We start from the raw sequence: 70,658 nt of genomic DNA on the forward strand, positions 1-70,658 counted from the left end.
GACAAATCGAGGAATTTTGAGATGACATTTTGTAGGATTGGGTTTCTAAATTTCTTGGACGAATTGACAAGATTTGATCGGTTCAAATGTGTTCGAATCGAGGGAATTTGAGATACAGGTGGTTTGACCAATGGAAAGGCTCAAAATTAAATATTTATATGATAGAGAGGTAAAACAGATATTTTGAGGGCTAAAATTTGATGGACGGTTAACGAGAGTTTTACGAAGGCATTGGTAAGGTTTCGGGGTCTTGGGAGATTTATTTTAATACAGATCTATGACTTCGAGAAGAACGGGTCTTGGGAGTCTTAGAATTTTCAAATGATCCACATTCAAAGTCTTGATTTTCAACTTTCTCTTACCAAAGGCCTTTTCGAAAATGGTTTTCAAAACCGGATGATCATACCGGAAAAACCGGGAATCAGTCAAGTGACTAGTTTCGTTTTTCTTCAAAATTGGATATTTACAAAAAAATAAAATATTGATTTGGTCAACAAACTAATGACTCGAATGATTGAACCATTCAAACCATTCAACAGTTTTGACCAAATTTTATTTTTTTTAATTTTTTTATCAGAACAGGCCAACCATTCAGTTTGAACAGTCGGATCGTTCAACCTAAGAACCGGACACTCACCGGTTCTGTCTATGAATCGATTTTAAAAACCTTGATGAAATATTCTGAATCCGTCAAGTATGAGATTGACCGATTGAGCTGTGCGATTTTAGATCATGTTGGAATTATTTTTATTGGTGGAAGATCCCAATTTAGCCTATAACCCTTGCATTAATATGGATTTTCCCATCAACCATCAAATATTACTATATACACCTTTCTGAATTCATTAAGTGTGTTCTCATCAGATAACCTTTGGTCATTTTAATATAACTGTCAAAACATCTATAAACGTCAGGATGGCCGAGTGGTCTAAGGCGACAGACTCAAGTTCTGTTCTTCGAAAGAAGGCGTGGGTTCAAATCCCACTTCTGACAATGGGTTCAAATTATAAAATAAATCCACTGGAAAATAAAAATAAAAAAATCCAAGGAAAAGCATATAGGAAGTTCACAACTAGGAGCATGTCAATTGGATTGGATTTGATCTAATCCGATATACTCCAATGTGAATTCATTATAAATGGATCAGCTCCAATTTAATCCAATAAATATTTTGGACCAATTTAAATTAGTCCAATTCAATATCTAGACTGTCTAATCTGTTTAATTTCATTTTGATTTACTGATTTTAACACAAACCTGGTTCATTGATACATATATTTTTATCTTATATTAATGGACCAGATATTGACTTATTCTAATCCAATCCAGTATAAATTTATTACCAACAGACCAAGTCTTATCCAATCTAATAAATATACTATACCGGATTAGTACAATCCAATATATCTTATTGGTCCATCCAACTTGTTGGACTGAAGAGAGTCCGATCCAAAACCAATCTATTGACACGGACACAACCACAGAATCGATCCACCATCAAACCATAGCCATCATCGCCGATGGGTCGAGCTTCCTTGCAAATCCTTCAGTTTGTCTTTGTTTTCTGTTTTTTTTTTTTTTTGTTAATTTGAAATGACAAAGCATGAAAAATTGAGCTACGAAGCTCAAATTTGTAACCCTATTAACATCCACAGAATAGATTACCGAATCACAATCAATTGAGCTACGAAGCTCGAATCCCCAACTTGGGGGATGCATGTCGAACAGATTCAACTGAACTAGTAATACGATATATAGATTAAAGGGGCACAAATTAGATACGCCGACCCAAAGATCTTAGCTGGTTGTCACCTAAAACAAATCCGCCTTCTGTTAGGTAAAGCCCGTTCCAACTGCCTTTACAGTCTTACGTTGTAAATATCTTCATATTTATATGATTTATTTTATAGAAGATATTCCTAATAAAATTGCAAAGGGCTGTTCAAACGGTATCAACTTGCCTCGACAGAAGTCAAATTTACTTAAAATCAGCAGCTAGGTAAGTATTTCGAAAATCCCGACTAAGGGTTTGTTAATTTGTGGAGTCAAACAACTGTCCACGGATCTTAGTTGCTGCCAATGTCTCTATTTATATTGTATTTATTTGTATTTGTACTCCTTCCAAACTGAGCCATAACGACTAATAAAAGTGAAATTTCAAATAATTAGATAAAAACATATTTTTGAAACTAAAAATTTAAAATTGTATTTTTTTTGTTGTATTTTTGTTTTGAAAAATAATTTTATTTTTAAATTAGATGGTTTTGATTTATTTTTAAAATCATTCAAATTGTAAAATGCCCCATAAACCAGTACTTTAATCAATCGTGTTCAAAAAGCTCTAATCGTTTATTTATTTTTCATTGATTTATGTTTTACAAGGTATTTTCTTAGTAGAAGTTCTACAAGGTGTTATTACCATCAAGACTTCAACGATTTTTTTCTTTTTTTTTTGTCATAAAAAATTTAATAACATTAAAATGTCAGTTGTGATATCATTTTATCACTAGTTCATGATTTTTAATTCACAGTGCAGTACATAAATTATAGAAGAAGTGTTAAAACACTGGTTTGCCCTAATATTGCTGCCACTAGGGGTGGCAAATTTTCACGCAACCCGCTGAACCCACCCAGTATCTAACCCGCCCAATCCGCCCATTTGTTTAGTGGGTTGAAAATGAGTTGATCACCCAATGGGTTGGGTTGGGTTGGGTTGGGTTGTGGTCTTGTGGATAACCATTGGGTTAGCCACTACAAATACAAGTATTAATTTTCTATTAATTATTGATTAAATTTAACTTTGTCTCAAATCAACACACTTCACCCAATTCGACATAAATCCAAATCAACTTGACTCGAGTTCGGACGAGCTCAACTTGGTCTAAATATGAATAGACTCGACCACCTTGGTCCGGTTTGTTTGGGTCGACCAGCCTAGTCTGACCTGAACCAATTTAGGGCATGCTGATTCGGGTATACCCAAATCCAAAATGGGTCCGGTGTGATGGATCAATAAATGCTTGCTTTGCATGGTTTTTTTCATCTTAACCGACCAGTATTTGCACATCTTGACGCGAATTCGGACTGGTCCGATTCACTTCTATTGACCCATTTTTTGTCATTTGATTCGGGTCCAAACCCGTGCACAAACCTTATATGGGCCGGTCTAAGTCAATCCACCATTAAATGAACCAGTCCAGTCCGATCGAATTGATCAAGATCTAAACGGTTCAACCACCCTTGATGTGATTAGCTCGAAGACCATCCATAGTTCAATTTGATTTGACCGGTTTGAACCTAAGTGGTTCGATCATAGTCAAATGGCTTCACCACTTGTGTAAAAATAACATGCATGTAATGTGATTTGAACCTTCACCATTTGTATAAATAGCAGCTACTATTATCACCAAGCTATGACCAACTTATTTGTCAAGAAAAAATTAGTTTATTTTTTAAGTACATAAATATATTAATGGGTTTGGGTTGGTTGGATTAGGTTAAAGCAGGTTTGGGTTGAACTCAACCCATTTAATTTTATATAAATGATTCATTAATGGGTTGGCGGGTTAGATGGATTGGATAGAAGCTTAACCCAAATCAACCCGCCCAATTACCACCACTAGCCGCCACTGATTTTTGATAAATAAAAAAAAAAAAGAAACAGTAAAGGAATGCTTTCACCAATTCCAAATGCCGCCACTCATTTAATTTTATATTAACTGTTTTTTTTTTGTTCAGCATGCATTCAAAACATTTCCCATAATACATGATTGGGATGTGCTGTGGGGCTGGCTGCGTGGAATGCCAATGTGAATTTGATATTAACTGTTATTTTCATGATATTGGACACTCACGGAGTCTGCAATCCCGTGAAAGCAATCCATTACTTCATCCAATTCAAGGTGGGGCCATAGCAATCCATAAAAGGCTTTGATTTGATTGTTTTAGACAGGGTAATCATTTTTCATCATTTTTCAGCTAAGAGTATTATAAAAAAATGCATATTTATTTAAAAAATATTTAGGCACATGCTTAGTCTTATATATTCATCATATATTAAATAAAAATAAATATGATAAACAAGAATTATTTATATGCATATAAAAATATATAAAAAAATATAAACAAATTTTAACACATATTATTACCATCACCATCTAAAATTTTTACACCCAAAAGCTGGTCTGTGTCCAGTCTTGTCTGGTGTAGAGCTGGACCCAAGATTATATATATCTCAGTCCTGGAGTTTGGCTAGGTCAGGCCCAAACCTGGGCTAGAATTTATCATAGGTACTAAGCCCAGTCAATGATTATCTCTACTTTCAGTACTAATGTGTAAATAAATAAAAGAATTCTATATTTTAAATTTTGTTTTACCACACTTCTTCAAATGTCTGCACTCAAATCTTAAATTTAGGCCATTTTAGAGTTCAGTCTCCTTCAGAATTAATAATAGATTTTTATAGTTAAAATGACCATTGTTTTATTTACATAAAAAATAAAAATATATATATGAATAAATACAATTGCTCGAATAAATATTTCTTACAAAAAAATTATTTAAATAATTACATTTACCAAAAATCGAACGAGACCTTTAAATTATGAGACCGGAAAGACTTCTCCATAAATTTTGCTTAAAACCCTTAAAGCCGATTTAATTGATTATCACTTTTGGTTAATTAGTTAGAACTTTTTCAGTATCATTGTCTCTTCGGCATCATAGTCAAACCATAAGGTTGTTTTTGGTTCCTTCAAACCGAGTACTTAAGTTTAAAGATTAAAACATTTGGACAACCTTTTTTTGCGAAGCACAGGCGAATCAGTAAAGAAAAAGTCCATAATTTGTAGCAATTATTTAGTTAATTAAAACGCTTCCCTTTCTAACCCTTGAGAATGAAGTTCGGGTGCCGATCAAACATGGAAGTCAAAGTCATAAACATCATTTTCACATTTTTAGATCTAATTTCAAACAAATAGATTAATTAAATCCTCTTACATCTAATCACGCATTCTAATTATGTCACAGTTTACGCGCCTAGTTGTTTAAAGCTTAATTAAGTTTGTGCCACTTGTTATAACATTTCTTTTATTCTCAAAGAATGTTTGCGGTTGACCCCAAACCCAGGACAAAACTGTTGAATTAGTAAACAATTCGTTGACTCAGACAATTAAAATTTATTTAACGGTTTTGACTAATTACTATTATTTTTTATTTTTTAATTTTTTATTCAAAGCTATCCATTCAAACTAAACCATCCAACAACTAACCCAAAAAACAAGGCCAAAAGACTTCCAATCCGAGATCGTTTTCAAAAACATTGATATCAAATTTTGTTTTAGGTGGAGGGGCAGCTACCTTAAAACTTTTATTAATCAACCATCATCAAACATCCAAAAGGAAAGTGAACCTTGCCCCACAACTCAGCCCTGCCCAAAATACTTGAATAAAATGTTATGTACTGATGGGGGTCGAACCGGCCTCTCGGAAATCGGACACATGGCACGATTAGGAGGAACGGCGATCTTACCCTTAGCTCGGACCTCAGCCTCCCATACGACACCTGACACCTGAGACACTAGGGGTCATCTTGGGAGTCTCGGTCTCACCGCATCTGACTGCAGCAGCTTTGACCCTCTCAATAGCCTATTCCTACCGAGACGAGCTAGTTTAACAAGCAAACTCCAACCTTCGCCATATGGCCGCCAGACGACCATCTAACAGGACATGCAAAATGATCATTGACACGCAAGGCAATCTCATCAAAGGTGGGCTCGGCCCCACTCCATGCAGTTGCAACGTGGCAGCCTATAAGCATGCTACAACCGACTACCAGGTGACCTGAACATGCAACAGGTGGCCCTGACTGAGCTTCAAGTGCCTTGAATTGGATTCATTGTTGAAAATGGGGTCACTGTAATTTTGGAGGAGAAGTTCAGAGGCACGTCTGAAGATACTGTTTTTAAAACATTATTTGCCCCCACTCAGTTTCATCGAGTTTGCTGTTAAATTATAGGCAAATCTGTTCTCAGGATACAACAAAGCCTTGGGCAAGAATCTGCAACCAACAAAGTTAAAGAATCTCTAAAAAAACCTTTTGTGAGATTGTAGCAAACTGGACTAAGAGAGAGAAAAAAAAAGTGGATTTCGAAATTGTGCGCTTTTGAAGTCTGATTCATGCTCCTTAAACAATTTATGAAAAGGTATGAAGAAAAGGTAGGTGCTAGTTTAGAGAATGCATCTTGAACAGCTAATGACTGTTAACTTTGAATTGTGTCTCTTGATCACACCCGATCGAATCGTGATCGTTGATCTCATCAACGGTCAACATCACACCCAAAGCCGCACACACACGCCTCTAAAGCAAACAAAGTGCGCCTCTAAAACGGTGATCAAGTGCAAGCAAAACGTGCCTCTAAAGCACCTCATTGCACCACACGCACGTTGTTTGGTATCAAACCCCCACACTCTCCTCTACTATTTTTAAGAAGTATAAATCAACTCTTATTAAAATCCTAAAAACAAAGCTTATAATTTTTCAATATGGGACAAGTTCAAAATTGGGTTTTATAAGAGAGAAACTAATTTTTCAATCAAGTGTATAGATGCAATTTCTCATATAATTAACCAATCAAACCTATTTGATTTAATCTCTTATAAAATTAAAATCCAACAGGCTCCGGGTGCTCTAACTAGCTACTAAGTGGCCTAAACCAGGTTCTAGGTGTCCTATGGTTTGGGTTGGCTTACATGAGATACCAAATGGCTTGGGTCAGTCTACAGGTGTCTTGACCAAGCCCCACGTGTTTAGCCCGAACTCCACGTAGTCAAGCCATGCCCTAGGTGTCCTGCCCCTACCCAATCCTATATAAGGGCTATTAGGTGACTTGACTCAATACCAGATGGCTTGGGCCAGTCTACAGGTGTCTTGACCAAGCTCCAAGTAGTGATGCTAGGCCCAGGTGTCATGCCCCTGCCCAACACGTGCGTAATCCAACACACATCCGAATTCTATATAAGGGCCAGGTTATCAATGAATTCACACTTATTACTCTCTAAATTCTCGCCTACCCCCTTTGGATATCCTTGGAGAACTGATTTGACCGTCAGACTGGCCGGACCGAAATAAAACCCCGGGCCCTCTGACCTTGTCTCTCTATCTACACGTGACCTCGGAGCTACCCGAAGGACTCCGGCAACTTTTGACGGCATCAGGTGGATTATTGACTAATGCAAGACCCTATCTTCCCTCCCATGAACTTTTCTTTTGAAAGGTGGTAATCCATGATAAATACATGCATGTTCTAGGGGCCTGAATTAATTTTTGTCAACTATTTCTCCAACCCAGACCACCTGTTCAACAAGCAACTCTACCGGCATGTCACAGACGTCTAGACACATTCATCGAACGCATCACTCACCTAGTGAGACTTTCCAGGGAACCCTCGGCGCTCACCATCCCTAGAAGGGCTCTTGGGCGCATCACTCAATAACCTACTATAGATCGTTAGAGACTTGAACCTCATGGTTCACGCCAGAGATGAATTGGTGTAGATCGTTAGATAAGCGACTAGGGACATGGTAATGGAAGCGGCTGCACTCCAACAGAACCAGCAGCTGCCACCACCTCCCGTGGACATCCCAACACAGCAGGTCCACCAAGTAGTACAGCTCCACCACTGCTCCACTGGTCGACGCCCCAACTTGACGTGAACGAAGGGACAGGTCGCCATTTCGTCATGATCACCACCGTGGATAGTAGGCAGGGAGAAGAGAAGGAGATGAACGGACCAGCATGACAGGCAACATCGGCCCAACGTTTTCGAACCGTCTTTGACTCGACAGTCGACCATTCGGACCAAAAACCTTCTTCCAGTGCATAAACAATCACTCAAACGGTTCTAGGTTTACTCCGAACCGTCTTTTAGTGCAAAACTGTTGAAAAAGTCAAAAAATAGTGACTCCGACGATTGAACCGTTTGATCTGGCAATGGTTAGTGGTTCGGCTTTTTTTATTTTATTTTATATTAAAAATAAAACAAAAAAATGACAAGCATATCCTCACTACGTTTGATGACTCCCTCTATGGTTTTGTTTTGCTAAACCCAAAGCCCAAAACTCTTTAGTCCTTGACAAAGCTTTAGGCCATTCACCAAAGAAGACGGCGACGACACACTGACACCTTCCTTTCCGAAATCTGAACAAGCACCCACCGACAACCAAAGTTGTAGCGGCAGCCAATGACCAAAGTCCCGACATCTCTAAAGTCTGAACCGAATTCTGATCTCTTGAAAGAAACAGCTCAACAGCATCTCTTGAAGGGGATGGCAGCGACCATTGTGGACACTCAACCTCCGGCGACCAACAGCGATGACTATTCAGGTAAATAAGTGTGTTTTTTTTTTTTTTTCGTTTTTCTCTGATTTCTCACTTGAATGATTTGATCTACACATTAAGCCATTAACTCATTTATTTATTTTGCAATACTATAATTTCTTATTTTCTTGTGAATGAACTAAGCCACCATTTGCACCGGTGACCACTCCAGAGCCATTGTAGAATCTAAGAATCACATCCCATGTTTTTCAATTTTGAAGCCTTTTCCACTAATGACAACTCAAGAGACAGATTTTGAGCTATAACTAGCATAAGGATATGAAGTTTTCCTCATACAAATTGGAGAAAAATATCTGTATTTTTTTGTATTTTTTGTATTTTTTTCTGTATTTTTTGTTTTTTATATGTTGTTCTTTTTCTTGTATTTTTTCGTATATTTTCTATACTTTATTTAATTCTTATGATATTTTTTATTATATATAAACATTTTTTTGGTTTTTAATTTATTTATGATGTCATAAGTTGAATCATTCAATTTGGACGGTTGAACCACCGAATTGGAAATTGGTGCCCTGACGGTTCCGTTTTTTAAACCTTGACACCAGCGGCCAGATCCAACTGTTTAGAGCTCATACGTCTCAGGGGAGACGAGTAGATCTAACTCCTCCCTGAGAATGGATTACTCCCAAGCTAATGAGTAGCACAGGAGGCACTGGTACTAAGTCCCTAGAGACAAGGCAAGGTGAGCAAAGGGACCATTGTGACAGATTGTGACAGACATGATTCTACCACTAAGAAGTAATAAGTAGATTGTCTCGACCCATACCAAACCTTGCCAAAACATCCCCCTCGTTCCCGAAATTCTAATGGATCCGATACCACCGGGGTTTAAGACCCCAACCTTTAAAATATATGATGGAACCACTGACCCATTGCGGCTTACCAACAACAAGTTATTTGGTAATCCACAATAAAAGTTTTTGAATTAGAGACCTTGTCGTCAGAAAGGTGATCGTACCTCAAGCACGAGCAGGAAAAGGCGAGCTATGCCCCATACATGGCATGTTGTAAACTTGAAGATGTACAATATATGAGACTACTTGGAAAAGCAATAAAAATTCTAAGATTCTCTACCTCATATTTATTGTAAACTCAGGTTAGACCTAACCGAGCCGTAGACTTTATCATATAACTCGCTATGTCAAAAGGGATTCATAAAACATAAGATAGTCGAAGCGTGAACTCGATCCATATGCCGATGACTCAAGTTGGTTATAAAATTAGTGTTAAACATTTTTGTATGCCTTTAGCTTCAATTAAAATGATGTATTTTATGAGTTTATTGTAAATAAATAAAAGTGTATATTTGATTCATGTTAGTTTAGAATGTTCACAGCCAGTGGGTCGGTTTGGGGAGACCTATCCTGATAAGGTTGATACTGTAGTGCCACCAAGTCGGTTGGGGTGGTTTGTCTCAGCTATTGGGGTGAGATTCTAGGCACATACAGTGTGGGATTAATTGAATCATTGAACTTGATCAGATTTACAGTATTGCTTTGGACCTTGTAGATTGATGGGCAAAACTGAAAAGTTACACCCGACCCCTAGACTCGATTATGATACTGCACTAGGTGTCGGATTGAGCTGTCTTTGATGTATCAATAAGTGAGATCCTTAGCGGGGGTCAAAACCTGGGTATGTTGGGACAGTCTGAGAATTCATCTGAGTGGATGATCATAGTGACAGGATCAGCCCCTTTGTCGGAAAAAGGTAATGATCGGGGATGCACTATCACTGATGGAAACCAAGACTACCGGCAATCGATTTCAATCGTTGAGATTTGTTTTGCAAAATATATTTTATATGAGATATAAAAGTATATATATTATGGTTTCGAAATGTTTGCAAATAGGTTTTAATTCCCGGGATCCATATTAGAAAGAGTGCAACATTGTTCCTTGCAGCCGAGGGAGAGGTCATCTCTTGTCGGGCAGTGTATGATCATTATGGGCTGAGAGGTTAAGTGTAAGGCCATTGAGGATAATACCTGATGGGTTAATCTTGCATCTGCCCATAGTCCCTGGGTGTTACAAGGTGGCTTGGCCCAGGGACCACTTAGGGTAAGTGTTGGGCCCATAGAGCCCATCTGATGGGTTTCAGGGGGTGCACTGTTCATAACAGTGTATTCGGCCAGGCCTTGTAACAAAGACTGGGCTGAACCCATGTGGCTGATGTGTAGATCAATGTTTGGATTCCACGCCATACAAGGAAGCCCAACTGGACAACAGTTTGGAAGGATTAATGAATACATAACCCTAAATGGGCCTTAAGCCCATTTCGAACTGGGCTAATTTGATTAGTCTTTAAAGGGGCGAATTCTGAGATAAAAACAACTGATATGATTGGGCCTATACCCTATCCACTCAGAGAGTCCAAGATCTAAATGAGATTTAGATTTGGAAACTTCCTAATTAGATTAGGAGTTGGCTGATCTAATCTACAGATAAGATAAGGTTTATCCCTTATCTTAAAGGGACTTCTAATCCAAATATGATTTGGGTTAGCAACTCCTAATGGGATTAGGAGCTGATCCCTTTAAGTCTATAAAAGGAAGAGGGGGTGGCAGCCTTTAGACACAACATCCAATACAACATCCAACAGACTCAAGTCTTGTCTTCAGAGCTGAGATCACAGAGGAGAGAATTCTGCACCTTGCAAATTCTCTCTAGCCGCCTCCTTCCTGCAGTCGCCGCCTATAGCTGTTCGATCTCCATTTTTTGGGAGAAATCAAGATTGGATCTTGATTCTAATCTTTTGCAGAAAAGATTGGTAGGAGTTGTATTCACTAGTCATCCAGGTGATTCTTGGGAAGAATCAAGTTCTTAGGAAGGGCACTGCTGATTTTGCTCCACCTTGCACTGTGCCATCTTCAGTGGGAGCAGATTTTGGTTTCTACCTTGGGCGTGAACACCTCCATTGAGAGATATTGTTTCTCTGTATCAGGTATTATCTCTCTCCCCTCCTTTTGGTTCAGATCTAGTTCAGTTTATGGTTCAAGAATGATCATTGAAAATATGATTTTCTAAATAGGAAATTCGATTTGCAGTTGAAGGAAAAGAAAAATTTTTGAAATTCGCCCCCTTTATTCCACAATCTTGGGCATCCATGTGATGGATTTCCTATCCCTTCAATTAACTCGAGAAACAAGGAATAACGATAAGGCGCCTATAACCCAACAGAAGTGGAGAAAATGTGGGCTAGTGACTTGAGTAAAAAAACTTAGTTGAGAACCACATAGCTAGAAGTAAACGTTTCTATTAAATGGGAAGAGATGTTTATAAATGAGTTAAAAAAAAATAAAAACAGAGAGAGAACAACACCACAACTGCTTATTATAAAACCGAGCTTCCCTGCTCAGAGAATGCATTAGAGAAGATAGAAGGCCGATGGATTTACTGAGGGGCCTGGTAGCTGGGGAATTGGTTGGAGAGGATGCCAGTTCGGGATCGACCTCAATATCACCAGCCTCTCCCTCATCATTAGTTTTCACCTTGGCCACCGCGTAGATCTCGTTAGAAGCGTCTGTGACCTTCAGCTCATAGACGGGATGCTCCGAGATGCAGGCCAAAACGAGTTTGCACAGTTTGAAGCCCTTCTCCACGTAGGGAACCACATAGTTGAGCTTCTCAGCCTTGAACTCGGGGGAGCACTTAAAAAGGCCTCTATCACACATAAAGAGAAGACAGTTGACAAGATGTATGTGCACCTTCAACAAGTCAAGAATGGTAGTTTGGGTGGAGATCCACCAACAACTGACATTTCATGGCAATGTCAAGTGCCACTTGACAAACGAATTTTACTCCCTGTATAAGATTATGTCACCCGACGTTAGTAAAATATTAAATAATTGAAATAAACTTTGAAATATTCCTCGTCTTCAACCCACACTATTAAACTCTCTTCTGAGATTTTGTACTTGGATCCTTCACCGGTTTCCTCAGTTATCTCCAGCTTTATGCCCGTCCATTCCTTTTGATCTCTCAGTTGATTATCGTCCTGTCTCAGTAATTAAACTGAGATCTTGAGTCAGAAAATTATTTGAAACAAAATAATTAGGTGTGGCTCCAAATGTTTATCTCTATGGAAGGATTATCCACCGGTGTGGAACTTTCTTGACACTACATTTCTCTTGGGTGTGTCAAATGGGTTGGATGGTGGGACAGGAGATGATACGATCCTTATGGTTCCCATCTTGATCATTTTGCTTCTTGGCTCAGGACGAGAAAAAGGTTCTTGGGGTAGAGCCAAAAACGATCTTTTCTTGGAAGAGGGATTACAGAGTTTATGGTTGCCAGAATCAGAACTCCCAAGATCGAGCCTAGCCATAAGTTGTGTAATCAATGTGATTAGAGTCACGACATTATTGTTCTCCATGATACATTCACCTTCACCTTCATTCATCAAGAATCACCTCTATGTATACAACGTTGGGTGAACCTAACGAGCCACTACGACCCAACTCTATTATTTAATAGAGCTGAATCCCCCATTATTATTTAATACCATACTAGGCTAAGTCTTTGGTGTATGTTCGTGTGTGCTATGTTGGGGCTGAATCTATCTATAACGGCCTAGACCCGACCCATTGACAGAGCAACATTTTGTTTTTCACTGTGCTACAACCTACCCTATCAAATACCATGTATAGGCAACAAATTTGGAAGTTAAAGGAAGGCAACTGCATATTTGTGGCCAGGATGTCTAGAATGGTAGTTTGGGTGGAAATCCATAGACAGAGTTTACTCCCATTATAAGATTGTCGCCCAACCTTAGTAAAGTAGTTTCCCTTGCATAAATAATTGAAATAAACTTTGAAACACTCCTTGTCCTCAACCGGATTGATAACTCTCTTCTTCGATCTCCGAGGTCTTGTTCTTGGATCCTTCATCAATTTCCTCAGTTCTCTCCAACTTTGAGCCCGTCCATTCCTTCAGATCTCTTAGTTGACTATCATCCTGTCTCAGTAATTAAATAGAGATCTTGAGTTAGAAAAACATTTGAAACAAAATAATTAGGCGTGGCTCCAAATGTTTTCCTCTAGTGGAAAGATTCTCCACCGATGTGGAAGTTTATGGACATTTATCATTCCTCTTGGGTGTGTCAAGTCGGAAGGTAGGACAAGAGATGAGACAATCTTTTGTGGTTCCCATCTTGAACTTTTTGTTTCTTGGCTCAAGACGTGAAGAAGGTTCTTGGGGTAGAGCCAAAATTGATCTTTTCTTGGAAGGGGGATTACACAGTTTACAGTCATCGAAATCAGAACTCCCAAGATCAATCAAGGCCATTAGCCGAGTAATCAATGTGATTAGACGCATGACATTGTTGTTCGCCTTCACCTTCATTCATCAAGAATATAGGTGTCTCTGTATTTTTCTTTACTCTCCTTTCATCAGTTTGTACAAGCGACGAATGTGATTTTTATAAAGACAAAGGATGTGAGTATCAAAACTGGCCCAGACCCGACCCATTGACATAGCAACATTTTGTTTTTGATTATGGTAAAACCTAGCTAACCTATCAAATACCTTGTATAGGTAGGAAAAATGGAAGCTAGAGAAAGGCAACTGCATAGCTGTGGCCAAGATATCTAGATCTGGGTGTTATACCGGTTTAGCAACATAAAGGGAAAACAGTTGAGAAGATGTATGCGCACTTTCAACAAGTCGAGAATGGCAGTTTGGGTGGAGACCCAATATCCTACATATCATAGCAATGCCAAGTGTGGTAGATCATCCCATATTATGGGATTTTATTAATGGATGAATGTGCCATTTCAGGTACCAAGTACATAATATGGGACGATTTACCACACTTGACACAGACAAATTTTACTTCCTTTGTAAGATTATGGCGTCCAACCTCAGGTAGGTATTTCCCCTACATAAACAATTGAAATAAACTTTGAAACATTCATCATTCTCAACCCGAATTGTTAAACTCTCTTCTTTGATTTCTGAGATCTTATTCTTGGATCAGTCTCCAGTTTCCTCAATTCTCTCCAACTTTGTGCCCGTCCATTCCTTCAAATATCCTAGTTGACAATCGTCCTATCTCAGTAATTAAACAAAGATCTTTTAGTTAAAAAATTATTTGAAATAAAATAACTAGGCATGACTCCAAATGTGTACCTCTTGTTGGGTGTGGGTCCAGCCCATATGGAGGGGCCCACCCCACTTTTATTTGCTCCCAAAAAGGAGCCACATAGTGGAAGAAAGGCTTCCTCCACCTTTCAGTTTTGAATTTGGCATCAAATTCGTAACCACCGAACAGAGAAGAACCAAAAAGGTTTTTTCTGGTTCTTTGAGTTTTGTGAAGAAGAGGAAAAAGCTGTCTCTTGTTTCATTCAAGGTCAAGTTTGGAGGTGCCTTTTAAGCCCATTCTTGATGATATTAAGTGCTGGAGTTAAGAATCTCATTCAATTCAGATTTGGTGATTCTTCTTCTCACAGTTCAGATTTACAACAGCTTTGTGGGATCTAAACTTATGTTTGTATTGTATTCATCTTGCATTTGGTGATGTTAATGTTGTTCTTATGAGCCAAGGATTATTTTCTTGATGCTTATAAACCTTTAATTGCAACTAGAGAAGAGTATTGTACCCATTAATTTCTGAATTAGTGGAAGACTTTTACGGACCATAGGTCCCGTGGTTTTTTCCCGATTTTGGGGTTTTTCACGTAAAAAATCTGATGTGTTATTGTGTGGTGATTGTTATCTATTTTTTTGTTACTTGGCTGAATTGTTTACTTATTATTATTATTGTTGGCAAACCCATTTTGACACAAAAATTTAGGGGAAAGGTTCCTGCTGTCCTGAAATTGGTTTTACATTCATTTCTACTACTATAATGTAACTTGCTCAATACCTCTTGGGTGTGCCAAATGGCATAGGAGACGAGACGACCATTACGGTTTCCATCCTGATCTTTTTGTTTCTTGGCTCAAGACAAGAACAAGGTTGTTGGGGCAGAGCCGAAACCAATGTTTTCTTGAAAGAGGGATTACACACTTTAGGGTCGTCGAAATCAGAACGCCCAAGATTGAGCATGCCGAAATAAGAACTCCCAAGATCGTGCTTAGCCATAAGTCGTGTAATCAATGTGATTAGACCCATGACATTGTCGTTCTTCATGATACGTTCGCCTTCACCTTCATTCATCATGAAGATAGGTGTCTCTATATTTTTCTCTGCTCTCCTTTCGTTAGTTTGTGGAAGAGAGGAGTGTGGCTTTTATAGATCCAAGGCGCACGAGTATTAGAAACACATCTACGTATACAAGGTTGGGATAACCTAATGATCCACAAGCAACTCAGCTCTATCACACAAGACCTGGGTCATATCTGAATTTTGAATCCCCCGTTATTATTTCATACCATATGAGGCTAAAGTCACTGGTGTGTGTGTGTGTTACGTTCGAGCCTATATGCATCTGAATCGGTCCATATCTGACCCATTGACAGAGCAACATTTTGTTTTTCACTACGGTACTGCCTAATCTATCAAATACCTTGTATAAGTAGGAAATATCGTAGTTAGAGGAGGCAAATGCATAGTTGTGGCCAAGATATCTAGAATAGCGTGTCATACGAGTTTAGAAAAAATGAAGAGAAGAAAGTTGAAAAGATGCATGTGCACGAATGGCAGTTTGGGTGGAGAGCCAACATCCTGCATATCAAGGCAATGTCTAGTGTGGTACATCGTCCCATTTTGTGGGATATTATTAATTGAGAATGTGCCATGTCAGTATCAAGTATGTAATGTGGGACGATCTGCCACACATGACACAGACGAATTTTACTCCCTTTGTAAGATTATGTTGACCGACCACAATAAAGTATTTCCCCAGCATAAACGATTGAAATAAACTTAAAAACTTTCCTCATCCTCCACCCGAACTATTAAACTCTCTTCTTTGATATTCGAGATCTTGTTCTTGTATCCTTCATCGATTTCCTCAGTTCTCCCTAGCTTTGTGCCAGTCCATTCCTTCAGATCTCCAATTTGACTATTGTCATGTCTCAATAATCAAATAGAGAGATTGAGTCAGAAAAATATTTGAAACAAAATAACTAGGCGTGGCTCCAAATGTTTACCTCTGTGGAAGGATTCTTTACCAGTGTGGATTTTTTGACACTTGTTATTCCTCTTGGGTGTGTCAAATGGTTTGGAATGTGGGATCCGAGATGAGACGATCTTTGCACTTCCCATCCTGATCTTTTTGTTTCTTGGCTTGGGGCAGGAAGAATTTTCTTGGGGTAGAGGCAAAAACTATCTTTTCTTGGAAGAGGGATTACACATTTTACGGTTGTCGGAATCAAAACTCCCAAGATTGAGTGTGCCAAAATAAGAACTTCCAAGATCGAGCTTGGCCATAAGCCGCATAATCATTGTGATTAGACCCACGATATTGTCGTTCTCCATGATATGTTCGCCTTCACCTTCATTCATCATGAAGATAGGCATGTCTCTATATTCTGCAATGCTCTCCTTTCATCAGTTCATGCAAACCAGGACTGTGGTTTTTATAGAGACAAGGCACACATGTATCAGAAACACATCTATGTGTACAAGGTTGGGTTAACCTAACGAACCACGACCAACCCAACTCTATCACACAGGACCTGGGCCATGTTTAAATTTTGAATCCCCTGTTATTATTTAATACCATACCAGGCTAAGGTTTTTGGTGTGTGCCAAGTTTGGGGTTAGATCTATCGGAGCCGGCCTAGACTCGATTCATTGAAAGAGCAACATTTTGTTTTTGACTGCGATATTGACTGACCTATCAAATACCTTGTATAGGTAGGAAATATGGTAACTAGAGGAAGGCACCTAAATCGTTGTGGCCAAGATATCTAGAATTGGGTGTCATACCAGTTTAGCAACAACATAAAGAGAAGACAGTTGAGAAGATGTATGTGCACCTTCAACAAGTCGAGAATGGCAGTTTGGGTAAAGAGCCAACATCCTACATACCTGGAAATGGCAAAAGAAGTTGTGTCCTGAGCTACAAACACCAACAAAACCACATTATCCACCACTTCTTTTCACTCATCTCTCCTTTCATCAACCCCAGCATTTTTTTTTTTTTTTGTTTAAATCAACTCCAGCTCCAGATCGGACAACAACCGCCCTTCCTCCTGTCCTCTCACCTTCTGTTCCATCTCTTCCCTCTTCCTCCTAACTGCAAACTTTAAAACTCATTCAATTGATGAAAAAAGAAACAAACATAAGAAATCAGATCTAAATGTGCATATATACTTATTTGGGTTCTACTCTATTCCAGCCATTGTTGTTGAATGCTTCCTTCGCACTTCTATCTTTGTCAACTTCTTGAGTTCACTGGTCTTTCTGAATCTTGAGGCCAACTATGATGGGTCCAGAAGCACTAATTGGTTTTTATTACCCTCATCCAAAGGTGACTAAGACTCTAATAATTCTTATCACTGATTGTGATTAGTTACCGATGAAACTAAACTCAATCTAGTCCTATCACACTGAGAATCCCACTCTAAATTAGAGTCTTCTCCAACTTACAAAACACTCTCATAGACCCGTATATGTCATGACTAGGGGTGCCAATGGACCAGTTTTGGGTTGGACAACGTCCAGATCGGAAGTGATATGGACGGATTAGACGGTCCTAAAAATGATATGGATGCAGACCGGTCCGAACATGAATAGTCCATTCATAGAATGGACCGAAAGTGGACAAAGCCACTAGTTCGAATGGTCCATTCAATGTTCATTTTCGTTTGAACTTTGAAGCATCAAGTGTGGAAGCTTTCGAAGGCTAGGGTTCAGCGCCTCTGCGCCTCCATCTTTCCATCCTCAGTCTCACCGGCGGACGACAGCATATTTTTTTTATCACCTGATTATGTTATTTCATCATGCCTGATGCCATGTACTCTCTCTCTCTCTCTCCCCCCTACATTTGAGCCATTGTCACTTGCAGGAAGTATACTTTGTTCCTGTGGAGGAGAAGCCCCATCCTTGCCAAGAAAGGATTATCCGAAGCCATTAATCTTCCATGATGGACGGGCGGTGGCAAGGCTTACACCATTAAACATGTTGGCAATGCTATTGTGGGTACCTATGGGAGTCATTCTAGCCAAATGCATGATTCAGTTAAAAGAGTGATAGATTTATTCAGATTTTTTCTTTTATTTTCTTTTTCTGTTTTAGAAAGCCAAATGCATGATTCATTGTATAGACACTCATGATATGAAAAATGGGAGTTTCCAAAGGGAAATGTTATTTATTTATTTTTTCTTTCTATTTGTTCAGTTCAATATGTACTGACAGTTACGTTGAGAGGGGTTCACTGATACATTGTGATATTTTGAACATTTGCCCAACTGTATAACTATCTATTTCTTTTAGGACAATAAATTAGGTCGGATATGTAATTGAAAAACCCACTTCACTGATTGGACCATGAACAATAAATTTGTTTTTTAACATACCTAACAAAAAAATATCATCACTGATTAGATTTTAAGTTTTTTTTGCCTAAAATAATTGATTTTCGTGTTTATATTCTGGCCTTTGATGCCTATACTTTCAGATGTTAAATTTGTTTTTTCAATTTGGTCTTTTTACTCTTTCCTTTTAAGTGAAGTCTATGCATATGATGTCTTATACTTGATCTCTAAGGTAAGTTCATGTGTTGACAAGTACATAGAATAGAAAAAAGCTCTGAAGGATTGCTCTCATTAGAGAGCTTGTAGAAGTAGATATCGGCCATGTGATGGTATATGAGGGATTGGCTATAGTGGGCTACTGCTCTGTGTCAAATTCTACAAGCCAGAGTTATAAAAGATATGAAGAGATATTAATGGGAGTTTGGAGACCATACAAACGCAGGTAAAAATCACTAAAGCACCCTGCACAAATATTCCTGCATGATCCAAATATGCTCCTTAACATGGAGGAACATTTTACTTGCTTTTTCTGTTTTTCCCTTTGACCGATTGCAGAGCACATTTTTGTTTTTGTTGTATCTTAAGACCTGTTATTTGGGGTGTTTAAATAAAAGTTAACCCCACCTTACTTTGATATTTCAGATAGAATTGACTGAATCTTCATCACCTGCTTCACTGTCACTACTTCTACTCCCACTCCCATTCCCATTCTCACTGTTGTTCTCACTGCTCCCACTTGAACTTGAAGTCTGCTCATCTCTTTCTTCAGCATTCACCTGAGCCCTCAAGGCCTCTGCGGCATTAGGGCCCTTTTCTGCCTCATCACTAACATTGAGGGTTGGAATCTCCTAAAGGTAATTCCTCTGACAAATTGTTCTGGTAGACATAGAGATATCTGAGGGTTAGGATCTTCCAAATGCTTATTGGAATCTCTCCAGTCAATCTGTTTGTAAACAACGCAAGTTCCTCTAATTTACTCAAAGATCCCAACTCAATTGGAATTTTGCCTTCGAGTTGGTTTTTCTGCAAGAGGAATTCCATCAAGGAACTACAGGTCCCAATCTCTGGTGGAATTACCCCTGACAAAGAGTTCTCATTGAGGTAAAGTAGCTCCAAATTAGTTAGTAATCCAAAGGAAGTGGGGATCTAACCTATTAATTTATTACCCGCAGCTGCCAAGAATCTTAAGCCACTGCAATTGCCCAAGCCTGATGGTATTTCTCCATCAAATTGATTGTAAGTCAAGACCAACTCCTGCAAATTCTTGCAACTACCTGAACCCCTTAACTTTATCTTGCCCTCAAGTCTGTTGGAACTGACATCCAAGTAAGCAAGGAACTGAATATTGTTTAGGCTCTTAGGCAAAACTCCAACTAACTGGTTCTTAGTAAGATAGAGTTCTTCCAATTTAGTACAATTCCCAATAGATTCTGGTATCATCCTTGAAAGTTCATTACTATAGAGCCACAGAGATGAGAAGGTTTACTGAGCCGTTAATGGTAGTGACCCACAACTGAACCGGCTGATGATGCAGTAAACTGCTTGTGTGAAATGATATCATATCCTTTTATGTTGACTCTTAATGGCTTTCAGATGACGTTAATGGCTTTCAAATCAGATCAGATGACGCAGTAAACTGCTTGTGTGAAATGAAATCATATCTTTTTATGTTGATTTTTAAGTATGGAAAACAATTTTTGAGGAAAACATTTAATTTGGATTGGGTTGGGTCCAATCCGGTCTTTTGCATTTCAATTGGACTGGACTGGATCCGGTTTGTATGGGGTTTGGACCGGATTTGATCCAGTCCATTTGTAAATGGACCAATGTTGGACTGGACCGGATTGGACCAAATCCAGTCCAATTGACAGCCCTAGTCATGACTCATGTGTCAACCCAATAAATAATAATTTTTATTTGTTTTGAAATTGACAAATACTAACACTATCAACACCCACCAGCTTCTTCTCTATCTCCAAAGTCCAACCTCGCCTTCTTTGCTCGCCAAAACCGGCAGCCTGGTGAGTTAACGGGCGTAACTGCAAAGGCTCCTTCCACAACTCCCTCAAACATCTCTCCAGCATGCCCGGCCCCACATCAATCCCCAGCAAGCACTCGAGCACGATGGAGAACGATAGCTTCTTCACAGATGGGTAGAGGCTTACTGTGTCTCGCCCATGCCAATCCTAGCTCAGGTGTTTCTCGATGGAGATGCGTATCTTGGGCACTAGAGCCTCGAGCCCGGCGCAATCGAGGCTGCTAGCTATCGCGCCACGGATGCATCTGTGCCGCTCCCCTTGCTTCTGCATTATGCAGTTTGTTCCCATGAGCTGCACCGGGAAGACGGCCACGAGTTCACCACCAGCTTGAATTCGTTTGAGAGGAAGAACTTATTAGCCTCGGCTTGAATATGTTTCCATGCTTTGTCATCCGGGGTTGAATAATCGGTTGCTACGCTGTGCTTTGTGGAACTCCAGCGTCTCACCAATCCAGGGGAGACCCATCATTCCTCGGGTAGTTTCTTGTTGCTGCTTCTGTTAATACTGTTCGATCTTCTTGTTGGAGGTAGGCATGAGAAAGATGAGCCAGTCAGTGTTAGCTAGGAAGGAGCCAGTCTGTGTTAGCTAGGAATGCTCGGATCGCGCTACATCATTTGGCGCCGTCTGTGGGAAACGCTTCAAAAGGCCTTTCTCTCTAAGCTTTTTCGGTCCTTTCTTCTTCCTTGAAACAATCCAACGCTCATGGCCTCCTCTAGCAATGTAGGACGAAGCATGGAGATGGATAACTCCAGGGAACACTCCTAGCTTCCTACTATCTGTATCGGACAGTTCACCGTCCCCCTCTCAGCGGACGGAATCCCCAGCTTAAGCGTGCCTCTCACAATGGCACCTGTCATCGCCCCGACAGTCGAAGCTTGGAACCCCGATCCTAGAGAACCGGTTCGAAATCCTAGCAGCAGACTCCAGGCAGGCTCCTTCTGTCCACAGCCATCACCAGCGAACCGAGCTACCCCCGACGCAAACAGTCTTGGACAACACAGAAGTGAGCAGTACAAATGCCGAGCCCGTAAGGAAGCAGAAGCGCCGACGCCGAGCTCGCCGGTCTGTCACCCGCGATTTGCCCAAGCTCATGGGCAAAGAAGAGGTATGCTCAGTCGAAGCCAATGCTCCCCTTCTTTCAGTTCTGTCCCCCCTGTCTCACAAACTTTTGGCAGTCCCGATGCCCAAGGATTTCAAACTCCCTCCTCTTGATAAGTACAACGGGTCGTTCAACCCAAATGATCACGTAGATGCCTTTCAGTCACAGATGCACCTAGCGCGAGCCAGTGAGTCGTGCATGTGTGTGGCCTTCTCCACTACTTTTAGGGGAGCAGCCCGCACGTGGTACCGGAATTTGGTGCTCGGGTTAATCAGAAGTTGGGCGCAGTTCGCACAAGCCTTCACGTCGCACTTCATCACCAACAAGTGGTGCCCGCGAACTGAAGAAAGCATCTTCAACATAGCACAAAGGGAGGGAGAGTCCATAAGGAGTTATATCAAGCGGTTCAACGACGCTTGTATGCAGATACCACGCCTGGATCTCGCTGTACGCCTAGCAGCGGCCAAGAAGGGCGTGAAGCATAAGGAGTTCAAGTGGTACATGGTCGTCAACCAACCCGCGACCATAACCGAGTTTCTAAAACTTGCGGATAAATTCATAGCCATTGAAGAAGAGATCAACTAGAAGGGGGAGGGCGCACCAGAAAAAAGAAAAAGATAAGAGCCATCCAGTCAAACAGACACCCGAAGAAAGGAAACAATTCAGAGTGCGAAGCCGGGTCAATTGTTCCGAGCTCCTGCACCGGAACGAGCTGATTACACCCCACTGAACGCCAAGCGGGCCGAAATCCTGATGGCAATCAAGGACGCCCCGTACGTGAAGTGGCCACCCCGTCTGAAGGGGAACCCCAATGAAAGAAATAAGAGTTTGTATTACAGTTTTCACAAAGACCATGGTCACTACACCGAAAGTTGTAAAAACCTCCGCGACAAGATAGAGGAGCTCATCCGTCGCGGATATTTGAGAAACTTTGTACAAAATAATAATAATAACAATAGTAATATTAATAGTAGAGCAGGTCGGCAAGGGGAGCACGACAGATACGCTCTGGAATCCAGTAGCAAGTCGGCCGAACAACTGTAGAGGCAGCCTCCGGAGGAGAGGCCAGTTCGAGGAACCATCCATATGATAGTGGGAGGTTCGATCGTTGCGGGTTGCACCTCAGCAGCAGCTCGGACGTCAGTTCGTGAGGCCGCCCGGGAAGAGCAGAACCCCCCAAAGCGGCTGAAGATGGGAGACCCCATTTTCTTCATGAAAGACGATGCGCGAGGGGTCCACTACCCCCATGATGACGCACTCGTGATAAAGCTAAGGATCAACGACTTCGAGGTCGGCGTGTACTCGTGGACTCAGGTAGCTTGGCCGACATCCTCTTTAAAGCTGCGTTCGACCAGCTCCAGTTGCAAAGAAGTGATTTGAGGCCTACGGACACCCCTTTAGTGGGCTTCAGTGGAGAGGAAGTCTGCCCCCTTGGGAAGATAATAGTACCTGTAGAGATCGGCACGTGGCCTTGTGTGGTTAGATTTCAACACAACTTCCTGGTGGTAGCGACCCCCTCTCCCTACAATTCCATAATAGGTCGACCGATCACCCATGTCCTACGGGCGATGGTCTCCACTTACCACTTGGCTATGAAATTCCCAACAAATTTCAGTGTGGGAGTAGCACGGGGCGACCAACTCGAGTCCCGCAAGTGCTACGTTGCCACCCTAAAGGGAAAAACAAGGTGGCCGATGACCTCGAACTGGAATGACCCACGGAGCAAGGCAAAGAGCGAGTTGCGCCCATGGAAGAAACAGTCGCGGTCCCGACCTCAACAATAGACCCAGCTCGAACGCTCTAGATCGATGCTTCCGTCCAGGAGCCCCTACGATCCGAACTAGTAAGTTTTTTACTTCAAAATTTAGATATTTTTGCATGGTCCGCGGCATAAATGCCCGGTATAGACCCCAGACTCATAATTCACAAGCTGAACACTAATCCTGTAGTTAGGCCCGTTAGACAAAAGAAACGCAACCTAGCCCTGTAACAATGGAAAGCAGTTGACGAGGCAGTCAAGAAGCTCCTCGCGGCAGACTTCATAAGGGAAGTCCAATACCCGAATTGGGTAGCCAACCTCGTCCTGGTAAAGAAGGCCAACAGCAAGTGGCGCATGTGCATCGACTACACCGACCTGAACTGGGCTTGCCCGAAAGACTGCTTCCCGCTCCCCCGAATTGACTGTCTAGTGGACGCGACCTCAGGGCATGAGTTGCTCAGTTTTTTGGATGCCTATTCGGGCTATAACCAGATCAAGATGGACCCGGTAGACAAAGAAAAAACTGCCTTCATCACAGAATTCGGCCTCTACTATTACAAGGTTATGCCCTTCGGGTTGAAAAATGTAGGGGCAACCTTTCAGAGGCTTGTAAATAAATTGTTTGCGCCGTTAATCGACAAAAAAGTAGAATGCTATGTAGACGACATGGTCGTCAAAACCCAATTCTCATATGAATTAATACAAGACTTGCATTCTCTTTTTGAAATTTTGTGTAAGTTTAACATGAGATTAAATCCGAACAAGTGTGTGTTCGGTGTGACCTCAAGTAAATTCCTGGGATACATCGTTAACCGGCGTGGCATTGAAGCCAACCCGGATAAGGTTAAGGCCATCTTAGACATGAAACCACCCTATAAGTTGAAGGAGGTTCAGAGGCTGAATGGCCGCATAACCGCCCTAAGCCGCTTCTTGTCCAAATCGGCAGACCGTTGTCTGCCGTTCTTTAAGGCAATCAAGGGCAAAGGGTTCGAGTAGACCCAAGACTGTCAGCTCACGTTTGACAAGCTCAAGAATTACCTCTCTAGTGTGCTGACCTTAACCCGGCCCAAGGTGGGCGACATTTTAGAACTGTACCTCTCGACGAGCGACAAAGTGGTCAGTTCGGTACTAATAAAGGAAGTAGATCGGGTCCAACGACCCATCTATTATGTTAGTAAGGTATTGCAGGGAGCAGAAGCAAGATACCCAGAGATGGAGAAGCTAGCATACGCATTGATAATTGCAACTCGGAAGCTCCGCCCATATTTCCAAGCTCATACTGTTATCGTCCTTACCGACAAACCTCTGAGACAGGTCTTTATTAAGCCCGAGGTCTCTGGCCGATTCACGAAGTGGGCCATTGAGCTCAGCGAGTACGACCTCCAGTACAAGCTGCGAGCTGCCATTAAGGCCCAAGCCTTGGCAGATTTCATAGCCGAATGCACATTCAGCTCCGAAGTTCCCAGTACGGTCGAGCGTGAGGCTCCCCCCTCGGGTGAGCCCGGAGCTCCTGGATCGGTCGAGTATGAACCCCGTGTAGTAGTAGCGAGTGTGGCACCTCTCCTAGCCTGGCCAACCGCAAGCTGGGTTGAGGAGCCCTGGATCCTTCACATAGATGGCTCCTCAAACCAACAGGGCAGTGGTGCCAGAATAGTGTTGCACGACCCAAGCGGCATAAAACTGGAGTACGTGCTATGCTTTGAGTTCGAGGCATCCAACAATGAAGCAGAATACGAAGCGTTGATAGTTGGACTAACCCTAGCCAGAGAAGTAAAAGCCAAGCACATCATTATCTGCAGCGACTCCCAACTTGTGGTCAACCAAGTCACCGGCGAGTACGAAGCTCGCGAGCCAACCATGACCGCCTACTTAGCCAAAGTCAGAGAGGTCCTGCTCAACTTCCAGTCACACTTCATCAGACAAATCCTAGGTCGGAGAACGGTGAGGCCGATGCCTTGTCCAAGTTAGCCAGCACTAGCGACATCACCATGAGGACTGTGTACATAGAGGACCTATATCGGCCTAGCATTCTCAGGGGAGCAGAGGAGGTTGCTCCCGTCGTTCAAGTAGAGCTGCGCTGGGTCGACTCGCTCGCAAGCTTCTTGCTGCACGGGAACCTCCCTGCAGATCACAATGTAGTCAGAAGGGTGCAGCACCAGGCAGCCAAATACGTCGTGATAGACAAACGACTGTACAGAAGATCTTACACGCTCCCTTATCTGTGTTGCTTGCGACCTACCGAAGCCGAGCTCGTACTCCACGACATCCATGAGGGTCTGTGCGGTGGACACATGGGGGACAGGGCCCTTGCCTAGAGAGCGCTTCGACAAGGGTATTATTGGCCAACAATGAAGGCAGACGCCATTGAACTCGTTAGAAAATGCAACAAATGTCAGAGACATGCCAATATTCACCACCAACCCGCTACCGACCTCAAGTATCTCACTAGCCTGTGGCCCTTCACGCAGTGGGGCATTGATCTACTCGGGCCATTCCCGCCAGCAACGGGAGGAAGAAAGTTCTTAGTAGTGGCGGTGGACTATTTTACCAAGTGGGTAGAAGCCGAGCCCCTCGTGGCGATCACAGCCCGAAATGTCCAAAACTTCTTTTGGAAGAGCATCGTATGCCATTTCAGACTACCTCGGGTATTGATTTCTAACAATGGCAAACAGTTCAAAGACATCGAATTTCAAGATTGGTGCAGAGACATGGGGATCCAACAGATTTCACTTCAGTCGCGCACCCTCAAGCAAACGGTCAGGCAGAAATCACAAACAAAGCCATCCTCCGCGGGCTAAAAGCACGGCTGGACCAAGCTAAAGGATTGTGGGCAGATGAACTACCTAGTATCTTATGGGCCTACCGAACCACGGAGAAGACCGCCATGGGAGAAACACCCTTCAATCTCACCTACGGTACTGAAGCAGTGATTCCCGTAGAGATCAAAGTACCCACGTTGTGCCTGGAAGCATATAGTGATCAAACAAACGAAGATGAGCTACGCACCAACCTCGACCTACTCGATGAAGTGAGGGACCTTGCGTACATTAGGACCACAGCCTACCAGCAGAGAGTAGCTTGGTACTATAATGCTAGGGTCAAGAGGCAAAACCTCCGTGTTGGCGACTTGGCCCTTCGAAAAGTTATGGTGCCTGAGCCTGGTGCTGGCAAGCTCGGGTCCAATTGGGAAGGTCCTTATCGAGTGAAACGAGTGCTCAGGGAAGGAACATATGAACTCGAGACCCTCGAAGGGAAACAAGTACCTCGGGCATGGAATATTGTCAACCTAAGGCAATATTACCTGTAAAAATCCAAGAGCGGATTACGGTCCCTCCTAAAGCCTAAGGGCCAGAATACCGAGCTAACATGACCTCGGTACAAGAAGACCCCAGTTGCCACTTCGGCTTGGGAGAAATCCAAGAGCAGACTATGGTCCCTCCCAAAGCCTAAGGGCCAGAACACCGAGCTGACAAAGACCTTGGCGTGAAACGACAATGGCAAAGGCATGAAAACATTAAAAGCGTAAGTAGTTCGGGTATAAACCCCGCAAAACATAGTTCGTCCTGATATGTTGGTCGAACTGAGAAAAAGCCAACCGATGCTTAGTTCGGGCATACGTTGCAATCACTCCGTGATATAGCACGCGGGCCTTAAACGTGACAAATTGGGATAACGCCTACCAAAGAGCCCTACTTCAGGTATGTAACTTCAACAGTTCAAGTGATGAGATTGCTTTAGTAAAAGTAAAGTCCATCATACTCAGAAGGAAGAAACTTTCATTCATTCATTCAAAAGAAAATGATGAAAAATGAATGACAAATGCAATAACCGAGCTAAACAAGCTCGGGCAAGGTTCCATCACCATAGGGCACAACCGCCCAACTAAAAAACTTGTGAAAGACCGGGTTTATGGCACCTAGAAGCCATAGAAGCCCAGAGAAACACCACCTCAAGAATCTGCCTCCTCTTCCTCCGGAGAATCGGGCTCCTCTTCATCTGCCTGGTCTGCTGTCTCAGGAGACAGACCCTTCATAGTAATGCCGTCAAGGTTGAGCCCGGAAAACTTCTTCCAAACTAGCCACCGGCAGAGCTTAAACCCCGAGCGGTATGAACCCGAACCATACTCCGCCTGGAGGTAATGAAATTCCTGGGAGTCTTTAAAATCCCAGATCGCTTTCTCTCGCTCAGCCTCCACCATCTGATTGAATTTTCGGGTCCGGTTCAGAAGAGTGGACTCCAAGTCCCGCATTTGCTGCCTGAGAAGCTCCCTCTCCCCCGTCATCCTCGACGACTCCTCCCTGTAGCTTGCGCTCTCTTCAGTAAGCAGAGCGATTTGAGCTTCCTGATCATGGACAAGCAGCTCCTGAGACTCGCTCCCCTTGCGGGTGTGATGGAGCTCGCCCCGGACTAGGTCGAGCTCACCCTGGAGCCTCTGGTTGGTGGCACGTTGGTTGAGAGTGTCGATGCGATGGATGTGCGTCTGGAGAGCCATGGCATGAATGGCAGAATTCACCTGTCGGCAAGAAAGAAAGATCAGAAGACAACGGGAAAGGGTAAAACAAGAGAAGAGGAAAGGTCACTTACCACCATACAGTGAGCAGAGGCGAACGCGGATAAATCACCAGGCTCCATGTTCCCCCACTGAGCGATTTTCTCATTGGTAACCGCTTTCCGGCTCCTCCGACGGGCCACTAGATAGTCATTTACCCCTTCCCAGTTCCCCACTGGAAATAGGGGGTAAGGACGGGGCTGAAGGGGGTTGCAGGATGCCTCCCCCGACTGAGGGAGTTTGCTCCCCTCAGGGTTAGCCCCACTAGTCCCCTCAGGGGGGGCATCGGAACCTCGGGCGAAGGAGAGGGAAGGACCAATTCGGCAGACCTGAACTTAGTGCTCTCTGAAGGCGGGGTTCGGTCAGGACGCGTCCTCTTCGCTTGGCGCCTCTGGCTGCTCGAGAGAAGGTGGCACGAATCAGCACTAGACATGATGGCTACCACAAAACCACAAGGTATTAGTCCTATAATAGACAATGCATGTGTACACAAGCCGCAAGGCACTACGCGACCTGAAAGACCGACCTACCCGGGCTCAAGCCTGCCTGCACAAGCTTCTCCTCGGCTAAGTAGTCTGAGCAATGGGAGCCTACCGATGCCCAGGACAGCATCGTTTTTCGAGTCTCAGGGTCCAGCTCGGCCCCGGGGTCCTAGACAACGCCCCTCCAAGCAGTATGAAAGGGCCACCCCTCGGGGTTATGAACCACAAAATAGTCCCGCTTCCAGGCGGGAATCTTAATCGGCAGCTCGTATAAGAGCTTGTAGCTGCGACGGGGGGAGAGGTAATAAAAACGCATCTCCGGAGGAACCCTAGGAGCAGCATTCTTTATACAGAGGATAGATGCAAAAATATCAAGATCTAAAGGGAGACAGTACTCGCAACACAAAGATATAGTCCCAACCATGTTTCGAATAGCGTTGGGATGAAGTTGGTCAATAGTGACGTTAAAGTGATTTAGCACCTCCACTATCAAGGGGTGCAAGGGGAGACGCAAACCGGCCTTGAGCTGTTCCTGAAAAATTACTATGTCATTGGGACCATGCTCCCAAGGGAAGTTGCCAGTAGGGAGGCTATAAACCAGGTCCCCAGGGAGACGAAAATAACGGATCAGAGACCTGAGTCTCTCCACTGTCATTAAGGAAGGGCCAAAGGTGTCTGGCTCCCTTCCCCTAGAAGTAGATGCAGTATCGCCAAAGGCTTCCCGAGCCTCCGGAATACGCTCCCAGGCTCCCCCCGAGCTTGAGGGAGTGTCGTCATCCTGGCTATCGCCCCTGCGATAAGCATGATGTGGGTACCCAGACATGGCTGACGGCGATTGGGACTCACCAGAGTAAGATGGAAAGGAACTAACTGAAGAATTCGAGAAAGCTAGGCGAAGTATGCGACCTCAGAATCCAAAGGACGACGTGGAAGAAGGTAGGGCCTGAGGGGGGGCCCTATTTATAGCCCCCGCCCTTTCAAACTAACGGCTCGGGTCAAAGCAGATCCAACGGTCTGCAGATTTCCTGACCGCCCGCCTCCTGAAAACTGAAGGCGATTGGCAGTACGTCTTCCACGATCGAGGTAGTCGCAGCCACATGACGTTCGGAATTAAAGGCCACCTCAGCATGTTTTCAAAATCCGAAAAGTCAGGGAAGACAGAAGATCTCTTGATTCTCGCAAATGCATTTAATGGGGATTGTCAATCAAGTCTGAATTTTGGCCAAATCAGCCCATCACGCTTCATCAACTCCCCACGCTAAGGCAATACTCTTAGCCCGAGGAGTGGGGGGCAATTGATGAAGGGTGATTTGACCCGATCTATGAAACAACGACACGTGGACACTGACCCGATGTAAGCGACAACTCAGCATCGTGGTCCGGTATAGCTAAGTAATAGGCCCCTAAAGCAGCTCGCCACAACACGAGCTCTCGGTTCCCCGAGCTACCCCCAAAGGAATATTTCGAGGCAGCTTCAGCTTGCAAACTAAGAAAACCAACTCGCCTGAACTCCCAAGCGGACAAGAAGTCCCGAAGAATAGTTTACTAATGGCACTCCTGAAACATTCCTAACTCGCTACAAAGTAACTCGCGAAGGGATCGCACGAGCATTCCGCAATGAGCTTCTATCTGACAGGCCGTACCAGTCAGATTGCGCCATATCACCCACTGACGGCATAGTCCCTGTCCTTTCGGCAGTCTGCACCCACGTCTCTCAGTAGGTGGAGGCGTGCCTGTCACCTTGGAGACGTGTCACTCGCCCAGGTAAGGAGTACGCCCCAACGGCCACCTGCGCAGCCCTGGCAGATAACGGCTGTGGCAGGAGATTCGGTGGTGGTTACACCCAATCCCCCAAGGAGCGCCCCTATAAAAGTCCTCAGAACAGAGGAGAAATTTCTTCCGAAAGAATAGACTAAAAAAATCTCTTGAGTACAGGAACATTGCGCGACCTACACTCTTAGCCCTCGTTTTTCCTTTCATTTCCCCTACACAGTACTAACTTAAGCATCGGAGTATTTCCACCGGAAAAACCCCTGGGAATCCTACATTTCCTCTTCTCAAGTCTCGCCCGTTGCCAGCAAGAAGCCAGTCAACGTCAGCTAGGAGTGCCTGAAACACGCTACATCAGAAAGCACCAAGGAACAGAACCCATCTCCAAAGCCATGAAGGAAGGAGATACTGGAGACATACACAAATTTTGAGGTTTAATACTCTATATAGCTATCTTTAGTTCTTTACCATTGAAAATTGGTTCAGAGATGAATGGGGTTATAATAATCGGGTCGGATCGGTCGGGTCAGAGTAGGGCGAGGGAGGTTTAAACTTGGGCTTCAATATGGCGTTACGTTGGAGATGGAAAGGATCCGACGGGAGATGGGAAAACCTGGGTGAGGCGGGTCGGGTCGGGTCAAGAGTTGCCAAGCAATGGCACATGTATACAACATTTGAGGAAACATGCATGGTTTCACTTGGAGGAGGCTGTTCGCCTGTTCCCCCTTTGGCTTTGAAGGATTTAAAAGTCAACCACATTGGATTTGCGCAAGCATTAGAACCATTTATTAAATGGGCAAATTAGACAAAGTCGACAGATTGGATGGTTGGGATCCTCTCATAAGCTGGATTTATCCCTAGGTGGGACCCATGAACATGTGTGTGAATTGTGATCTCTCCCAGCTCGTATCATTCTCAATGAACAGTCACTCCTATAACTAAACTTATTTGAATAATTCTGCTTTTCACCACGCTTTCCCTCATTCAATGAAATTTATTTGTAATTACAAAAGAGAGAAAAAGAGAGAAAAAAAAAATACATATCCCGGACTCCATGCATGTTATTTGATAACTTAGCTTTTCACTTTGGTTGCAAGTCAAGTGAAGAAAGTGGAACCATCTCTCTAGTATATATTTGGCTTGGATGCGGCTGATGTGTGAGTTGGAAACACTGTTTTTTTAGAAAATTGTATATTTTCTTTTTTGGAAACGTTGTTGTCAAGTATGATGTTTTCTGGAGCAACAGTAATAATTTATGTTTGGTACCGAAGCTCTAGGAAACGTTTTCAGCACTGGTACCTAGTATTCAATGCCATATCACTGCCACTTCATGTCGTTGTTGGCAACAGCGAGTTGCAGCTCTAGGAAACGCTAAATTTGGCATTCCTTCAAGTCACGTCTTTTCAATTTCTAAGGCGTGGCTTGAAACACCACTTTTTATGGAAAAAAAACTGTTCCAAACAAACAAATGTTTCATGGAGCACCGTTTTTTCCGATATGGCACTGATGTGTCGCTGTTTTCTGGAGCAACGGCATCGATGACAAATATACACCTAGATAACCCATTAGTTAGGTTACATACTAAGATCAGAAATGTTATCTTACCTGTCAATGGATTCGATATATCTGTCACCTGAGAGAACCAAACAGAATCGACCCAATTATTCTTGGATTTGTTATGGTTTTCATATCATATCATGCCTGGGTTGGGATCGGTTTTTCTTATATGTAAATGTCTGAATGTATATATTAGTATACTACATTGATAATCCTAATTTAGTATCTTTCTTTTATGGCAAAATTTATGGTGCATTCCTAGCAAGTTAGTTAAAGTGATAATAATCATATCTTTAATTTAATGTGTAGTCGATATTAGTAAAGTGGTACAAAACCACTTCAGCGTTAAGAGATCAGAGGCATCGAACATGGCCGAGATCAGAGGCACCGAACAGGGCCTAAGTGTTGATGGTTCTGATTGTATGTGCACCGGTGTTCATGGGTTTGAATTCATTAATTCATGTATGTTGTTCTTTCATCAGGTTAATCTATGGCTCAGTGTTATTATGGTTAAATCTTAAGGTAGAAAACAATGAACAATGTTTTGTTTTCAAAGGTAGTTTTGACATTTTGAAAATTTAAAGTTGCACAAATCATCACATGAAAAGATAATTGATGGGCTGTTAACGATAGGGACTAAATTGCCACTTTTTGAAAGTTTGGGCATTGCAATGACACATTTGAAAGTTCAATTACTAACTTGACACTAAGCCCAAAGTTCAGGGTACTAAAATGGAATTTTCCCCAAAAAAAATCCAATTTACAATCAAAATAACAACAAAGAGAAATGCCAATAAAAAACCAACTTTTTGCAACTAAAATGGAAAATAAAACAAGTTGCAAAAAATCTTTGCTTAGACTTAGTTATGAAAGAGTAAAAATGCAAATATATATAATACAAATACATACTAAATACAAGGTTTTGCATTCTACATATTTGTATTTGTATTCCTCCCAAGCTGAGCCTTAGGCTGCGTTTGGTTGCAATGCAAATGCAAATATGTACACTACATATTTACCCATTATTCAGTTCATGAATGCAAATACGATTCACATTTTTAATTGTTTTTGCATTCACCTTGTTTGTTTGAAATCAATACAAAAGTGTGGGTCCATCATTAAATGCTCCAACTATCTTATGCTCTAATGCATTAACTTTTGTAAAAAAGTTAATTATCAAAATACAAAAGATAGGTACAGTAATACTCTCTTCTCAGAGTACAAAATTGTCAGAAAATACATTTTTATTCTAATAATCATTACCATTTTACGTTTCAAACAAACGTGAACCAAAATACATAAATACCCCAATAAGGCATTTATACCGCAAACAAACGGAACCTTACTAGTATTTCAACAACAATATTGCATTCATTTGTTTTTTCACAAAAGTCTAACACAGTTGAAACTACATTACACTCTAGGTTTAAGTGTATTGACCGTGTAAAGTCTTCTTTTTCCTACTATGGTTTTCTATAAGTCTTCTCAAATTAGTCTAAATGAGGAGACCTTTTGCCCAAAATATCATTAACAAAGTTTTATTGCCCAAGTCAATTAGTCTTGCATCTTGACTTCTCATCATGGGTAAGTTTTTCCATCTAGCATATAATCACCAATTCTCCTAAAATTTTTTTTTCCCTTTTAAGCTCTATTTGTTTGCAATACTATTTCATTTGCACTATAATAACTCAGTTTGGAAAGAATATAAATACATACAAAATAATACAAAATATAAGATTTTGCACACCTATTTGTATTTGTACTCCTTCCAAACTGAGCCATTATGAATGCATGAGAATGCAAATGAGAAGAATGCAAATTTTGGTTCATTTAGTTTGTCTATAGTTTTGTTAATGATACCTACTCAAAAAAAAAAAAAAAAACTCTTTTATAAATATATGAAAATGGATTAAAATTCTGTACCAATATTTTGAAAACTGGATTGAGCAATGAATTAGGGTGTTTGACAACATGGTTGATTTTGTTTTTAAAAACAAAACAACTGCCACATCAGCAAAATCAAACACCCTATCCAGCTTTGATTTTGGTTTTTGAAGTCTAATTGCGCGGTTCAATCTCAAAACGAGTAATTGGTTAGCTTTCAACTGGATTCGGGTCTGGTTTCCAAAAAAACGTGTCCAACACTTAAAAAAGAAAATGAAAGAAATGTTGAACCATTCCCAAAAGACTTTCTACGTATTCATAATCATCCTTCTTCACACACTTAATATTTGTTGAATAATAACTTCTCGAGAATATTCAATATGTATAATTTTATTTCCCTACGTATTCATAATCATCCATTTCATTTATTGAACAAAAAATTAAAAAAAAAAATAGTATAGTTTTTTTATTGTCTGAATTTCCAAGTCAATGGGTGTGCATGACTTGGTCAATGAGAGATCACTTTCTTTTTCTTATTTTTTGGAACACGGCTTTGACCCAATAAAGGTGGGGCACTATATGCTAGACCCAATTAGTGGGGTTAGTGGGTTAATGGTGAGAATAATGTAAATACCAACCCACCAGGATTCTCTTACACGGAGAGCCTTTTCTTATTCAAATTTGAACTTTTGAACTTATAACCCACGCCTAGGAGTGTCAATTGGATTGGATTTGGTCTAATCCTATCCAGTCCAATGTGAGGAATGGACTAGGTCTAATCCAATTCAATGAATATTTTGGATTATTTTGGACTGGATCAATTTAATGTTTGGACCATCTAATTTGTTCAAATTTGTGTTTAATTATTGAGATTGGTTTTAACCCAAATCCAGTTCATTGACACCTATATTCTTATATCAATGAACTAGATATTGGCTTAATCCAACCCAATTCAATATAAATTTAATTCAAATCTAATCCAATCTAATAAATATTTTGGACCAGATAAATCCATCCAAAACCGGTCCGTCGACACCCTTACCCACGCCTTCTCAAATGGAGGGATGCCGAGTGACCGACTGAACTAATGAGGAAGAAAGTATCCATTGAACCATCGATTGTTTGGAAAAATGTTAAATGAAAACCCTCTCTCATAGTATAAAGTAAGAAATTGAAGAAACTTAACATGGGCATAAATCTAGAATCTAGTGACATCATTTTGATGGTGTGAAGTGAAGTGATGATGGCATGGTATATGATTTCTTTCCACTCCAATGTGAAATTGTGAAAATATATGGCAAATGATGCTTTCTAGAACCCCATTCATATATATCCCTTGTTGAGCAAGGCTATGTAAGGATTGGGAGTGAAGTTGCGAATCCGCAATTTGGTGGGTAATGGAATGATTAGAAATACAAAAGTGGATGCTTTTTTACATTCCATGTAGTCTGGTTTTCCCACCTTGAATGGCACAACACGGAAAATAGTAGATTCTAGAATTCTTTTTTCTCTTGCTTTTCCCATTTTGCCCTAACCTGGTTAATAATCTAAACAAAACTCAGGAGAGCATATTTTCCCGTAACACTGAGTGGAATTACAATTACGGAGAATGAGAGCTTTAAATAACGTTCTTAAAACTGGATCAGATAGGGAACCATTATGGAGGTTGAATAGTCCAATTGTCTTGTTCGAACCGATAATCTATTTTGATTTAAAAAATAAAAATAATAAAAATGGCCAAAAACCGCTGTTTGGATCGATAGTTGGATGGTTTAACTGCCCAGGTCAGCGAATCATTAGCCAAGTAAACAGTTTTTGGACAAAAAAAAAAACGGTTTTAGGGTGAAAAGAAACTTAATCCAACCATCCAGTACGATCCGGTTTTGAAAACCATGTATTAAATACACTTAAATACACTCAATACTACATAAACATTGCATATTGTACAATTCAAAGGGGCATAAATATATTCGTGTATTAAAAATATTTCTATATTTATATGTTTTTATTCATTGAGAGATATTCTCAATGCACAATTACAAGTAGCTATGAGAACGGTATAAGCATAGTCTTATAAGGACGGAATCCGAGTTTGATCAGTATTCATGAACTGAAATTATTTCAGCTTTCAAAAATAAAAAATCCTTGTATTTAAGGTATTAGACACCCTAAAAAGCTATATGCTTCAATTCATATGGTTCATGCAATTTGCATCGATATTTTAATATTGGCTATAAATGATATCTGAATATTCAATTCCAATTTAATTGTATAAGGTTAATATGCATTTATTAGCAAAGTTTATTTGAATTTGTATGTTTATAAAATCAACCCTCAAATCCGTTATTCAAATAAATAAATAAATAATCAATTCAAATCCAAATATTAACACTGAATTTGGATTTAACCGTGTCCGGTTGGCAGCTCTAAAGCAAGACAAGGCAAAGAAAAAGAAACAAAAATGGGTTTTTGGATTTTAAGAAAAAACGAGGTAGTGTGAATCAAATATGACAAGAAAAATATCATTAGATTTCAATGCTATATTTGCCACGTGGAGGGTTTAACTAGTATTTCTATTTGTAAATAAAATGAGAAAAAAGGCAAAAAGAATTAATTAACTATAAAGATTTCGAAAACAGGATCACCGGTCACATTTTATGAAGGTGGTGTTTGGTACTATTGCCAGAGTGTTGAATTGTCGTTTTTCTATGAAAACGACCATGAATATTGTTTGAGGTGTTGCTGCCAATTAAGGAGATGCAATAATATTATAAACAAATTTTTGATTGACAAACAATTTTAAATACACTTTTCTGAAAAAAACAAAACGGCATAGTATTCGAGTAACATAGCAATAAATATTTATAGTACATTTCATTTGCATTTTTAACACTATTTTTCGATAAAACGGCTTATCTAGCAGCCATTTACCCAAAAACGTTGAATTCACTTTGGCTTATTGGGATTGGTTGAACGCTTTTAGGCCCTCTTCGTTTTTGGTAAGTTATTCATCCGATTAAATACAGTTTTCAGGGTAAGTTTTTTTTTTTTTTTTCTGGGAAATACTTACCTAGCTAAACGTATTCATCCATGTTTTTTAATTTCTCATATAAATAAAGTAATGACCATTTTAGCCATAAAAATCAATTATTAAAAGGGACATTTTTGTCTCATTCAAGTGTTGGCAACTTCCCCCTAGGTGGGAAAGTTATTTACCCATGTATGAGATGGGTATCACTTACCTGACCCTCACATAAATCTGAGAAATGAACATGGGACCTGGTCAATGGGAACCAAAATCCCATTGACCAACTTTCCACCCTCTCAAAATCCAAAAAAAGAACACACCCTTAGCTGTATAACAAGTTGTTGGACCAATAATAAATTCCAAACCAATGACAAATTACATGGCGCCCAACCTACATTTGCTCTCGCCCTGCGTTGAAAGTCAAAACAATTAAATAAAAGTCTTTGATTTGTTGCCATGGCCCTACCTTCAATTAGATGAAATGACTATTTGGCAAGGCCATTCGAGTACATCTAAGACCATGATTTTCTGTTTTAGCCCTGCTTAAATGGTATCATAGCAAAGAGTCCAGATCACCTACCAACAAAACACGTTTCAACCCTCTACTAATGTCATCTTATACAGCACATTCTCATGGTGAGATGTGCAGCGTTAGATCAAGTTGGTAGAGAGTTGGAACATGTTTTATTGGTAGAAAATCTCAATGCTATAGCAAAAGTGAACTCCATGGCCTGCATAAAAGTAGGGTTGCAAGTCAAGCTGTGTTAGGTCAGGTTGAGACCAACCCTATCCCAACCCTAAGTTCTAAATCCCAACCCTAACCCAACCCAACCTACCTAATCCTAACTAAATTCCTTTAACCCTAACCCAACTTGAAGCCAACTTCGGGTTGGGCCCAATCCAACATTCTTCCCATTCCTTAAAATCTCATAGAACTTCTTAATCTTAGTTCTTAATGCAACTTTCACTACATATATTAATCATATGCTTTATTAATAATTGTTTATTGATGTTTTTACCGGTTCCTTAAGTACAAAATTCAAAAAAAAAAAAAAGTGTTTGAAATGACTATAGTTTATTATTGACTTATAATAGATCTTTTATGGGCAACAAGCTATGGGTGGCAAACAACAAAGAGGAGGTAAAGAATAAAATATTCAAAAAAACATAAAATATGTTATTAAGGTTTTGGTATTTCCAATTAGGATTAAGTGAAGTGATTATCTTAAAAAAATAAATGATAGTATGTAATGGAGGCTATACAACTATCATGCATTGTATTATATATCATATATATAATATACATTTATATATGATATGTACTATAAAATCAGGTTTGGGTTGTCCGAAGAGGGGTCAACCCTAACCTAACCCGAAGTAAAATCGGGTTCATAAATTTCAACCCTAACCATAACTTGAGCATCAACTCAACCCTTGAGTTCGGTTAGGGTTGGGTTCGGGCCAACCTGAACCAAGTTGCAACCTTATGTAAAGGTTGAATGGGAAGTGCTAACAAAACACGTTCCAATTAAGGGTGTCAATGATATTTGAAAATTCGATTTCGAATTCGAGATTCGACATAATCAAATTGAATTTGGATAATTCGAATATTTAACCGGTCATATTCGGATATCCTTTTCATGCCGAATAGCTAATCGGATTCGAATTCGGATATGACATTATTCAATTCGATAAATATCCGAATTCGACCAATTATTTAATTCTTATATATAATATATACAATTTTAAATGTTTTATATAATTTATATATATAATAATTAAATTATCTAAAATAATTAATTAATTAAATTCGAATTGAATTAAATATTCAAATATTTAATCAAATTAAAATTTAAATATTAATTTTCAATATCAATTTTTTTAATCGAATTCGAATTCGGATATTGCCTGATCCGATTCGAATTCGATCACCTCACATCTCGCAGTAGGGCCCATCCGTTGAAGGATAGTGAGCCGATGTATTTTATGAATTATGACTGATGCGGATCAGCAATTGCGTTCAGCTAATGTATCATTTATCGTCTTTGGTAGCAGGGATAAATTTGACAAAAAAAGTTATGATTAAAGTACTGTAGTTTTCTGACTTCTGTTTGTCAAATTGTCTCAGAGAGAGAGAGAGAAAGACTGCCTCTCTGGTGGGAAAGATAAGAAAATCAGGTGCGTCAGTAAAGCAAACGCAATGGCGAGTGGAGAATGAGCTTCAATTGACGAAGACAAGAGTCTTACAAAACAAGAATAAAGAAAAACTGAAAAAGTTTGAGGAAGTTTCTAAGCTAATCATAGCTACAGGAGATTCGTCACCCACCATTTAAGCCAAATGATTCGCTTCCATCTCCTCCGCAGTTCGATCCCTCCGTCTAATCTTTTCAATCCTCTTTCGGCCAAAACCCTAGCATTCTCGCTTCCTTCGATCTCGGGAACATCAGCTACGAACCTGAGATCGCAAATGGGGTGTTGCACTTCGTCTTCTCAATCGTCTAGGCTTCTGTTTCGTCAACTCTTCGAGAAGGAGTCTTCCACTTACACCTACTTGCTTGCCGATGTCGCTCACCCTGACAAGCCGGCTCTGGTGAGGGCTTCTTGTCTTGAAATATAGGGTTCTTCTTTCAGTGAGTTCGTTCGTGAATGATGTTTTTCTGTTTAATTGGTTATGCTTGTTTTGTTTTGAAGTGTTTATTGTCGCAATCTGTTATTACTACTTATGAAGCATATGGCTTTCTCACTTCTTTACGTGAATTTAAAAAAAAAAAAAAGAAAAAGCAATCGTGAGGAATGTGCGGGTTTAGCAGTTGATTTGATTGGATGCAATGCCTTCTCTGTGATTGGATGCAATGCCTTCTCTGTGATTGCATGTTTCTTACAGTTTTGTTGATTCTTTTTGTGTTCTATGATGTCTTTTGTTGCTTAGTGGTTTGTATAATTGTTTGACTTCGCGGAGTAATAACTTCATGAAGTTTCATTTTCGCCCTTCCAAATGGAAATTTTCATTATTCAAATTTTGCAATTTAGAAGCATGGTGAAATATGTGGGATCGGTACTGTTTATATATTCGCAAAAAATTCTGTTTTATTGGATCCTGTTTAAAGCTCTGGTTTTGACTTATTTTTACACATAAGCAATTAATGACTCTCTCTACATTGTATGCTGCATGTAGAGAGAGCTACACAACATTATAACTGGAATTTTCTTCAAAGGGTTATGGGGATCAGAATATACATCTAAAGAGGTTCTTCTAATTATTTGCTTAAAATCATCAATCAAGAGTGGCCAGGGTGCTCGAGTGATAGCACCATGGATTGCCCAAGGGCTACCATCAAACTTCTGGGGAACGTCCTCCTCAGTGGAGTTTTATGGACTGCAGTGTTTGGATGAGGGATGGGTTTGAACTTCGGAACAGCTGTGTGATTCTGATGAATCTCATTACAATTAGGCCTCTAATGTCCTAAACTCCATTTCAGCAGAAACTGAAGAAGCCATAAAAAATAAGACTCTTCAATAAAAGATTTGATCATTGATTTCTTCTTGAACATCCTTTTATTTTGCTTCTCCCAAAGTTCCCATGTGACTAATGAACAACTACTCTTTTCATGATCTCCCCCTTAATCTCTCCAAAATAATGGTCTTCACTAGGGAATCAAATCCGTTAAAAATGGCAAGCATCCAACTCCATCCCAACTGCAAACGGATCAAATCAAATCGGATATAGGTATGTCCAAATTTAATTCCTTTTATATTTGAGTTCGAATCGGATTGTATCCATCAGGCACCTAGCGGATTCGAATTGAATTTGGATTATAACCTGATATTAAATAGTATAAATAAATTACAATAAAAGCTATCAAAACATTATTCATTGTTAATAACTTAATATAATGAACTAAAATGACTTTAATATTATATTTTATGAACATCCCCCCCTTTTTGCCTCTTTTGAATATAATAGTTATCTTTCTCAAAAAAAAATGATTATATTTTATGAACAAAATGAATTAAAAATTACTCGTATGAAACTTGAACCTATGACAATCTAGTGAAAATACAATGATCTAACCAAATTTACTGATAGATATAATATAAAATTCAAGTATATATGAGCATATATATCTTAATCGAATCGAACCGGATTATATTGGATCAGATAGGGGTGGATCCATATTTAATCAAATTGTAAACTAATCGAATTCAGATCACCCTTAATAGGGTCGAATTCGGACAATCTGATACCGTTTGCAGCCCTAGTGTTTGTTTCTGTTATATTTGGATATTAACTTAATATGGAAAATCACATGCACAGACAGAGCAAACCTGAGATGTGACCATATATCCGTACAGATTATGACGTGTGTGTGTGTTTAGACTATAGTCTGGCACCATAGAATCTAATGGAGCCTTCTTTTTATTTTACCTTGTTGATCAGTAATCTAATGGCACCTCCTTATTAGATTGGTGAAAAGGTTAACTCCTCTATGTTGTCCAACATGCATATGATTCCTTTTTTTGTTGATCTATTTTTTTCTGCATGAATTTTTATGCTAGTTTTCTATTTTCATTTACTTCTGTTTGCTTAGCTTTACTTTATTCGTTGAAGCCATGTTTAAGGCTCAAGCTGATTTAAGTCATGTCTGCAGTTGGTTGACCCAGTAGACAAGACAGTGGACAGAGACCTTTCTCTTGTTAAAGATCTTGGATTGAAGCTAATTTATGCCATAAACACCCATTGCCATGCTGATCATGTCACAGGAACTGGCTTGATAAAGGTTTGGTGGTTTCCTTTTTGTTATCATATTTGACTAGTTAGTCTTTTAACATTGCCAATAATTCTTGGGTGCTGCATGTTCTTATTGGAAATCCTGAAGAAAATTCAATTTGGCCAAGCACTATTCTACATCAATGTTTTATACTTAACTGCATTTGTCCATACATATCTTTCTTTTAACCCCTTGGCCGTACAGGGCAAGGTCCCAGGTGTTAAGTCTATCATTTCAAAAGCAAGCAATTCAAAAGCTGATCTTCTAGTTGAACATGGTGACAAGATATACTTTGGAGATCTTTTTCTTGAGGTATACCCGCAGACTTTTGCAAAATTTGGTTGTTCATGTGATAAGTAGACTAGATATGTGCTCATTTACATTCTTCATTTCCATTTGGATATTTTAAGTATCATCTGTTCCTAATGATGATCAACTAACATGAAATAAAAAAAAAATCGAATTTCTCAATATGATTACTTCTCATTATTAACTTAAATATTATTCATGGAGATTTACAAAATTCTGGATTTGTTTGATGATTCTGTTTAAATATTCTCTGTTTCTTGTTTGCTGGAGTGAAACAGAACACAACACCAAAATGGGCCAAACTTTGAAGTTGGGTGGTAAAAAAAATAATAAATTGAGTGTGATTTTATTTAAAGTCCTACAGGTTGGAAGGGACATCATACGTTTCTATTATCAGTGCCTACAAGATGAACATGTTTCTACTTGACTAGAGACGGTGGTAAGAAATGAAATTGAAGATCCAATGATTAATGATATCATCTGGATACTTGAGAATTGTTTGCATGAATATCACATTTTGGTATATGCCTAAGTTGATGCATGCTTGGGTGGATGAAGAATAAAAGAGACATTTCATTAACAAAGAAAATGAGAGATTACAAGTGAGAGGTGATAAGATATCCACCCAAAGGAAGAAGGAAATCACCCACAACAGAACGCAACAAAAAAAAAAAAAAACCAACCCTACGGCTCAAATCCAGAGCCAACCACTAGCCCTGGCCAAGATGACTATCTCTGAACCAACCCTCCTGAACACTTCAAACAACAGCATCTAACCCCTGTAAAAACCAGCATATCAAACTTCCACAACTCTACCCAACAATTGCACTTAGTCCTCCACATCTGAAACTTCTTCCTGACCCTCACCCCACGCATCTCCACCTTCCCCTTGTGTATTGCGCTTTTGCTTCTCCTCCCTTTTCTTTTTCTCAAACTCTTCAAAAGCCCTTCTAGCAAAAGCCTCATCACTCCCCCCTCCCAAAAAAAAAAAACAAACAAACAAACAAGAGAAAAGAAAAGACCCAATGATTTACCAACTTCAACGGCCCTCTCAACTAGTTTCCCTAAGTCCAACTCTCCGCTCTTTCTTTCCCCACAGTATGAATTCAAAACTCCATCATTCATTATAGTTTCACTGCATCACTCCTTCCCTTTCACCTCTAGTACTCCAATCTTCTTCAACTCCCCTGCTTCCGAACTCCCATAATGATAATTTGGTCATCAGAGATAACATAACCAAAAACCTTGTAGTTTGAAGCTCTAAAACCACCCTCCCTTCTTGTAAAAACTCTCTTATATTTATTGCTCGGGCCAGCCCTCACAAGGCCCTCTTTTGACCTTGAATAAACCTTAGTAACAAGCACCAGATGAGACTTAGTTGGTCCTCTTGTTTTCTTTGCAGCTACCAAACCTTCACCTGACGCTATGCAATCCAACACCAACCTTTTCCTTCCCAAATCAACTCCAATCCTTCCGATTAGCACGTCCTCAACTGGTCAAACATTGATATTCCTTTGGAAAACATTATTGTCCTCCACCTCAAGAAATCCAATCCCTTGATTGCTTGCACTATCCTCCCTCACCAGCTTCAGCAAAGCCTCTGCAAATTGTACTGGGGGTAGAACCTCGTTACAGTCCAGAACAAGAACTAAGTTTGAGCTCACACCTAGCTCCTGCTGCACAGAACTGCCTGGAGCTCCACACAGACTGATCTCTTCATCCTTAATAAAAACTTCTGAAGCACAAGACATAGCTAACGCCTTTGAGCCACCACCTTCCATGAGCTTAGACTTCTTCGACATCTCAGTTTCTTTCTTCCCATTAGGTAATTACCCAGACCTACTCCTCACAAGATGTCCCTTTTTACCGCCACTACTCAAAACCTTAGCCAAGGTTTAAAATTTCGATACGATACGCCCTGTATTGAAAAATAGATACATGATATGCATGGAAATCGGGTGTTTCATCTTTTTTCATGTGTACCAGACCCGTATCAGGGGTGTATCGGGACGTATTGACAAAAATGATACGGCCAAAAACTAAAAAAAATAAATGGAAAAAACAAATTTCTTTTCCCTAAAATAAGCCTTCTTTCACCCCCAAGTGACTCTAAAACCCCAAACCTCATTCCTAGAGTGCTCTAGATTTGCAAAAATTTGTAAGAAACAAGTGTAAATTGTTAATTTTTTTTTGAAGATTTTTCAGAGTTTGAAAAAATATGGCAAAAATAGGTAAGTTTTCAAATTTTTTATAATACCTTGTGATTTCTTTTTTTTTTCTTGATTGTTTAAATTTATGTTGATCTACATTTCTTACATTCAAAATTACAACTTTTTTGTGTTATCAGTAGATTTATGGAAATTTCATAAAGATATTTGGGGAAAATATAAATTAAAAAAAATTTGAAAATGTAATTTTTTTTCTCTGCCTATAAAGACTAAATATGTTTTAGATCTACTGATTTATCTATCATATCCATAGAACAATTGAAATTTCTTTTTTAATGTTTTTTTTTAATTTTTTATATTTTTAGAACTAAAAATAAATAATAATTAATTATATTCTATCATTTGATCACAATAATTGAATATATTATAATTCTATGGATGATCTCATATCCACATACCAATTGAAATTTTTTCTTTAACATTTTTTTTTATTTTTAGAATTGAAAAATAATTAATTAATTAATTATATTTTATCATTTGATCACAATGATTGAATATATTATAATTCTATGGATGATCTATCATATCCACAAAGCCATTGAAATTTCTTCTTTAATAAATATTTTTTTAATATATTATATAATGTTTATTTATTTTTTTATAATTTTTGGAAATAAATAATAATTATTTAAATAATAAATAATTATTAATTATATTTTCACTTAGAAGTTGTGCCAATGCATGTTTTATGGTTGGATAGGAGAGTTGGGTTTTTCCCATCCCATAAAACATTAAAACTTAAGAATTATAATTTATAAATTATAGTTAAGCATAGGATTTTTAGTGAAGTTATAATTAACTACAATACATTTTTTCATAAAACCATTAAAATATATCAATTTAATGTATATACACCTCATTAAGGTCTTATATTTAGTGTTATTGATTATTTTTTTTTTATTTATTAAAGTATTTATAGTGTTTCCAAGCGTATCTATGTGTATCTTAGTTTTTCTCCGATACGCATGCGTATCCAAGGTGTATCCCGATACGTCTCTTAAAATTGCCTTTCCAATACACTTGGCGTTTTCGATATTTTGAACCTTGCCCTTAGCATTTTTGGCTTATCCCACTGATCCCTTCTACTTGCAGCCACTAATCCTTTCTTCTTAAAACAGGCCCCACTTAGTCCCTTTTCAACTTGAAGACTCACAGATGCCGGTTCCCCTTCATCTTTCAAACCTAACACATCCAACCCCACTAGACTTTTATTACTTCATTGCTTCCTTCTTTTTGCCCCTCAAAATGAGTTGCCCTCGATACTCCCCCTTCCTCACCTTCTTTAATGCATATCTCCCCTTCCTTCAATGGGTCATGCTATCACCTTTATTATCATGTGCATAGTATAATTTAAATTTCATGGAAAATGTGCATCATCATCTTAATAAAAATTATGACTGAATTCTTTGCAGGTCCGTGCCACTCCTGGTCATACATTAGGTTGTGTTACCTATGTTACAGGAGATGGGCCTGATCAACCTCGTCCAAGGATGGCTTTTACTGGTGATGCCCTACTCGTACGTGGATGTGGGAGAACAGATTTTCAGGTAAATTTCTATTGCAATTTTAAATGATTAAACACAAAGAAAGAATGGTTGAGCATGTAAAAGAATCATAGTTTTTCGTTTTAGAAGAGGCAATTTATGGACTTTAGATATCATAAGGCATGGAAGTGGCCATCCAGTTAGAATGCAGGATCTGCAACAGAGATATTTAAGTAGCCTTCTCAACAACTCGTGGCCATAGTTGTCAAGGTGACTAGGCGACCATGGGGCGCCCAGGCGCCTAGGCGATGGAAATTTGGAAAAGGAAGGACTGAGGAGATGATGATGATGATGAGTGGAGAAAGGGATGACTGAGGATCCACCCCCGTTTTTTCGAAAAAAAAGAAAGGGAGGACTGGCGGAGCCCCTGTTTTTTCGACTGAAATTTGGAAAAGAGAAAGAGAGTGCAGACTACAGAAATGGAGGACTGGTGGACTGTTTTTTCGAAGAAAAAAAGGAAAAAATGTCTGAAATCTGGAAAAGAAAAAAGAAGAAGAAGAAGAAAAAAGAAAAACTTACCTGCCGCTGCTGGAGCTGAGGTGCGATGGAGTTGGGCTGGGGCTTGAGCTTTAAGTGTTCGGTTCTCCTCCCTCTCCAATTGAATGAAGAAATGGAGATTAGATTAGTTGTGTACTTGTCTTAATATTAAAATGATACCATGTAGCAGATTTATTTTAAAGGAATACAACAACCAATAAAATAAAAAAAATAGTTTTATATATGTATGTAGTCGCCTGCTCAAGTCTCCAGGCGAGCGCCTAGTATGCAGAGCTTGGGGCGTTTGGGCGAGGTGACCATGAAAAACCGCCAAGTAGTCGCCTAGGCGTCGCCTTACCAAAGTGTGTGTGTGTGTGTATATAAATATATATATGTTGATACTTGATAGTCATTTTTCATTTTAAACGTGCAATCTAGAAATTTTGCTTGAAGGATTAGATAATTTTGGTCTGAAAGAAAAATTGTACTAGCTCATGGAAAATATACATAGTACTAAATGGAGAATTGAAATATATAAATGCCTTTCTTTTCTTTTTTCTTTAATTGTTTATCTATTCATTAGATTTTGTATCAGTTTTGTTTCTTCAGCAGACATTTAGTTTGAAATTTTAACATTGCTTTGTAATTGCTCTTTCAGATAGCTATACCATGTGAGCATATGCTTTATCAGAAGGCCTTTTTTTCTGTTTTTTTTTTTTTTCCCTTCTACAAACTCATATTTTCAAACCAAAGTGAAAATAATCAATGCCAATATTTTACATGCAGGGTGGAAGTTCAAGTCAGCTCTATGACTCAGTTCATTCACAGGCAAGGATGCAAGCTTGGACCTTGGAGTATTTTATTTTCTTGAGAAGGGGAAAAGAGGAAGAAAAGGAAGTAGAGATAAAATTCCATATTTATACTAACAAAAATTTTCCTGCAGATATTTACCTTGCCAGGGGATACATTGGTCTACCCTGCACATGATTACAAAGGACACACTGTAGGAAAACATTTAATGTCTCCTCTTCTTTAAATGTTTATGATAAATAGATAGCTGATTACGTTATTCCTTTTTTTTTAATCATCAGGTCAGTACTGTGAGAGAGGAAAAGCTATACAATCCTCGTCTAACAAAGGATGAGGTAGTTCTCTGTCTAAAAAGCATCCCTATTTATTGCATGATTCCTTTTATTCAGGAAATGTTGCCAATCATATCCATATGTTATTGAATTGGAAACCATTATTCTCATTTTAGTGGATACATTGCCAGACTTCGTTCAGAGAGTGAACAATATTCTCAAATACGTCCGTTATTCAACCATGGGATCAGTTCCTCAATTGAATATTAATGCATCTAAGAGGAAAGCTCCTTGATGGGTTTTCCTATTTACTTTGAATTATTTGATTTTCTAGTTGCTTGAGTGTGAATGGAATTGTTAATATTCAAAATATTTGGAAATACATCAAAAGAGGAATGAGAAAAATAGATGCCTGGTTGTTGAACTGGATTCTTTATTTTTTATCAATATAAAGAATTAAACAAAGCCACAGTTGAACCGAATTCTGCTTCTAGGATGGTTGGCTGGGAAGCTGTGAAACAATGAGCTTGATGCTAATAGAAATGGGGATCTTATGAACTTACTAGCAAGTGATTTCTTTCTGTTTTTCTTCATAACTTCTTATTTTTCTTTTTATTTTTTTTTCATTTGTTCCCAATTCTTTCCTTGAAATCATTAGTTTACCTTCTAACTGTTTCTATCCTTCATTTCCTTTTTGCAGGATACATTCAAGAACATAATGGAAAGTAAGTATTCAGCTATATTATGAATCCGTGAGATGCACCATTCTAATCCAAGGTTTTAAACATTGATATGATACACCTGCTACTGGGCGCATCATATCAGTTTCCAAGCTGTCCAACAGGTGGCACAGGTGGAAGGAAAAACTTTGGCTGTTTGGATAAAATAGCATAGGCTGTTTGGGGACTTCCTGCACATGACACGTTACACCACTCAGTACCATATTTGTCTTTTTAATTAAAAGAATATAGATTGAAATTACTCTTTTACCCCACATCCATGCTAATGTGTCATGCACATCGAGCTTTAAAACATCCCAGGCTGTTTTTTTCCAAACAGCCAAACTTTTCCCCTGGTGGAATAGCCTTGTTTTCATGGCATTCCATGCAATATGTCATGCACATCAAGCTTTAAAATAGCCCAGGTAGTTTATTCCAAACAACCGAAGTTTTCCCTAGGTGGAATAGCCTGGTTTTCATTGTCATTCCACCTGTGCTGCTTGTATTGCTTGACACATACCATGGATGGGCTGATGCATCATCCGATTTGAGTTTTTGAATTTTTAAATCTCTCTATCAAATGTGGATTTTGAACGACAGATTTAATGTTTTCTAACACTTCCATAGTCCTATTTTAAATGTGTATAAAAATTATACGTGGCTGCAAGGATTTGAACCTGACCTAAGAGTCCTTGCCGCTTCACCATATTACAAGAAAACATTAAAGACAAAATGCTTTTAAATTTTAACTTTAATACCACCTTTTACTTTTTTGAGAAAAAATAGCTTATTTATCACTAAATTTAATTTTTTAATTATTAATGGTAAATTAAAAAAGGGAAATAATTAATTAATCCTTAAAATCATTATTTTAAGTGCTAATGAGATTTATTTTGGTTCCCTAAAGTTTACATTGCATACTTGAATACTTCTACCATTTCCCAACATTTCCTAAGTATGTTTAAATAATTCACATTTCACAAAAACCATTAGAATATATAATTTATGTGAATGTACCTTATTTATAGTAATTTTAGCCATAAATTTAATGTCATTGATGTATATGAAGAATTTTTGTGAGTTCTCCTAATGTCTGTACATCCAGATCATTCCAACATACTCATGTGTATCCAAAGTTTATTGCAAATTTGCAATACATATCCTAAAATTGCTTTGTGATAGAAATCACAAAAATCATACAGTTTTTTGTCTTTTCTTTTTTTTGAAGAAGAAGAAGGAAAGATCATACAGATTTGTGATACTGATATTTTGAACCTTGCACTAATCTCTTCCTGCTTTTCTAGATAATAATATAATAAGACAGAATTCAACCTCTTACTTGAGTATACATTACTTGTCATACAGATTTGAACCTTTCATATCCGAAGATGATGGATATTGCGGTACCTGCCAATATGGTTTGTGGGTTACAGGAGCCAACTGGAAAAGCTGCATAGACGTTTGAGCTATCTCTAGCCGATTAAACTTCCATTACTGTATGTAGAAAACAAAGTTGGGTAATTTGTGAAAATGATGAATGAGTCGTGTATTGAGAATAAGCTTTTTTCTTCTTGGTAATAGTATTGACTATTGAGAATGATTGAATGAATTTAATGTGATGCATATGTAAATATATCCTTAAAATTGTGTGCTGTGTTTGCTCTTGTCTTCTTTTCTTAATAGAGGCTATTCCTTGTCGTGATTGTAAAATCTTAGGCTGACAAGCATGAAAAAGAAGTTTTGGATCTGACTTCTGAGAACTGCCATGTTGGGTGGAAATGCTAGGGGTTAGGTCCATAGGCCCATATTCAGTCACCCTCTTTCCCTAACTAGGGGTGTCAAGGGTATTCAAAAATCCAAATTTGAATTTAAGATTCAACATAATCAAATCGAATTGGGATAATATGAATATCATATTATTTAATTTTTATATATAATAAATAAAATATTAAAATATTCTATATAACTTATATATATAATATAATTTATAAAAGCGAAATATTTATTTTATATATTTATTAATTACCTAAAATGATTAATCAGTTGAAATGAATTGAATATTGGAGTATTTAAATATATTCGAACCTGGACATTGATTCTTAATACCTGTCAGATATTGAACTTTCTAATTGGATTCAAATTTGGATATTACTTGATTTGATTTGAATTTGATCCATTTATATCTCTACCCATAACCCTTCTTCCCAAGAAGCAAAACACATATGAAGACACTAAGAACATGGCATTCAACTACACAAAAAATATCTCTGTATTGGTATGTTAAATCATCGAAAATATCTTCTGTACTTCTATGTTAAATCATCGGGAACATCTGCATGAAAGTTTATAAAATGAAGAAAAATGAAGTTTTTTTTTTTTTTTTCCAAATTATAGGGGTTGGTCCTGTCATATTTATATCTTGCAAGGCGTATTTCTCTCAAGTCTCTCAATTGATGTTAGATTTCCAGATCAGAGACTGGGATGACCAAGAAGCAAACAATTTGTATTATATTAAGCTTATTCCAAATAGGTTGGATTAATGTTGAGTTCAGATGAGTCAAATAATATTTTTTTTAAGTAAATTATTTGCCAATTCGCTTCTACTCAGGTGCTTGAGTTGGCCTGATCCTTTTTGTATGACTAGGCTCACTTTATGGGATATAGTTCAGTTCAGTTCATATGGTTTGATCCATGTGTGTGCCCATATATAGGATAAGTAGGGGTGAGTAAAAAAATCGAAAAACCGAATCGATCAAAAAAACTGATCAAAATTGAACCAAAAAATTGGTTAATTGAATTGGCCGGTTTGGTTTCGGTTCTGTGTTTTTAAAAAACTGAAAGTACTGGTTCGGTTTTGATTAACTAATACAAAAACCGATAGTTAACTGAACTGATAGGTATACATATATTTTTATATATTATAAATTAATAAATATGCATTATATATAAATATATATTTATAATATATTATATTTTACTTATTATTTAAAATATAATATTTTATATATATATATATATATATTTATAATTTTTTATTATATATTTATATATATATTTTATAATATATATTATAAAAAATAAAAAACCAAAAAACTAACAAACCGAACCGGTCAACCAATTAGTCGACTGGTTTCAGTTCAGTTCTGATTACTGGTTTTCTAAAAACTTGTACTACCAATTCCGTTCAAAAAAATGCCCCACGATTTGGTTACGATGAGCACCCCTAATAAGAAAACAATTTAAAAAGTTATTAGGACTTGGGTCTCCAACTTTCAAATGATTCATTCTATTCCCACGATCTACTCTCTCTCTCTCTGTAAACGAGGGAAGCTCATCAAATGGATCCAAATGGATGGAAGTGCGTTTGGTTCTAGTGCCCAAGTAAATGAATGGTGGGGACAAGGTTCAAAATATGGGTATCCCAAGTAAATCAAAATTTATTTTATCACTTGGTCTTTGGTCTTGGGAGTTCACTTAATGGCTCTGGGGTTGTCTTTGGGTTGGGGTTGTTGAATGAATTTGCCTTAGGCCTTAAAAACAAGAAAAAGAAAAGAAAAAAAAAGCACTCCTTTCTTAGGACTCAGAATTAAAAAAAAAAAAAAAAAAAAATCTACGAAGTTTTGAGAATCAAATTAGCAAGCCAATTTATATAATGTTCTTGACAAATGACAAATTGGTCAACATCCTTGGTTCTACATCTCTATTCTTGATCAGGATTCAGTAGGGAGTCTAGTGTGGATTATTATAATCCACAAAAGAAGTTGGATTTTGGGCCAGTAAGTAATTAATTTTCCAAGCTTAGCTTTTCCTAATAACATAATATAACAAGATTTAAGTGCAAATCTGCCCTAGGATTTGGATCCCAATATAAGGAATTTAGTTGTTGTGAGAGAGGGATATCAGGAATTACCTTAACTTTGTCAATAATATCCTTATGCAGGGTTTTTCCATGTTTTTCCAGGTTTCCATTTGAGTCCTCTCAATGATAATAAAAAAAAAACCTAGTTTGGGGATCTCTTTCCATCCCCAAGAGTTTCGTTTCTTAGGATAAGCTTTTAAGAAATTTGAGTCCTGGAAGTATTTTCTTCTCATTAGGTCCACACGCACATTGCATATCTCCATTAAGATTTGTCATCCTAGATTCGCTATGGACCTTTTATTCATAATGACCCAGCCCATCCTAAGATAAACACAAATTTAATTCTAGATATAGGAAAATCACAGACAGTCTTGCAACTCTGGTGGCTTAGCTTGGATTTTAGACTAACTCAAATCTGACTCTATAAGAGTTTCTCCCGGGCTGAGGCTTAGCCCATCCTGAGATGAGATGAAGCCTGGGTTGGGTTGTAACCCAACCCAAGGTAAAACCTAACACAACTCAAGCTTGAATAGACTTGGGTGTGTTAGTAAGGTTTGAGGTTCTTTTGAACTTGGATTTGCTCCCACAGCACTAGGGATGTCAATGGGTCAGGTTAAATGGTAAATTTGACTTGACCCGACCCGATCCTAAGGGTTAGCATATTTGGCCTGCCCCCTCAGGCCAAGATACCCTGAATATATACGAAGTATTCTTTTAACTTTTTGAGTTCTAACTCTATAACCTTAAAGTTCAAGATTTATTTACATATTGGTTTTGGTTTTCTTCTTTACTTAAATGAGAAAAGCGATACCTTCGAATCTATAAGACAATTTCCTAACTTAAATTAATGAATTTTAGACCTTCAAAATATATTAAAAAAATACAATTGAAATGCAGGTCAGGTTGGGTTGGTATCAGGTTAGACCCTAGGCCAGGTTTGAAAATTATGTAATTTTAAGATGGGTCGGGTTATGTTAAGGTTGAGACACTGTAGGGTTGAGTTAGGATTGAGGCAAGGTCGTGCTGAACCCGATCCATTAACATCCCTACACAGCACATTGCAGCCGTGCATGGGGAACATCTCCCGTATTTGTGTGTTGTCAATGCACGGGTGCAAAGAGAACACCTCCTGTCCCATGTTCCCAGTCACGGCTACAAAGCTTGGGTGGGGGCTCTATTAGGATTGGTTAGGTTCAGTTAGGATTGGCTTGAACCATGTTCAAACTACGCAAGGGCTGAACCAAACTCCAACCTGAACCACATCAGGCCCAGGGCCCAACCCGAGCGAAAATTTCGGTTAAGGCCATGTTAGATTCGGCACACCCATGTTAAATTCAGCATTTTCATAGAGTCCATACAAAAAAAAAAAAAAAAAATTCACAAACTCTCTAATCTGTCAGAGATATTTCTGAAGCCTGTACAGATATGCCCTGCCACTTCAAAACAAAAGAGTTTGGCAAGGATAAAGTTAAGTCATCTTAGAGAACCTATTGGCCTCTGTGTGAATAGAATAGCATCCTCCAATGATCCAAGTTCAACACAAGACTTTGCCCAAGTCTTGGCAACTACACTCCATGATATACTTATATCCTTTCAGTTACGGGCTGGGTTTTGGGCTCAGCTTTACACTGTTTCGGTCTTGGGCTTTGGGCCAGGCCCATTCGAATTTTGGCAAAAAACTATGCCAATCCTAGTCTATGAACAGGTCTACTTTCAGTACATTGACATACTATCATTGATGAATTGTTTCAAAGGGATGAGCAAGAAAAATCGAACTGAACTTAAAAACTGACCAAAACCAAACTGAAAATCTGATTAACCGAACTGATTGGTTCAGTACTTTTAAAAAACCAAAGGTACCGATTCGGTTTTGGTTAACTAAACCGACCGGAATACATATATATTATATATATTTTGTGTATACTTATGTATATTATATATATATATATTTGTTTATATACATTTTATATTTTCTATATATCATAAATTAATAAATATGTATTATATATAAGTATATATATTTATAATATATATAATATATTATTTATTATTTAAAATATAATATTATATATATATATATATATATATATATATATATATATATATATATATTTCTAGCTTTTTTATCTTATATTTATATATTATAAATATAAAAAACTGACAAACCGACAAACCAAACTGATGGTTAACCGAGCCAGTCAACCGGTTAACCGATCGGCTTCGGTTACTGGTTTTCCAGAAACTGATAATATCAGTTCGGTTTCAAAAATAGGCCCAACCGTGAGCACGCTGTGCAAATCCTACTTTAGACTGGTTCAATAATGGACTCTTGGAATCATGGCATGGTGTTATCATCCCCAATGGAAGTATTGGGAAGGTAATCCGTGTTTTCTTCTCTCCATTATGTTGTATGTACATTTTTTATCTTCCACACATCTAGGTCATGTTCAATTCCCGTATTTGTTGGATTTGTCAGCCAGTACTTAAGGATGCCACAGTTCATTGGTATCCTTCATTCCAGTCCTGATATGACCACACTCTTCAGGTTAATGCCAAATAGAAATTCAGTTTGCCCTTCACTGATTATGGGCCTCAAACTCTGGTCCTCCACAGTTTTGGTTCTACCTGTCATGTTATGTGATCAACACAACAGAACAACCTCTCTATCTGTAGTTAACCTTCTGAGAGACCTCTTGCAAGTATCTTGTTGCCTAGAAGACAACTAGTGACTGAGGAGAGTTAGAGTACCTAGGCAGTGTAATCCAGTTGCCAAGTTGAACCCTTCTGTCAGTTAGTCCCATTACACAGATATATTTTGATGCCATGGCTGCAATTGGCTTCAAGTTACATTTCTTTTATAGGCCATTAATTTGCAGGTTTTGGCAGTACATGGGATGTAGATGTTCTGCCACAAGGGTTGTTCTCTACTTTCTATTTCTTTATTCATTCTGTACTGCTTTTCAGGACAAAGGTCTGTAATTTTCTGCTTTGCAAACTACAGGATATCTTCTTTGTTTATAACTAAAGATATTTTATTGCTCTCTCTCTCTCTCTCTCTCTCTGACTGTCTTCCAACTTTTCTTATTATATGTTTGGTTATTAGTTAATTACAAGAACATCCATCTGTAACTCCACACAGACCAGGCTGCAGACCCTACGAAAGAGCACGCCGAGACGAAGGTAAATGGGTCTTGAGTTTGCAGTTTATTGAAGCTCTGCTCCCACGAGGGGCACCATTACAAGAACTGAACAGAAAATTGTGACCCGTCATTGAATCAAAGACTACATTAGTTTCTCAGAAAATTTCTACTAAGAAACAAATGCAGCCTTGATTGGTTCATCAACAGGTTATACTAAGACTTGTTTGGAGGACCCAACAGGGTCTTTGACCATCACCTCAGTAAACCTGTCTTTGGTTTCATGGACAACAAAATCTTGGTCAGTAAGCAACTAGGGTCCAGGTCTCTATCAGAAACCTAGCTACTTCATCTGAAGCCATCCAAGTAGTCCAATGGTTTGGTAAACATGAAGAATATGGAATATTCATTTCCTTATCACTGATCTACTAGATTTGAATTTTGAATTTATTATAGATTGTTTGGTTGAACATGAAAGCTCTCAAGACCAAATAAGCAAATTAATACCAATTATTATATGTCTTGTATGGTCTATACTCCATTGTGTTGGAAAACACAAACACCACCAAACTAAAGTTCAAGTTTTCCTGGTCAAGGAATTTGGTATTTACTCACCAAACCCCAATTGAGTAATTTAAATACATCCCTCCCTACATCTTATGCTTTTAATTAGTAAGTAATCACCTCCATTTAGAAGTCAAAAGTGACCTTGGAAATGCAGTGTTTAGTGCTTACCTTGCAGGAGGAGCACGGAAACTCATAGATGAAGATGTGATAGAGTAAGAATATATATTTTTTAATTCAGTTAAGAAAATATGACACAGAGGAACATCATCTACAGATTTTTTTTTGGGGGGGTATAAAATGTATTAATATGCCAAGAAAAACTTATTATACTGAATTCAATCCATCAGCTTTTTACTGGGTTCGTTTCTTCCCTTGTAATTTTGAAGGGGTACTAGTTCATCAGATTACATCTATTATTTTCCAATATAACTGAATAATTTACAAAATATATGCTAAAGATTTCAACCCAAGAGACCAGACATGATTTTTATAGACTGTAGCTGTCTGGGTCATGTGTTCAAATAATAGACAAGTACCTAATAAACAACTATGGTAGCTAAACTTCTACATTGTTTTTCTATTGCAAGCAATCTAACATCTTCATAATCTATTGAATTGAAAAGACCCACCCAAAAACTCTTTCCATTCATCATTTCAAACTGTAATTAGTCTAACTCCTTCCAAAGTCATCCATTGAACCATGCTTGAATCTTAATTCCACAAGGCCAACCCAATGTGAGGACTGAGGATTCCCATTTCCTAGCCATATCAAAGGATTTCTTGGATGGAGCAGGCAGGCCTCCTGTAATTAAAATAATACTATTGTTGGTTTAAATATTTTAATTTATATCTTCCCAAGAAACAAACCTCTTATGTAGCTTTGTTAGATTAATTATATTCTGAGGCAAACCTAACGTGATTGCGTGTTGGGAGTACCACCTTATATTGGAGTGTCAAACCCAAAGACTTGGGTATTCTAAATTTTGTTTCAGACATCAAATTGAAATCAACACCATGGACCTGGACCTGAACCTTGGGCTTGTATAATAAAAGAACCCTGAAGGCTTCTCTCTTTGTGTGCCATCTCCGGCACCGGCAACTCCGAGATGGGAACCAGCGATTTGTCGATAATATAATGCTTTCAACATGCAGGGGGTGGCTGCATGAATTTGTTGAAAAAATTGTTAAGGATCCTCCCTAGGAGTACTGGAGAGTGGTTTTTGGGATCCATATTTTCAAAGAACAGTTTAAACGCAAAAGAGTTTGTAAACTGGGGTAGGGATGGCTGGAGATTAGTCGGCCGGCCGGTCACCAGAAATGGATTTTTCATTTAACTCTTGGCCATAAAATATGCCCATTTTGAGAAGTGCATCATATTATTATATAATGAACTAAATGGTCATGAACAGAGGACAACTGCAGCCAAACGTATAATTTGTATTTATCCTCAACTAATACAAATTTAATTATTTTCTGCCATGGCCATATGCGTTTCCAGAATCAGTTTGACGCTTGGGGTGTCTTTATCTAGTGAATCAAATGAAGCCATTACCTGTTCTTCCCACGGTCACCTGGTTCAGATCATGGCCATATCTGTGAAATGGAAGGGGCCCAGTGAATTCCTGGGCCTGCATGAAGTGGATAATGGGCCCCTGGGCCTGGCTCTGCTGGTCCTTCCTGCCTCCGGACTCTCCTCCCTGCTGAAAAGTCATATTAGTTGATTACTCCAACTTGATTGAATTAAAATGGTCATTCTTTACGCGTGGCAAATATGTCCAACTGAGGAGATCCTCTGCACCAGAAATTGACCCAACTGGATAACCCTAGCTTACATTTTTTCTGTGGACCCTACTGTTTTCTCACTCTATCTTTTGTAAGATTAGATTACCCGTCATTATCTTTCCTATCCAATCTTTTATAATATAATGTATTGAATATCAGTGTCATCCAACAGACTCCATTTATTTAATTAAACAGGAAGAACAGAAAGCAATTCAAAATAGGGATAAAAGAAAAAGAAAAAGAAAGAAAACCACCATCTCTGCTTCAATACATAAGTCTTGTTTTGCCATTTTAGGCTATCAAGGGTCTCTAAAACTGCATACAAAGAAAAAGAAAAAAGACAAACAAAAAAATATTTTTTTTTCTAAACATTAAAGAAAACCCTAAATTTGAAATTTTCTACAAAGGAGAATGTAGAGGTGATGTGGGATAAGCTCTAAAGTATTAAAAAAATTATGGTCTCCTGTAGTTTTCACTGAGAGGGGCCGGCCTGAAATGGCTCACATCATCACTGCACCTGGCCAAAAGTAAAGGGATAGAGACAATAAGTTATCTCTAGTAGACTTTTCTTCCCTTCCACCCAACTCAATTTATTTCTCATTGCAAATCCTTGCTGCTCCATCTCCTTTTCCTCCATATAATTGCTTGTGTTGCTTAGGCCGCGTTTGGGAATGATTTTTCAATAGGTCTTTTGTGTTTTTCAAGTTGGAGAAATCAAAAGCCAGTTAAAATATCATTTGGTGAAAAGGCTCCAAATGGGCTTTTTTCATTAAAAAAAAATTAAGAAGCAAGAAAAAAACTCTATTTATCTTTTAACGCTTGTCAAAAAAAAAAAAAGGATATTTTGAACAAAAAACTGGTGACTAACCAAACACTAGCATAATGCCTTTCCAAAAAGTCCATAACAAAAAATAATCTTTTTGCCTTGTTCTTAAAGAACCATTCAACCTAAAAGCTTAAGCTGATAGGTGAGGTCCTTGCAAATAGGGGTGTCAATTGGACTAGATTTGGTCCAATCTTATTCGGTCCAATATAAGTCCATTACAAATGGACCATGTCTAATGCAATCTAATAAACACTTTGAACCATTTTGGACCAGTCCAATTCCATGTCTAGATCATCCAATCTATTCAAATTGGTTTTAATTTAGATTTTTTTTTTTCTAATCCAAACCTGGTCCATTGACACATGTTCTTATCTTCTATCAATGGACCAGATATTGGTTCAATCTGGCCCAATCCAATATAAATCCATTACAGATGGACAAGGTCTAATCCAATCCAATAAATACTTTGGACCATTAGTCTAGACTGGTCTAATTCAACATGTCTTATTGGCCAGTCTAACCCATCCCAATTGATTTTGATTTGAGTGAAATCCAACCCAAAACCAGTCTATTGACATCCCTACCACTATAAAAGCCTATTGGGCATGAGGTGTGGACAAACATAGGCCCACCCATGCAAATTTGGATTTAGTCCTCACAAAATTGATCATCACACAGACCTCACAACACTTCATTCATGCATTGAAAACTTCAGTGGCATTTGATTGCACTTTTTAGATGTTTGAATCTGAAAAAATTGCTTTTCAGACGCCACCAAGTGTTTTTGGTATGCCCTCTAATTAGAGATCTGAAATTGGATTTCAGATCTTAATTTCTAAGAGATAGAGCGGCTGCTTAATGGGTTAGATGTAATTAAGAGGTATGTAAAAGGCATAAATGCCCTTAAAAATTTTAATATTACATGTTTTGTCATTCGTGTAAGTCGAATCAAACCTCACTGTGAGTCTGCAACCTAACGAAGCTCCACCACCACCACCGCTGCAAAGCGGTAGTGCCTTCTCTCTCGCTCTCGCGCTCTCTCTCTCTCTCCCCTACCTTCCCGTCATCGCTGTTGCAAGTTGCAACGGTGACGGTTCGATGAGTAGTAATAATAATATTATTATTAATTATAAATTATTTTTTATTAATAATTAACAATTAACTATTTTAATATTTTTATCAATTATTAATTAATAATATTTAATAATTATTTTTTATTAAACATTACTAATTATTAATTATTTTTATTAACTAGTAATTTTTAATTATTTCATTAATTTTTAAAAATTATTTTAATTTTTATTTGTCTAAATTATTAATTTTTTTTATTTTATAGTCATTAATTATTTTTTTAATTTTAATCATTTTGTTTAATAATTAGTATTTTTTAATTATTAATTTATTATTTTTTTATTTGTATTGTTTCAATATTATTTTGAGGTTGAAAATTATTTTTTATGAGATAATGCAAATTGAAATCAACATTTCCAAATAGTATGTTTTAGGGATAAAATAGTAAAATCAATGAATTTCAGATGGTAAAATGTTGATCAAATACAAAAAAACTTATGGATTCAGAATCTTTAAAAAATAAAAAACTATCTATGCCTCCTTTTAGATTTCAGATACTTTTAATGTCTTTTTAATTTTTCAAACTACAGATTTGATATTTATCAAGCGCCACCTTCGTCCCATGAACAAAAGCATACTAAAGTATGAATCTGATCTCCCTTATGTTGAAATTTAATTAACAATATTGAGACAGCAAAGATCGAACATTAAACCACTTGAGATCTTACGGTACCATTTAGAAGTCCTTGAATAAGTTTTTTTTTTTTTTTTTCTTTCATTCTCTAACACCTGTTTAGCCAAAAAAACACTTGTAAATGTTGGAGTGGAAGAAGTGAAGAACCATGAACAACTGATCCTCTTGATCTGATCAGGGTTTGTGAAAACGAAAACTTCTTATCAATATTAAACAAACCTTGAATTCCGTGAAAGAGCATCGTTTTCTAAAAGCAATGGGTTAACAAAATACAAGAAGGAAACGACGAGTTCGTCTTGGCTGGTTTTGATTGGTTTGCAGTCATTTTGCATAGAAAACGAGTGCCTGATTTTTCTTTTGTCGTTAAAAAGGTGACTGCAATCGAACTTAGTAGTTACTTTACGGAAGGAGAAAAGCATCTCCATCCTCTTGTCTCATTACCCTAGTGGACGTAATAATGGAATGGATCGAGGGCCAATCCTCCTTTCGTTGACTCGCTCAGATTCAGTTGAGTTGCTTCTGTCTACTCAACAACAGTAGAGAGAGAACTCCAGAATTCTCAGACTGCATTCCCATAGTTTGGTAAAAAAAATGCTCTAAACAGACTTTTCTGCTTTGAAAAAGTCCTTTAAAAAAACAAAGCATATAAAAAACTTAAAAAAGCTGGTGACCAAGAAACACTTAAAAATCACTTTTCAAAAGCTGGTTTTTCAGAAGTCTGTTTAATCCAAAAAGCAGTCCCAACAACATACAGAGTAAACCCAACTTGGTTGAATGCCGGATTCGTTTTGGGGTTTCGGAACACTAAACCCAAAACATGTTTTTGGTCCGTTTGGGTGACATGAATTACACTTAAAAAATCACTTTTCAAAGAGCCCATTTAAAAAATTGGTTTTCCAGAAGCCCGTTTAAGCCAAAACTCACTCCCAAAAAACATACAGAGTAAACCCAACTTGGTTGAATGTCGAATTCGTTTTGGGGTTTCGGAACACTAAACCCAAAACATGTTTTTGGTCTGTTTGGATGACATGAATTATACTTAAAAAATCACTTTTCAAAGAGACCATTTCAAAAATTGGTTTTCCAGAAGTCCGTTTAAGCCAGAACTCACTCCCAAACAACATACCGAGTAAACTCAACTTGGTTGAATGTCGGATTCATTTTGGGGTTTCGGATCACTGACGCAAATCATGTTTTTGGTCTGTTTGGGTGGCATGAATTGCCCTGGAATAGAATGTCTAAAGGGTCAATATATAATATGTTTGAAATTATTCAGGTCTAAAAGGAATTCCTAAAACTGCTTTCCACAAGGACCACAACTTGGGTATAAAACATGAAACGGGTCTAGGGTCCATATAATTTCCATTTCAGACATGGGTCAGATCCTGTCTGATCTTATGGATGTACAAATGAAGCATGTACGATCCAAATCCTTTAGAAATTAATTATATTTCATAACCATTATACATGGCCAATGTGGGTAACCTCAGTCAATATGGGTTTCAAGTGGATCAATTATCGGATCTAACCTGCTCCATCAGATCTTAGGGTTGAGAAGCTCTTAAATGATTATTAGGAATGGCAATTTCTACCCTACCCAGCGGGTACCCGCCCCTACCCTTCCTAACGGGGCAGGCTTTTTTGTTTGAAGAACGGGTTTTGGGGTGGGGACGGGTTTTAGGATTCTACAACCCGTATGGGTACAAGTAGGATAAATCCGACTAGCATATTGTTAGAAAGCATATAAATTTTATGTATCAAGTGTTAAATTTAATAATATTTTGAATTTTATGTGAAAGATAATTGATAGTTTATGTATTTTCTATATGTCTTAATTAAATAATTAGAAGTTTTGTTGTTTATTTGTATTATTTTACTTATTTATTGCTTATAAATGATAAGAAATAATAGGAAATTAGATGAAGGTTTTAAATCCAAACCGCCTTTACCCTTGAATGTGGAGAGAATAAGGTTGGAAAGGGTTTTACATTTTCATGTATGGGAAAAATTTGGATTCTCAATATCCAAATCGCTATAGATTTTAGAACAGATAAGAGTTGGGAGGTTTAGAGAAACAGATAAGGTCTAAAATTTACGATACCCGCCCCGTTACCATTAACTTGTGATGAGCTACATACATGATCACGAGGAATTAACAATTAACAAAATATTATTAGTTTATATGAAGCATTCCCTCCATCTTTTATTTCCACTTAATTTGCTCCACTACGTATACTCTCTCTCTCTCCTTCCTTGATTTTTCCAAGCCAAAGTGCCAAACCTAACGTGATTGCGTGTTGGGAACACCAGCATACTGGAGTGTCAAACCCAAAGACTGGGAGGAAGGAAACAACATCATCAAGGGCCGAAGCCGAACACCTTGGGCTTCCACAAGAACAGAACCCTGAGAAGACTAATCTCTCCTTGCGTGTCATCTTCGGTGCCGGGAAGTCCAAGGGATGAGACATCGATCTCTTCATCGTCTACACGTCGCCAACGCCAACTTGTCCATACACTACTACTAATATTAGTTTCTACATTATTTTAGTGCAAGATCAAGCTGGACAAGTTAGCTTAGCCCAAATGAGCGATCGAGCACCGTCGGTTTGGTTGTCCGCCTCGCACAATCACCTTACTTTCTCCATTCTGATGCTCTCTTGACCACAGAATGTGCATGGTGCATGCAGTTGGGTGCACCATCTGTGGACCAGGATAGAGCTATAGGCAGCTAGCTAAAGCTCTCTTTGATTAACCAAAACAGTCTATTTTGCTTTTTTTCTTTTTATTTTATTCAAGGAGAAAGAGAAAGAGAAAAATTCAGCAGCAGCAGCCGCCCCTCTGTGAGCTGTGATGACATAATTAGTGGAAGATTTTCCCAGCAGGAAAACTTTAGAAACAGTGGATAGCATGGAGGAGATCTAATGCTAAACAATGGACGACCAAAAAGATTTGAGTGATGCGCATATCTACCAAACAAATTGGTCTTTTTCGACTGTTCCAAGAACCATTCGACCTTGTATATAAGCTTTTCCAGCGGGGGGGAGAACTTTATACAAACAGTTGGTAGCATCTAGCATATGTAAGAGATATGATAGTACTATAAACAATAGACGAAGCAGATTGGATCGGTGATGCCCATAGGCACTAAATAAATGAGTCCAACTATGACATATCCTCTGGGTCAGGTTTTGATCCAATTTTATTTCTTCAACCCCTTTTTATGGGCTTGCTTGCCTTTTCAGATTTTATTAGGAATGGCAGGGGCCAGGGGCGGGTGGGGCCGGGTTTTGCCTGCCCCATTCTTAACCTCGAACCTTGGCGGGGCTAGAAATCTTAACCCCATCTCTATCCCCACATGAAAAGGGGATCCCTGAATTTGCCCCATCGCAAATTTCGGCCATCCTTATTCCCAGAGATTCCCAAATTTACACCGCCCGGCCCCGCTCTCATCATTCTTGCTTATATACTTGCAAATTTTATTTTATTTTTTTTTTATTTTTTGAAACCTACTTACAACTATTTTATATTATGTAGTATAATATAGTATGGTTTCTGGTTTCCCTGAAGCCACTCCGAACTCCTATAGGTGGTCAAAAATCCTGCCCCAACTAGGGCAAAACCCCACGGGGAGGGTGAAATTGCCATCTCTACATTTGTTTTATACATCTCATATTGCAACTGTTATGTTTTGCTCGAAAACAAGTACTCTTGTGTAAATTTCCTTCTCAGTGATATAGAATTTCAAAACTTCAATTCTGAATTGCATGCCATTAAAAACCAGTGCTAATTAATGACAGAAAATAAAAGAAGAAGAATGTGTTGATAATACCCTGAATTGGATGTCATGGTACCAGTACTTGGATGACATATTACAATTACAATTGGAGAAAATTAATTAAAAAGATGAAATTAAATTAAATTGGGGCATTATTCAAATAACACGTATTTAATTTATGAGTTCAATTATGATGCATCATTAATATTGGATTCACATTACATTTATATCTCAATCTATCATATTAACGTCTACTTATTTTTTTATTCAAATTTCAAAAATTAATTTTGGATGCATCATAAACTTTACTCTTGTTATTTTATGCTTACATTTTTTGTAGTCAATAAGGCTCAGCTTGGAAGGAATATAAATGCAAATATGTAGAGTACAAAACCTTGTATTTTGTATGTATTCATCCTTCCAAATGGAGCCTAAGGTCCATTTTATCATTCCTAAAACCTCATGGATGATTTGGACATTAGTTTAACACTAGTAAAGGTTCTCCAGCAACTAGGTCTGCTTTGGCCCTATCGCTAAGGTTTTTAAAATTGAACCGGTCAGAAGTCCAGTTCTTGGGTCAAATGGTCCGGTCGTTCAAATCGAACGAATGGCCCATTCTGACAAAAAATTAAAAAGCAATCAAAACTGTTGAATGGTTTAAACGATTCAACTGTCAGAATCAACAATTTGCTGAACAAATTAACAGTTTTTGGCAAAATAACGATTCTAAAATAAAACAAAATTGATCACCTGACCAATTCCTGATTTTTTCGGTCCAACCGTCTGGTCAGGTCAAACCATGCCTACCACTCAGCCAACAGCATCATTTTGAGCCTCTTTTTTTTTGCCACTTCAAGCCTTTATAGAAATGCCCCCAAAAGGCACTACTCTCGATATGGAATGGATTAAACATATAAAGAGGAAATTAAAGCTACTCTACTCAATGTCTGCCCAACTTTTGGACAAAGTAATAGAAGTAGTAGGCTTTTTTTCATAAGAAATCCGTGTATTTCCATATATATCAATAGCGACAGCGGCTACTGTTGAATAAATCGAGGGTCAGTTCTACTCCCTTTTGTTGACCCGACCAATGGGTTTTGCTTTTTGCAGCGTCGTCAACTTGGTAAAGCTCAAAATTTTGACTTCGGCAATTTGAATCGAGGGTGTCATTTCATTTGGATAGCTTTTGCTTTTTGAGCTTTGCGTTGTGGCTAACTAAATAAGCTAAAAAGTGTTTTGGGGCGTTTGGTAAGAATTGGTTTTAAAAACACAATAGTTTAAAGCCAAATTACTTTTAAGCCTCAAAGAACAAAGCCAAATTGGGATGTCAAGTTTTTGGGCTTTGAAACCTACATCCTAAAACTTATCCAAACACAACATAAGTAAAATACCTATTTTTGAATGGAAAATGAGATCTTAATTGGGTCATTAGTTGGGGTTTTTCTCTTCTACATCAGCATACCTATTTCTTCTTGCAGAAAAAAAAAACAAAAAAAACAAAAACAAAAACCATTTATTCTTGCAGAATACCTACCCATTGAAGAATACGAATGGTTAGATTTACTCTATTGATAGATTAGTGGAATGAGATTTCATTTATTCTAAGGGAGGGGAAGGGAATGGCTATTCTCTCAAATAGGAGAATACTATTCCACCAAAAGTGAGAATGAAATTCCGATTCCGCCCAAATAAACAGATGAAATGGGAATAACCATTTCGATTTTGATTCCAGACCCTTATCAAATTGAATCGGGGCCTCATTTATTTAAAATTTCACTTATATAGTCACAATTTAGAATTTGAATATTTTATGGGGTATATATCAATGTATCATTGTTGATTCATGAATAATGGATTAAACGCGGTCGACTGTCTGGTCAAGTTTTTTGGGTTCTAAATAGCAACTAAATACTGATCTGAACTCTTTTGCCTCCATTATTATCTCCACTGAAATTTCTAGGGGGTCAATAGAACGTGCTATTTGGACTGTTTGAGCCATGGCTGTTGGTGCTGTACGTAATACGTCTATAAGGTCAAGTTAAGGTGCTTCTTGGTCTGTTTGGTCCAAAGTGGTTGGTTCCTAGAGATGCCTAGAAAGTCGATTTATGTAATTATTCTCTATGCCCATGAGTCCAATTAGATTGTTTGAAATTCTAATGCCTAAGCCCGAATCCCATGATTCATAGGAACAAAAATAGCTGCTGACTGCTGTGACAAAAGAAATTAATTAAATTATTTTAGGGCTACTTCAATTTTGTTTGGGCATTAAAATGGTGGAGAAGAAAAAATTCTCTTTCCCACACACCCTCTTACATAGGATAATCAAAATAAAACCCAAAATTTCAACTTATTAGATTCATTAGCTTTTGAATTAACTTCATCTCTCAAGTTTCATATTTATATGTTGGCTTGAACAATTTGTCTTAAATTAATACACTAATTATTTAATTTGGCTGAAAATTATGATTACCTTGTCTAAGACACTCCCTCCTAGCTACTAGCTAGCTACTTCACATTGTTTCTCTTCAAACTACTGAAAATGTAAGGGAATTTATATTATGCAAAACCCCATAAATAAATAAACACATATTCCATTCTTACTTCTAACCTTCAATTTGGGTGTGTCTGGGGATGGGGATGCCATGACTTTGGTTGGGTCCGGGGCCTAGAAAGGATTCAAAAGTCTGGATCTTCACATGGGCGACAAGCTTCCTCACAAGGTGGGAAGATATGTTCATATGGGTAGATCTCTTTGTTGTGGGTTTTTCCAAGCTTTAGTTAATTAAAATCTGTACAACTGACCAAACATCCAAAAGGGGCTCAATTGTTTATTTTGTTTATTGTTTTGGAGTCAACAACAAACAACTAGTCTATACACATCACACACACCTCTCTCTGCAAAGGCATGTATGTCTGGCTTCAACAATTAATCCCCTCGGTTCCCTCATTTCTGTATCCGTGTCTTGTCAATTCCTAAACATCAGTTAAAGAGTTGCCTGGCTCACTGAAAACATATTTTATGGGGGTGGTTCCTGGGTGCATGCAGTGGTCCTTACAGTCTTGTTTGGTTGGACCATAAATCATGCATGGAGATGTGTGTTTTGTTATACTATTAATCTATAGCCTCTAACCCCCACCATCTCATTCACTATTGTTTCTCTTTTTAACTAGCCACGTGGCATATACACCTCACGTCCAGCATGATAAAAAGAGAGAAGACGAGGTGGAGAAAATTAAAACCCTTTTCTGTTCAAAATTCTGAAGCTTCATTTTTCTATTTAGAAGAAAAAAAAACGATTTAAAATGGTTGGTCTCGAATGCTTGATTGCTTCTCTATTGTTTTGTCAAGTATGTTAAGTAAGAGAACTATATCATCATCATCAGTTCATCTCTTCCATAACTTCAGGACTGGTGAAACTGCAACAGTAGATATGGTGGAGCCATGATAATGAAGGCAGTTTTTTCATTGGCCACGAGCCACGCGAGGGGCCTGGATGGATGGTGGGGCCAGCTGAGCTACTCGCCAGCATTTCATCACTGCCATTTCTTTTCTCTCTTGATCATTTGATAGCTCTTGATGCATTTACTCTCATTACTTTCTTGCTGGATTGGCTTGTTGCATAAAAAATCATTCTTTACTGGTACTTTCTTATACAGTCTCTTGTCAATTCAGAACTCTAACTTTCTAAACATCAATCAATCAATCAGAGATTCAATTAATAGATATAAGAATGACCCATTTAAAAAATGAACTCTCCGTTTTTAAATGTAGAGGTCAACCACATACATGGTCTTTTCATACTAGTGCACATCCATATACAGATGCCTCAGAAAAAAACATAAATAATAACATTAATTCTAATAATTACAAGCATTGATTCGATTTTTTCCAAAATGGAAGCTCTTAACAACCCACTTAACCATTTCCTTATTATCAAAGACTTTTCTTCTTTTCTAATTTTTCCTCTTTCACATGTTATGGCCCGTTTGGTTTGTAGGAATAGGGGTTTGTAATTGGGTCATTCTAATTCCAATTTTTTGGTTGGATAGAATTGGAATCCTTTCTCATTCTTAGTGGAATAGCAATTTTTCATTTAAGGGAATGGTCATTCCCTCTCCCTCCCTTGGGAATGAAATCCTATTTCAACTTATTCTAATTTCTATTTCAATTCTTATCTGAACCAAACAGACTATGAGAATAGACCCTTAATTTTGAGAGATTGTAATTCTAATTCCAGCTATAAACCAAATGGACCCTTAATTATTTAACATTAGAATTTGTAGGGAAATAACTTCAAAAAGATTGATGTTTCATTAATTCTTTATGACTTAAATACATTCAAGTTCCTTTGTGCATCAATTCATATTCTTTAAATCTTTTAATGGTTACCAAACATATTCTTTAAATGAATTAAATTAGTCAAATAATGCAAAACCCACTAGTTTTTTTTTTTATTTATTGTATTTAAGCATATATAAGCTTCAGATGTTATATCAAATTCCAATTTTTTAGGAGGTTGCCAGATGGTTTGATTAGGAAAGTTGGGGTAGATTTTGAACCCTATAACCCTAGATATTGAATTTAAAAACCCTATAACCCTATACATTGAATTTAATCCAGATTCCATTAAATCTCGGATTAATTGAATGTGATGGTTGTTGTGTTTGGGGCCGTATAACGAATAATAATGTCGCACATCAGCCATTCACACTCAAAAGTGAAAGATAGGGCATATACACTGTAGGGTTAAAGTGGGGCAATAGTAATGGTTGGACAGCCTCTAAGACAGCCATCACATTCAAAACTAATCTGATTTCTTTTTATTAAGTAGAGAATTTCCCAGTACAACTCCACCTATTTTGGCCATGTAGAGGAATCATATGGGCTGAATTTCATTTTTCTTTTTCATGAACAAAGGGTGGGAAGAGGGAAGTAGGGACTCCATTTTAGCCATGGATAAAGTTGTCATTAGCAGATTCTTGGGTTCATCAGTGAAGTTCACTGAACACTTGAACAACTTGACTACCAAACTCATTCCCTTGCATATGTGGTTTTTTTTTTTTTTTGTCAAAATTAGAACTATTTGAGAACAGTTGATAACTAAGGCTTTCCTATAAAATTGGAAGATTTATAGATATTGAACTGTCAATGATATTAAGCCAAAAGTCTTGAACTTGGGGCCTAATTCTTAATCACCATCCATGAGTCATGACACGCTAAAAGGTCCTAAGACCTATCCTTATAGATAGACCTACCACTACATGTGCCCCTTAGACAGGTTATTCAATCCTTATCAAAATTATATGGGGTTAGCTACATGAATCTTGTTTTTCTATTATCCATTATTAAAGAAAACAAAATGCATGCATCAATAATTTGCAGCCAACTCTGAAAAACAACCATCCTTATGAGGATACTATGCTAATTTTTTGCCTCAACAGTTTTGTAAAGTCACCAACTCACCCTCAACTCTCACATAAGAAGTACAAGAGAAGAAATATATTCTTCGGAAAAAAGCATAGGTTTCTAGCTGCATTATTGAGTTAGTTGGCTTTCATAGTAGTGAAGAACTGGAGATTAATTGGGTAAAAATTCCGCTGATACATATATGATTTTGATATGTATATATATGGTGGAAGTAATTGTATTATATAATCAGATGCTAAAAGTCAGCTATCATACCGAGCCTCCCCTCAGTTGTAGACGGTAGCCCGATACCCGGACTGTTATTTTCTTTGGACAAAATTTTAAGTCAGTGGATTTGGGCTCGGGTTTTCTCAAATAAATCCAGTCCGGGCTTGAGTCCAACCTAATACTATTACATATAATAAAAAAGCATTTATGTTATATATTTATATATAATAAATATTTATTTTTTAAATTATTAATAAATATTAACTTACTATTAGAAAATATAAATTAGTTTGTTAATTTATTAAATTATTATAATATTAATTTATAAAAAAATACATTAAAATAAGATATTTTGTGTAAAAGTCGGATTTTGAGCTTGGGTTCGGGCTCAAGATCTAGATATGATGGTCGGGCTGGGTTTTGGCTCAGGCCTACACATTTTCTATTGATAAAGAGGCAGAGCCCAGCCCATGAACAGGTCTATTCAATTGGAATTAAATTTAAGTTTAGGAGTACTTAAAAATAAGTGTTTGTTTGAATAAGTACTTATTTTGGGCCAAAACTACACCAATGAACACTTATTCAAGTGTTTATTTCCTTTCTCGCTTATCTTGACTAATCACAGTCATTTTAAAAATACCTAGACTATTTTTGTTTGAAGTGTTTTTTCACCAAAAACACTTATTAAAATAATCACTTATTTTCCAAATAAGCACTCCCAAACTTAACCTGAAACGAGTGTATTGTGGTCCTTTGGATATATAAAACAAGCGGTAAACGAGGGGTTCTACAATTTTTTACACACTCATTGCTATTGTGTTAGGCTTCTAATGGTGGGCCCTGATTCCACAAGTGGGCCCGTTATGGCATCCCAGACTTATTTACGGGTGCTGTCTCCCCAAACCCGAAGAAGCTCACCGTAGCACCAACATTTCCTTCTTTCAAAAAAAAGCTAAACCTATGTAAAGAGTCTAGCACCGTGCCGATGCCGCATACAGCCATAATGGGCTTGGCTTCTTCTGGGTGGGAAGACGCTGAGACGGTGGGACCAAATGACGGGAATTAGAAATTCCCAATTGTGTAAACTTTGACATGTCGACGTACGCGTATTGAACGCCGAACAAGCCGACTCGATCTCGAGTCGGACTTAACGTACGAGGCCGCCCATTTTTCTTTGGGTTTGAGATAAAAGAAGTT

The 70,658-nt window shown here is 38.3% G+C and overlaps 1 protein-coding gene, 1 long non-coding RNA gene, 1 other non-coding gene and 1 pseudogene across 4 annotated transcripts; 3 read left to right on the forward strand and 1 right to left on the reverse strand.

Moving 5' to 3' along the window:
- Positions 1-909: 909 nt before the first annotated feature.
- Positions 910-993, forward strand: TRNAL-CAA (transfer RNA leucine (anticodon CAA)). The gene has a single exon. It is a non-coding gene; the product is annotated as a tRNA-Leu (tRNA).
- A 5,928-nt stretch (positions 994-6,921) lies between these two features.
- On the forward strand, positions 6,922-9,475 carry LOC148866897 (uncharacterized). The gene is made up of 2 exons (XR_016109149.1): positions 6,922-8,382; positions 8,943-9,475. It is a non-coding gene; the product is annotated as an uncharacterized LOC148866897 (long non-coding RNA).
- A 113-nt stretch (positions 9,476-9,588) lies between these two features.
- On the reverse strand, positions 9,589-21,324 carry LOC148866898 (11,12-secotaxane synthase-like; annotated as a pseudogene). Its single transcript, XR_016109148.1, has 4 exons — positions 20,808-21,324; positions 19,997-20,028; positions 17,381-17,580; positions 9,589-16,078 (listed from the first exon to the last, which is right to left on the reverse strand). The product of XR_016109148.1 is annotated as an 11,12-secotaxane synthase-like (transcript).
- A 17,662-nt stretch (positions 21,325-38,986) lies between these two features.
- On the forward strand, positions 38,987-49,759 carry LOC148866899 (persulfide dioxygenase ETHE1 homolog, mitochondrial-like). Its single transcript, XM_088977904.1, has 9 exons — positions 38,987-39,577; positions 41,637-41,765; positions 41,961-42,068; positions 45,706-45,840; positions 47,101-47,142; positions 47,258-47,317; positions 47,406-47,459; positions 48,097-48,121; positions 49,481-49,759. Exons 1-9 carry the CDS (start codon positions 39,326-39,328, stop codon positions 49,570-49,572), a joined length of 897 nt encoding a protein of 298 aa, XP_088834030.1. The 5' UTR covers positions 38,987-39,325; the 3' UTR covers positions 49,573-49,759.
- The last annotated feature ends 20,899 nt before the right edge of the window (positions 49,760-70,658 follow it).

The sequence above is a fragment of the Nelumbo lutea genome, chromosome 3 (genome assembly GCF_056320005.1).
Source record: "Nelumbo lutea isolate HS-2025 chromosome 3, American lotus-T2T, whole genome shotgun sequence".
NCBI classification, from domain to species: domain Eukaryota; kingdom Viridiplantae; phylum Streptophyta; class Magnoliopsida; order Proteales; family Nelumbonaceae; genus Nelumbo; species Nelumbo lutea.

What these genes read in the sequence shown, in the direction of transcription:
- LOC148866899 (XM_088977904.1), top strand. Translation starts at nt 39,326, where the DNA reads ATGATTCGCTTCCATCTCCTCCGCAGTTCGATCCCTCCGTCTAATCTT. An exon ending in ATGATTACAAAGGACACACT is followed by an intron (nt 47,318 to 47,405) that starts GTAGGAAAACAT and finishes TTTAATCATCAG; the next exon opens with GTCAGTACTGTGAGAGAGGA. An exon ending in CTCGTCTAACAAAGGATGAG is followed by an intron (nt 47,460 to 48,096) that starts GTAGTTCTCTGT and finishes TCCTTTTTGCAG; the next exon opens with GATACATTCAAGAACATAAT.